This window comes from Leptopilina heterotoma, unplaced genomic scaffold (genome assembly GCF_015476425.1).
Source record: "Leptopilina heterotoma isolate Lh14 unplaced genomic scaffold, ASM1547642v1 Lhet_68, whole genome shotgun sequence".
NCBI classification, from domain to species: domain Eukaryota; kingdom Metazoa; phylum Arthropoda; class Insecta; order Hymenoptera; family Figitidae; genus Leptopilina; species Leptopilina heterotoma.
The window spans coordinates 6,062,263-6,134,351 of NW_025111157.1; the positions used below are offsets into that span (position 1 = coordinate 6,062,263).

Here is a 72,089-nt window from a genome sequence, read left to right on the forward strand (position 1 = left end):
AAGTGAAGTTATCATTATCAGTTGACTATTGGAAAATAAGTAATTAAAAAACTGAAGGAAAAATGTTAGGAAAAGGAAGATTATTTTGAATGTGAAACTCGAGAAAAAGGATGAGATACTTTCCAGAATCAATAAGGCATTCTTAATAGACAACTTAAAGAAGGGAAAGAGAGATTATTCTTGAGATTGTTAAAAACACTTAAACTACCCATTCATTTACGGGGTTGAATGTCGGAGAGACCTGGAAAATGTTCTTGTCCCCTATATATATAGCAGCCAAGAGGCGCCTTATGGAAATTAAAGGGCGCTACTCAAGCATCAGCTGGACCTCTGTTGCAAATACAAATTATCTTTTGAGGACTTCTTGGCCTTTCAGCCAACTTTTGTCCTTGAAATCTAATGCTTTTCCTTTTTAGTAATTGTCACAGCTTCTAGAAGTTTATCTTTTGTTTATGAAAAGCTTACCTCAACTATATAAACGCTCTTTTATATTGCTTAACAAGATTTTCAAAAAATGTAACACGTAAATATTTTCTTCAAACAGGATTATTGTAATTTAATCTAAATGTCCATTGGAAAAAATCTGTTTTACTTCATTTTACTTCAATTTGCTTCAATTTGCTTCATTTTACTTTATTTTACCTTATTTTATTATGTTTTACTTTAATTAACTCTATTTTATTTTGTTCCACTTTATTTTACCTCAAATTTCTTCATTTTACCTTATTTTACTATATGTTACTTTCATTAACTTCATTTTATTCTATTTCACTTTATTTTACCTCAAACTGATTCATTTTACTTCATTTTACTGTATTTTGATGCATTTTACGTTATTTCATTGTATTTTACTTTATTTTACTTTCTTTTACTATATTTTACCTTATTTTACTATGTTTGGTAGTTTTACTTTAATTCCATTTTACTTTGTTTCACTTTATTTTACCTCAAATTGCTTCATTTTACCTTATTTATCTATATTTTACTTTAATTAACTCCATTTTATTCTGTTTCACTTTTTTTACCTTACATTGATTCATTTTACCTTATTTATCTATATTTTACATTAATTAATTCCATTTTACTTTATTTCACTTTATTTTATCCCAAATTGATTAATTTTACTTTCTTTTACTATATTTTGATTCATTTTACCTTACATTACTATATTTTACAAAATTTTACCTTATTTTACTTTAATTAACTTCATTTTACTTTATTTTACTAAATTTTACCTTATTTTACTATGTTTTACTTTAATTAATTCCGTTTTTTATTTTATTTAGCTTCATTTTTACCTTATTTTACTATATTTTACTTTGTTTTACTTTATTTTCCCTCAAATTGATTCATTTTACTTAATCTTACTATATTTTGATTCATTTTACCTTATTTTACTATACATCTTATCTTATTTTACTTTATTTTATTATATTTTACTTCATTTTGCCTTATTTCATTATATTTTACTTCATTTTACCTTATTTTACTATATTTTACTTTAATTAACTCCATTTTACTTTATTTTACTACATTTTACTTCATTTTACCTTATTTTACTATATATTTTACTTTAATTAACTCCATTTTACTTTATTTTGCTTTAATTAACTCCGTTTTACTTTATTTAATTTAAGTTAACTTAACAGGATCGAAGAAAATTATTAAAAACAGAGAAATAATCTCTTAATGATGTTAATTATTTTTAACTAATTTATTGTCTTTGTTTCATTTGTTTATTTCTTTTATTATTACTCGATTTTGTTTTAATTATTTCACTTATTTGTTTATTTCTTTTATTTACATTTAAAATTATTTTATTTAGTTCATCTATTTCAATTATTATTTTTAATCTAAAAGATTCTCACAAAGTAGAAGAAAAATAATTTCAAAGGTTAAAAATTCCTCAAAGAATGAATAGTTTAAAAAAAAAAGGAATCAAGATAAAATTTTTCTAATTTCATATATAAAATAGTTTGTCTGATAAAAATAAAATCAGGGGAAAAGGTATTAAAAGAATATTATTATTTCTCTTTTACTTCGCAAACTTGAAATTCTAATACGCGCCCGTTCCTCTCTTATATATAGAAAAAAAGGCGAAATCAAGATAAGATAGTAATAAGGAAACGTCACAAGATTCGTAAAGATAAGAGAAAATCCAAATTCGAGTTGCTTCCTAGAAACTGATTTCTTCAATCTTTACTTTCTTGCAAGGCAATTCATATATATAGTGGTATAAAAATATAGTAATTTTGCCACATGCAAATATTCATAGTAATATAGTAGTGATTACAAAAAGATAATAATATACAAGTTTGCTCGCGATTTCGCGAGTTTGCAGTTTCACGCTTTTGCAAAATGATTAATGTCTTCTGATAATATAATTGTAGCTTGGATTGAAAACAATTTAAATTATATGCAAATTATGGTCGTTTGAATAATTATTTATTGTTTCACTATATTATTAACCAGCCAATCAATCAAACTATTTGGAGTTAGTAATTTATATTTTGACGTTGTATTTCGTCTTCTGATTTGTGTGGACAGATGATTTCATTTTTTATTTAACATTAACCATTGAACTTTAATTATTTAACAATTTAACCATTTAACTTTAACCATTTAACATTAACCATTAACTTTAATCACTTAACAATTTAATCATTTAACTTTAACTATTTAACATTAACCATTTAACATTAACCATTTAACATAAACCATTAACTATTAACCATTAATTAATAAATAAGTTTATCATTGATTGAGACTACCATTAACTATAAGTTAGTTATTAACTTTAACCATTTAACCATTTAACATTAACTATTAACTTTCATTATTTAACCATTTAATCATTTACCTATTCAAGCACTTAAAAATAACCATTAACATTAACTTTAATCATTTAACTATTCAACCATTTAACCATTAACTAATAACTAAATTTACCATTGATTGAGATTACCATTAACCATCAGTTAATCATTAACTTTAACTAATTAACCATTTAGCATTAACCATTAACTTTAATAAATTAAACATTCAACAATTTAACTTTAACCGTTTAACATCAACATTAACTTTAATGATCTAAACATTTAACCATTTAACTTTAACCATTTAATATTAAGTATTAAGCAATAATTAAAATAACCGTTGACAGAGACTACCATTAACTATCAGTTAATCATTAACTTTAACCATTTAAAATTAACCATTAATCATTAATTTGTCGCAGTTTTGACTACTGGTATAGTTTCAACTAAGAACTCTTTCAACCATAGTTTCCTTTAGTATTGTATTCTAAATCTATGGTTGTCTCAGTCAAAAGTATTATGAATCATAATGGTAGACCTAGTCAATAGTAGTCTTAATCATTGTCAATAGTAGTCAAAACTATGACTACCATTAATTGAAACTAATACCATTGATTCAGGCTATACTATTAATTAATATTATTATTAATAATATCACTATTAATCAATTTATTTATTAATGATTAATGATTAATTTTAAATGGTTAAAGTTAATGATTAACTAATAGTCAATGTTAGTAACCATTAATAATAATCTCAATAAATATTAACCTGAAAAAATGGTAGTCTTAGTCAATTGTATAGTTTCAATCAATAGTAATCTCAGGCAATGGTAGTCTTAGTTATTAAAAGTCTCAATTAATGGTAGTATCAATAAATGGTAGTCTCAATCAATGGTTATCACAATTAATAATAGTATTCATAAATAGTTGCCTGATACAATGGTAGTTTTAGTAAATAGTAGCCTGAATGAATGGTAGTTTTAATCAATGGTATAGTCTCAATCAGTTATAGTAATCTGAGTCAATGGTAGTCTTAATTAATAGTATAGCCTGAATCAATGGTAGTTTCAATTAATCGTAGTCATAGTAGCCTGAGTCAATGGTAATTTTAATCAATGGTAGTCTCAATCAGTAGTAGCCTGATTTAATGGTGGTCTTAATTAATAGTAGCCTGAATCAATGGTAGTTTCAATTAATGGTAGTCTCAATCAATAGTTGCCTTATACAATGGTAGTCTTAATTAATGGTACTCTCAATCAATGCTAGTCTGAATCAATGGTTAATGATAGTTCTTAGTCAATATTAGCCAGAATCAATGGTAGTCTCAATTAATGTTAGTTACAGTCAATGGCAATCTCAGAGAATGTCAGTCTATGGTAATGGTAGCGTCAACTGATGGTACTCTCAATCAATGGCAGTATCAACTAATGGTAGTCTCAACCAATGTTGGTCTTAATTAATTGGTAGTTTCAGACGGAGGTAATCTTAACCAATGTTAGTCTTAATTAATGGTAGTTTCTACCAGTGGTAGTCTTAAACAATGTTAGTCTTAGTTAATGGTAGTTTCAGCCAATATTAGTCAAACCACAGGTAGTCTTAGTCCTCGGGAGTCTCTAACAATAGTTTTCTTAGTTAATAGTAGTTTTAACCATTGTTAGTCTCAGTAAACAGTATTTAATGGTAGTCTCAGTAATTAGGAGTCTCCAACGTTAGTTGGAGACTTCTAATTACTGAGACTACCATTGAATACTGTTTTCTAAATTTTCTCCGTAATAACAACCAATAGATAGTCCCAACCATTGTTAACCATTTAAAAAACAAATTACTTCCAATGGAAAAAAATCCGTATAAATACAATTCGAATTAGAAGAATACTTTTTTTTTCCAAATACGCTGCGGTCCGAGAGATGATCAACGCGGGAGTCATCCGAATTGGAAAAGCGTGTCTGAAACTGTCCTCTCTTTCTCTCTCTCTCACTCTGACTCGCTGACTCGCTCTCCTTCCCCTCTCACGACGAAAGCAAGGATGTGGTCTCCTCTCTCTTTCTTCTCCCCACTTTCTCAACACTCACATTCCATCTCCCTCGCAACTAGAAACTATCGTTTTGCCTCTCTGTCATCGTAGGAGGGTAGAGTCGGCGTATATCCGAAAACTGCGTCCCTCTGCGCGAGAGAAGAACTCATGGCGAGACAGAGAGAAAGTGAGAGAGAAACAGAGAGGGAGAGAAAAACAGACACATACACCACATGAGAAAGGGAGCTAAGCAATGAGATAGAGAGAGGGAGAGTTCGTTACCCCCACTCTGGGGGTGAAAACTACCCCACGAGAGAGCGTGTGGGGTGTCCGGCCTCCGTGTACGGGCCGAGGCGAACCGAGCGCGTCCGAAGTGAAGCGCAGTGCCCGAGACCAGGTCCCGAACGCCACTACTAGGCGCACGTCCAGCACAGTCCACTCAGAGATACGACCCATGCTGGACCATCGTCGTCGCTGCCGCGCTGGTCCACGCATTTCAGAAGCAAATATCAACGAGACAATTTTTACAAAAACAATTTTCATTATTTTTTCCCTTTTTCCCCCAAAATACAATCTCTAAACATTTTTCACAAATTTTTCTGGAATTTTAGAAGAAAATCTACCATTTTTCCCCACACGTTAACATGTGTCAAGTGTCAAGGGACTTTTTATGCCGGTTCATCGCGTGTTAATTCAATTTCTATGTTTTTGTTAATTTTTTAAAAAACGACAATAAAAAAAAAGAATTTTTATTGTCAAAGAAGTGAATGTGAATCAGGGGAATTGATAATAGACAAATTTTTTTTTTTTTTGGAAAAGTGCCAGTGTTGAGGTAGCACACGCGGTACCGAAAGGGTACCGAATTTTTTTTTTTTTTTTTGATCTGGAAACCGCGGGAAATTTCGACCATGCGGTCGGTGATCAGTTGACCAGGATCCTTCCTCCAATGTTGTCCTTAGGAAGGAAAGGAGAGACGGTTGAGTGAGAAAGAGAGAGAGGAAATAGTGCCTCGTGGTGGAAAAGGATTTTTTAAAAATTAATGCCAATGGTGATGGACCATCGAGAAAGCTCCGGAAGGAGAGGAGCGGAGTGACGTTTGTTTTAATTTTTTCATTTTCGTTCCGTGTAAGACCCTCTTTTGTGAATAGTTTTTAAATAGTGATAATCGAGTCGGACAACAATTAACAAACGCCACCATGAGGATCAAAATGCCTGCTGTGAGGATCGCCCAAGGTGAGTCGTTTGTTTTTTATTTAAAAATATTTGTATAATTGGAAAAGTTTAATCGATGAAAGTATTCTGATGTTACAGTTGAAATACCAAATCGTATGATTGAATTTGTTCTGTGAAATAATGATTATTAAGATTGTTATTGTTACTATTACTATTAACATTATTATTGTCAATATTGTTATTAAAAGAATTCTCAATATTGTTGTTAAGATTATTGTCAACATTGTTTTTAAAAGTATTCTCAACATTGATATTAAAAGTATTCTCAATATTGTCATCAAATTTATTGTCAAGATTGTTATTAAAAGTATTCTCAATATTATTATAAAAAATATTCTCAATGTTGTTATTAAAATTATTGTCAACATTGATATTAAAAGTATTCTCAATATTATTATAAAAAAAATTCTCAATATTGTTATTAAAATTATTGTTAAGATGGTTATTAAAAGTATTCTCAATATTGTTATTAAAATTATTATTAATATTGTTATTAAAAGAATTCTCAATATTGTTATTAAAACTATTCTGAATATTGTTCTTAAAATTATTGTCAACATTCTTATTTAAAATTTTTTTTTATTTTCTTTTTTAAATTTAATTGACAATAGTCAATACTGTTATTAACAGCAATATTATTATTAACATTATTTTATTTATCAATTGCTTACTCTTTGAAAACTGATAAAAAATTATTTCTCAAAAAAGTCATGAAGCTTTATTTGCGAATTTGAATTTCAAATTTCACTCAGAACAATATTTTACTCCGACAACAAAATATTTTGTTACTTTTAGAATAAAAATTTCTGTTTTCTCGAAGTGTAATTTTTGTTAATTTTAGAAAAATTGTTCCCTTAAATAAAATTTAAGAATATTAAATTATTTTCCCAATTTCAATAGAGGAAAAAAAAATTTGAGCTTTTTTGTCGAAAAAAAAGTTTGTACAGCTATTAAAGAATTTTGTTGTGAAAGAAAAATATTTGTAAACAATAAATTAGTCATTCAAAGGGAGAATTTTATCTACAGTGTTCAATGGATTAAAGAAAATTTAATTTCAACTAAATTTTATTGAAGGAACTTTAATAAAATATTTTATCTTGGAAATTGGTTTTTAACTTTTGTTTTTTAGCTGCGAAGTACTTTTAAAAAAATTTAAATATTTAGTGACAATATTTCGCTGGTGAAAAAAATTTTCCGATAAATCTGAAGGAAAAGAAAAGAAATTTTATATTTATATCAAGTGAATGGATTTACTAATTGATGAAAACAATGAAATAGAAAAAAATTTAATTAACTGATTTGAATGATTTTGAATGATTTTGAATGATTTTGAATTTTTTTATATATGAAAACAAAAAATAAACTATTAGATGACAGAGATGAAATAAAATAATTAATCAACTGTTTGATGAAAATAATCAAATTGAAAAGTAAATATAAATTTCAAAATAAATTAAAAATTAGCTAAGAAATTGAAAAATGAAAATAAACTCGCTCTGCTTATCACGTGCGGATTAAAATCATTCAAGGCTTAGAAGTTTAAAATTTTGCTCTTTTAGAGATGTAAACAAATTTTTTTTTGTTGATATTTTTCGCTAATAAAAATAGCAATTTATATATTAAACTTTTTTTTAATGCAAATATTTTAGTTCCAAATCGTTTTTGTACAAAAACTATTAGATTCAATTGAAAGGGATTTCAGTCTTATTTCTTCCATATTATCACAATTTTTATATTTAAATACAATAATATATAAATAATATTTATTATTATTAAAAATAACATTTATAATACTCCTTTTTTCTTTAAACAATTTTTTTTAAAAGTATCAAATTGATACCAAAAATTTTGATTTTTTGTTATCAATTCATTGCAATTTGGTATTTTTAGATTAACGGTGCTTTTTGAAAATTAAAAAAAAAAATTATTCATATTGAAGAGATTTATTAGGATACATTGAACCTTAATTGTTTTTTTTAATTCATTTAAACTGTACGATCGAAACGTAGAAAAATTCGTAAATTAGAAAAAATAAAGATAAGATTCTCTATATCTTTCGTTGAACCAAATAGTTTCGAAAAAATAGCATCATAAAAGATCTAAAACATTACTAATTTAATCGTAAAACAATTTTCCTCACCTAAAAAATATTCATTTAATCAGATAAAATTTCTTTTGGTAACTTTTGGTTTTAATTCATTTTTAAAAATAATTTTGCTTACATATATATTGAAAATCAAGAGAAAATGAAATGATTGAAATATTTAATTTAGAATAGAAAATGTGATTAATTTTATCAATTTATAGAATAATTTTGCAGAATTGAACTCAAATTATAAGTATTAACTATAATTACTAATGTAATTTTATTAATTATTAATAAAATTATTAACTATAATTATAAATTTATTAATTGACCATAGAACCTTCCTTTTAAATATCTTTGAAGGAAGGTTCGCATAATCTTAAAAAAAGAAAAAATTTGAAAAATAGAAAAAAACTGCTTTTTTCCTTTTTCTCTCTAAAATAAAATTATAACATTCTTAACGTATCGCACTAAAAGGAAAAGTAAAAGTATTATTTTAAGGGGAGCGTAAAAGAAGTAGTTAAGAAGGCAAGAAAAAAAAAATATTTGGAGTAGAGTGAGATGGAAAATGTTTGGTGGAAGAGAGAGAGAGAGGGTTGTAGGCCAGCATCTTGAGATGTCAGGCGATGGTTGAATTTTTAATTAGTCTCTAACACCCCCTCCAGAGAAAAAAAATAGGGGGCAAGGGGACCGTCGGCATTGTCATGCGCGCGTTTTTCAGAGACTTTTCCACCCCCGTCTGCCCTCAAGTAACCCCTCAGCCCTCGTCGCGGGCAGGCTCCGTTTTCTTAATTACAACTGCGATATTCTTTAGTTCGCGCGATGACGCCGCCGTGAAAAGATACCGGAATTTACCAAGTAAAATAATAACGTACCCTCAACTTTTTTCGAAAGCTGAAAGTAAAAAAAAAATAAAAAAAAAAAAAAAACTAGAAGAAAACAAAAAATAGCGACGGAATTAAAAATTTAAAAACTATCCTCGTATTAATTATATTGTATGAAATTTGTATATTAATTCTGTTTGATATTTACGAAAATGTTATTCAATAGCCGCACTTATCTGAAAAACAGAAAAGAAATATGTTTTCTTGAAAAATAAAACAACACTGAAACGGAAGTACTGGAATAGAGTTCAAGACAAAAGTTGTTATAGTCCGTAACCTTTGTTACTAGTTTTTAGTTTTCTCTCTTTTCGAAATAAAAAAAACATCTTCTCGAAGTAAAAAAAATATAAAATTATAAATTTCGAAAGAACCGACGAAAAAAAGGGTTAAATTTTTAACAATGTTAAGTTAACTAATTGTGAAAATAATTAAAAATTATTTATCAAATAGAAAATTGTTTAGATAATGCCAAAAGGGGGCAATGCCAGCGAAAAAAAAATTGTTTATTAAACTAGAAATAATGTGACAGTACAGTAGAAAAGTAAAAAAAAAAAGTGGAAAATAAAGGAAGCATTTTAAAAAACAAAAAATGACAAGAAAAAAAAAACAAGTCATACGGCTAACAGATGTGAAAGCCGTCGGAATTGCTTGATGACGGATCATAATGTCGATTCTCAATTTTATCCAGAGGGCGTACCATTACGGATCACCACTTCATTTGTTTGTATATAATATTGCATAATTCAAAAAAAAAAAATCCCCCAATAAATATTAGAATTGATTAAATGAATTATTTAACTCTCTCAAAAAAAAAAAAAAATTCTAAATAGATTTATAACTTCTGAATACATTTATAATGAAAATTATATAAATAAATTCCTTATTTTAAAGATCATTGCATTTTTATTGAAAACTTACCATTTTATTTATACCACAATGAAAATTTTATATTTATTTAAATCACAATCTTTGATCTTAATTAATTAATTTCTAAATTGGTGCAAAATGTCAAACAAAATTTTACGAATAAAAAAAGAAGGCTAAAAACAGAAATTTAAATCAGTTTATTAGATAAAAATTTGCAACTATTTTTTTAAAATTAAACAATTATTTATATTTTATAGACTGTTGGATACGAAATAAATTTAACAATAAATAATAAATATATAAGTAATAATAATATATAAATATAATAATAATATTAATAATAATAATAATAAATAATAAATATATAATAATTCGAATAATAATATTAATTTATAGTAATAATGTTAATAATAATAGTAATAAAAATAATAATAATAGTAATAATAATAATAATCATAATAGTAATAATAATAATAAGAATAAATTTTATGTTCCTAAAGTTTGGAACGTTCAAAAGAACAACAACTTTTTTGTTTACCACTTTTCAATTTGTATTTTATTTAAAAAAAATTATTTTCTATATTTAAAAAACTTAATTCTTAGTTAATAAATTTTTAATTAACATTATTTTCCATTTCAGAATGATAATTTTTAAAAATATTTCAACAGAAAACCGCAATTTTTCGCTCATTTGAACGTTTGAAACTTTTTAGGGGAACAAAATTTTTAATTCTGTTCCAAAAATTCTGAACCTTCAAATAAACGAATTAGTTTTTTATTTATAGATATATTTAGAAAAATTACTGACTGCAAAAAAATTAAAAACGTGAATTAAACATTATTTTCCATTCCGGTTGAATATATATACTTTTTGAAAATATTTAATATTTCTGATGTTCAAAAAAATTAAAAATGTTAAAATTGAACTGAACGTCCAAATAAACAAATTAGTTTTTTATTTATAGATATATTTAGAAAAAATTGCTATGACTGTAAAAAAATTAAAAACGTAAATTAAACATTGTGAAGACACTTTTTATAGATCGAAATTCTTTCTATTTAATTTTTATTAACCATTCGAATTTTTAGATTAATAATTTTTGATCTAATATAAATTTAAACTTTTTTTTAAGAAGCGAGACCCAATATTTAAATGTAAAATTTGAATATAAAAAATAAATATATACATTAATCATTTGCACGTGTAGAATTTTAGAAGTTTATAAATTTTAGTAAAAAGAATAAAGTATTGTAGACTGAAAAAAATTTTATTTGATTCAAATAACCGATTAATTCGCACTATTATCAATTAAATATTTAATTGAATCAAATGATATTTATTGGAGTTAATTAAATGGTTTAGTTGTTCATATTTGCTTCAAATACTGAAATTATTGGTTCAAATATCATTTAATTGACTCCAATAAATATTATTTGATTCAAGTAAATATTTAATTGATAAAATAGTCAATTAATCGGTTATTTGAATCAAATAAATTTTTTCTCAGTACATTTAAGTATAAAACTTTTCACTTTTCATACATTTTTTGTCTCAATTTGATATCCTTAGAAAAAGTGTAAAATTGTATTTGAAATAAATTTTATAACAATTTAAATTGTCCCTGAAAAAAGAGGTTTGACTGCGTTAAATCAAAAGGAAGAAAAAAAAAGTTTATCAATTAGAAAATCAAAAGATTTTTCTTTGAAAAGACATTTTACTTTCTTCCGGTAAGGAAAGCAGCTCGAAATAAGTTTTCCCCTTCGATGGGAATGTATTAAGTGCGAGAAGAATTGCTAAAAATAAAGTTTCACCGTCGGATTCTTCTACAAACATGTATATAAAAGTACATAAAGTCGAATCGAAAATTGAGAAGTTTAAAAAGATTAATTGGTTGATTTCCATTGGGTGAAAACTAAAAAGTCAGAAGCGCGCAATGTCCGCGAATGATTTAACAAAAGTGCGGAGTGAGGAGGCACTTTAAGAGGATGTTATTTAGCAAACAAAGTGAGTTTTACGCGCCCCTGTGTCGGCACGTGCATGGCATATGCGTGGTGTATCTGTTAAATATTGTCTTTGATGCGACCCGTCGGAAGACCCTTCTTCTCTCTCTTTCTCTCTCTTTTTCTGCAGTTTCTCTCTTTCTCGACCTCCGCGATAGCAAAAAACTACTTTTGATTTGATTTCTTAGATTAACCTTAGGGCGATGAGCGCGTGGCGAGAACCCCTTTTTTATCACCTTCCAAGGGTCCAGCACGCGCTCAGGTAACTTGACTTTGACTCTAACTAACTTCGGAATCTCTGGAAAAAAAAGAAATAATTGACTATTGGGTATATTAAAAACAGTGCCAGAAAACTAAACTTAAAAAGAATTTAGTTTTCTGGTACAATTTTAGAAAACTAAATTAAAAAGAATTTAGTTGTCTTGTACAATTTTAGAAAACTAAATTAAAGATAATACCAGAAAAGTGATTACAGGACAAAAAATGCAATTAAAAAAATCCAGACCGAAAAATCAAAGAAAAAAAGTCTAAAGTACAAAAAATCTAAAATAAAAATGTCCAAAGTCAAAATATCCAAAATAAATATAATAAAACATGTGAAAAAGACATGTTTTTACTTTTACGCTATAAAATCGAAATTCAAAATGTTAAAATCGCAGGATTTTAATTATTTACATAAATAATAAAATTCTACAGAAAAAGTTCAATTATCTTCAATAATAAAAAAAAATCTTCACAAAAATTCAATTATTTTCAATAATAAAAAAATTCTTCACAAAAATTCAATTATTTTTATAAATAACAAAATTTCTAGAAGAATTTCAATTATTCTTTAAAATTTTTTAAACAATTATTCCAAGAAATACAATTATTTTCAATAATTTTAATAAAATTCTTTACAAAAATTCAATTAGGTATTTCAATACAATTCCAATTAAATTACTCGATTAATTTAATTATCTTCAGGAATTTAAAATGTCAAGTTTACCCAGAAAAGTAAATTACCAAATTGCATCTTAAAACCAAAATGATTGAAAATTGCCATATTTCTCAATTTAAATCCTATTTTAAATTTCTAAATTTAAAAATTCTGAAACATCTGAAAAGTTAAAGTCATAATATTATTTAAAATCAGTCCAAACTGAAAAATATCTGGAAATTTTTTTGCAAAGTTTTTTTAAAAATTTTGAAAAAGAAGATTTTTGAAATTTTTCAATTCTACTGTTTCAAGATAATTGCATTTTTATAAACAAAAAATTGAAAATTTTTGAAATAATTCAAATTTCTTTGCATTCTATTAAAAATAATTGAATTCTTATAAAGAATTTTATTTAAATTTTTCGAAAATAATAAGTTAGTCACCGTAATTATAATTTTATTTTTAAAAATTTCTTCTCAATATATTCAATTATTTTCATAAATAGTAAAACTCATTTGCAGAATTTCAATTATTTTTAATACAATTTTAATCAAATTTCTCGAAAAATTTAATTATTATATAATTATTCTTAAAAATTTTATTAAAATTCGTCGAAAGAATTCAATTATTTCTAGAAACTGTAAAAAAATTCTTCTCAAGAATTCAATTATTTCCATAAATATAGCAAAATTCTTCAGATTTACTAAATTTGAATATTATTTTTCAAAAAATCTTCACAAGAATTCAATTATTTTCATAAACTTCCATAAAATTCTAAAAAAAAATTCAATTATTTTCAAAAGTAATACAATTCTTCGCAAAAATTCAATTATTTAAACAAATTTTTTAAAATTCTCGTCGAAATTTCAATTATTTTTAGAAATAATTAAATTGTTCTGCACAATTCAATTATTTTCAAAAATTTTAATAAAATTCTAAAATTAATTATTTTTTTATTAATTAAATTCAATTATTTAATTATTTTCATAAATAATAACATTTTTTTGGAAGGATTCAATTACTTTTATAAATAGTAAAATTTTTTGCAGAAATTCAATTAGTATCAATACATTTTATTTTTAATAAAATTGAATTAATCAAATTTTCAATTTTTATTATGAACAGACAAGATTCTTTAAAAAAATTGAAAAAATTCCTTGTTCAATTCAATTATTTTCCAAATTTTTAATTAAAATTATTCAAAAAGAATTAATTTTCAAAAAATTTAAAGAAACTCGTTGTCAAAAAAATTTAATTATTTACAAAAACTCGAATAAAAATTTTTGAGGACATTTGTAGATTTATTTATGTTCGAAATCATAAATAAATTTAAATTTGTTAAAAAAAAAGAAAAACGGGCAAAAAAAGGACAAAGCCGGGAAAAACAGGGAATTTTGTTGAACAAAAATAGTAGACACCCGGTTTTAGTCAAAATGGATTTATTTCTTACAGTGAAAACAAGAATTAAAATTGAAAAAAATTGTGAAACAAAATAATTCCCATTTTTTTTTTATTAAATAACGAATGTAGAAAAAAAAAATAATAAAACTGTCAAAAGAAAACAGAAAACCAACAATAACGAAACTGTTGGGACATTTAAAAACACCTGTTAAGTTTTTTCAAGATATTCATTAAAAGTCACTTTATTGTTACATTGTTAAATTGAATATAAATACGAAGAGCGTGGAAAAATTTGTATAAACGCGCAACAATTTACATTTTTTACTCGACTTTTCTTCCTGGAAAATCGTGCACTCACACAGACACATATAACTTTGAGATAAGTTGAACTGTCCGTCGTAATTCTTAATTAAACCTCCATTTCCCATGCGATCATTATAGAAAGAAACGAAGAAAAATTCAATGAAAGAAAGAGTAGAAAAAACGGCGAGGACAGAAAAAAAAAATACAGAAAGGAATTTTTCTATTCGGAATTCGTATGTAATATTTTTTTACTGATAGAAAAAAGTTGAGAAAGAAAATATGCCTTTGTATATAGTGATTTGAATATTGTCACCGAGTGAAAGAGAGTAAGGAGATGGCGCCACTTACTTACGTCGGACGAGGCATTGACGTCCGCTACTGAATTTCGAGTATATATAAATTTACCTACTCTCTCACGACTTTCGAATTTTGTTAATTAATTGTATTGTTATAATTTGTAATTTTTTAAATATTGTAAATTTTGAATATATTGTAATTTATAAACGTTAAAATTTATGACTATTCTAAATTATAAGCTTTATTATGATTTTAAAATATAATTAACAAAAGTTAAATTTACAAGTATTATAATTCAGAAATATTATAATTTATAAACATTCTAAGTCTAACTTATAACTGTTACAATTTACAAGCGTTATAATTTAAAAATGTAATAATTTATAAACGTAAATATTATAATTTACAATATAAATTATATTAATAATAATTAATATAATTTATATTATAAATTATAATATGTATTATAATTTATAAATATCGTAACTTATAACTACCATAATTTATAAGCGTTATAATTTAAACATATAATTTTTTAATATTATAATTTATAAACGTTAAAACTTATAACTATTCTAACTTATAAGCGTTATAATTTTAAAATATTATAATTTCTAAGCGTTACAATTTTAAAATATTATAATTTCTAAGCGTTACAATTTTAAAATATTATAATTTACAAGCGTTATAATTTTAAACTATAATTAATAAACATCATAACTTATAACTAATAGAATTTATGAGCGTTAAAATTTAAAAATATTATATTTTATAAATATTATAATTTTTGAATATTATAATTTATAAACGTTATAATTTATAAATATTATAAATTATAAACCTTCTAACTTATAAATTTTATAATTTATAAGCATTATAATTTAAAAATCTTATAATTTACAAATATTATAGTTTATAAGCGTTATAATTTATAAAAGAAAAAAAAATTTTAAAAAGAAATTATAAAGCCATATAATTAATAAAGATCTTAAACTTATTCGTTTGGCCATTGGGCCAAACGAAGAAGTTTAAGATATTTATTAATTAGTTTTAATTTATAAATAAAATTTATAAACGTCGAAACTTATAAGTACTAAAATAGTTATAAGTTTAAAGTATTATAATTTGTAAATATAGTTTGATTTCAAAATTATAGTTTTAATTTTAAAATTATAGTTCTAATTTTAAAATACAATTCATAAACCTTATAATTTACAAATATTCTTATTTCATAACTATTGGGATTTTAAAAATTGAATTTTCATTTGAATATAAATTGAACATTCATTCGAAAACATTCGAACTTTATAAAGAATTCCTATACAGTTGATTGAACATTATTTTTTTCGTATTATTTGTTTATCACTGGTAACCCAATTAATTGAGAAACAGATAATGAGAAACAGAGAAACGTACGTGTATATTATATATAGGAAAGTTGAAATGAAGTGTAAAAGTGCGTCAAACAATGCGGGTGCAATGGTAACGGTTTTTTAACGCTAAAAGATAATAAAAGTAGGACGATTTTTCCTCTCTGAATTACATTCCGCAAAACTGTTAACCTTGGATTCAAATGAGTTGCACGTGTAAAAATATATTTTTTTTAATTCAAGATATACTCTTTTCAAAAAAAAAAAAACAAATGGAAGAGAGGGAGAGGGGGGAGGTAATTTTTATCCCCAAAATAACAAAAACCTTCGAAAAGTGCAATTTGAAAGTATTTTTTAAAAAAATTGTTGAAAAATTGAAAATCGAAGAATCGAAAATTGAAATTTTTTTGCGAAATACAAAAAGAGAAGAAAAAGAATAAAAAAAATAAAAAGAATAAAAAGAGTAAAATGGATAAAAAGTAATAAAAATGGTATATCGAAAACTATACAATTTCGTGTTCTTTCTATACATGGTGACTATATATATATATATATATATATATAGTGTTTGGTTGTATATCGTCCGTTCAATCTGCTGGTGGGCAATTCCGTCTGAAATACGACGTCATCGAGCTCATTCGCGAAGCTCGCCAAACCGGCTTATTGGCCATAGAGACTCCCTTAAAAAGGGGTTAAATCTTCTAAATATCGAGAAATCGTAAGAAAAAGAAAAAAGTAAAAGACGAAAAAGAAGAAACCAATCAACGAAAATTAAACCTCGTAACATTATTTTCCAACCATTTTTAGTATACAGACTATTTTTTCTTCGTTGTCATGTATTATAAAAATGGTGAAAATCCTATTTTTCTATATTTGGTCATTAATTCCTTTACCTGCAATTTGAAATTTTTGCACTGATTCAGAAAAAAAGGGATTAGAAAAAGTTTTTCCTTTTCCCTAGAGAGAGAGAGTATTTTTATAAATATTAAAGCCTTGACCCTTGTCCTGTCTGCGCTCATTTCCTCTATAGAAAGAGCAATAAAGTAATAAAATACAAATACTCGACCGTTGGTAATAAAAAAAAAAAAAATTTTAACATATTTTTCCAGAAATACAGAAAATATTTACCTGAAATTCCCAGGTAGAAACAATAAACTACAAAAGTTGTTTACTTAAGAAATTTTTCAGTCTTTAAATTTTTAAAATGTATACACGATGTACCTAATTTTAACTCAATTCTTATGTTGATGAAGTCCGCAACGCTTTTTTTGAAAATGAAAACGAAAAACTAATGCAACTATTTGTTTCTTTTAGCTTCAAAAATTCGTATTATTTTTGATAACATGGTAAATTTTAATTGTCTTTTAAGTATAATAATTATCAGGTAACGATTTTTTAAGAATTTACGCAAATGGAGTATTCACTAATTTAATTTAGTGACTATTCGACTTTTTGCTTCTGAATTTGTAAATTTTACTGAATAAATAGGAATTTCTACTAATTTATTAGTAAATTTTATATATTTATTATATAATATTTATTATTAATAAACGGAAATTTTAATAATTTTGTAGAAATTAGGAAATTTTATATATTTATTATTATATAATATTTATTATTAATAGACGGAAATTTTGATAATAAATTTGTAGAAATTAGGAAATTTTACTACTAATATTTCTACTCATAATAAGTAATTTCTACTAATTTATTAGTAAAATTTACTAGTAAATAGTGAATTTTACTTGTAAATTTGTAGAAATTATTAAATTTTACTAGTTAATAGAAAATTTTACTCATAAACAGTAATTTCTACTAATTTATTAGTAAATTTTACTAGTTTTGTAGAAATTATTAAATTTTACTAGTTAATAGTAAATTTTACTCATAAACAGTAATTTCTACTAATTTATTAGTAAATTCAACTAATAATTTTGTAGAATAAAGTAAATTTTACCTATTATGGTAAAGTTTACTAGTAATTAGTAAATTTTACTTGTAAATTTGTAGAAATTATTAAATTTTACTAGTTAATAGTACATTTTACTCATAAATAGTAATTTCTACTAATTTATTAGTAAATTAGTAAAAATTATGAAATTTTACTAATAAATTGTCATTTCTACTAACTTATTAGTAAATTTTACTAGTAAATAGTAAATTTTACTTATAAATTTGTAGAAATTTGTCTGCAACACTTTTTTTTGAAATAATAACTAAGAAATAATCCACTTTCTTTTATTTACTTCATAATTATAATTTGTAATGTAAATCCGAATATTTTTTAGAGTCAGGGAAAAAGTGTGTGTATTAAGGAAAAGTCAGGAAAAACCAAAATTAAATTTTTGTAACAACCCTGTAAGGAAAAGAATTTATTTAGTTGATTCAACTAAAATTTCATAATTCCAAACAAATTTTTTTCTCATTCTTTAAAAAAGCCGAAAAAAATAAAATAGACTTATAAAAAAAAAAGAAAAATACTTGAAGAATTTTGAGGCGTCAGGTGAACTTTTTTTTTGGCTAATTCAAAGTCCACCTGAATTTATATATATTAAAAAAATTCGAATGGTTACTTGCTAGGGTCAAAGAACGACGTGGGGAAAATATGTTAAGGAGACAGTGTCCGTAAATTCGTTTGTGATGGTTTTGAGAGATGGAGGAATATTTATATAAAGTTGGGGTCGTATTTGGACCATGGAGAAAAAAGAGAGAGAGAGAGAGTGAGTGAGTGAGAGTGAGTGGCAACTATCAGGTTGGACACCTTACGGTTTTATGGGAAGTGACCCTTGGTCAGGTAAAGTGGCGACCCTTCCCGACAAGTGAACGGGACGACAAAGCGTATAATGCGAGCAGATTATTACTCGAAAAGGTGTTCTCACCTTGGAAGGAGGGTTTCGGACAATGGTGGACAATGGGCCTGGAAACCGACACTGCAAACAACATAAATTTTTCACTGTATATATGTTACTCTCCACTCCTCTACAGTGTGAATCTTCTTCCCTTGTCGAAAGATAATCTCAATAATATCCTTTGCATTTTTAAATGTTTGCTGTCAAGTTATAGCAATAGACGTACCAAAATATTTTCCTCCCTTATTATTCATTGTTGCAAATTACTTTCTTTGAAAATGTATTAATTCCTTTTCTCTCTTTTTTTTTAATTCGAAATTTATTTCTAATTTAGATTTTTTTTGTGTATATACAATTTTGTGAATTCTTTCTATTCTAATTTCTAATCAGTTGATATTTTTTTATTCCTGATCTCAAAATTCTGATGGTACTATTGAACGAAATTTATTTTACTTCTTCAAATTAAATATCAATTGCGATAATTTTATTTGGTATATATTTTAGAATATTTTACACCTACTCTGTAAATCTAAATTTTTAGTTAAAAATAACTAATTATTCGTAGAGAATTACTATTTATTAGTAAAATTTCTAAATTTTTACAAATGAATAAGTAAAATTTCCTAATTTCTACAAATTTATTAGTAAAATTTACTATTTTCATGTAAAATTGACTATTTTCAGGTAAAATTTACTAATAAATTGGTAGAAATTACTTATCATTAGTAGAACTACTATTTATTAGTAAAATTTACTAATAAATTAGTAGAAATACTATTTATTAGTAAAATTTACTATTAACTAGTAAAATTCCCTAATTTCTGCAAATCTTTTAGTAAAATTTACTAATAAATTAGTAGAAATGACTTATTATTAGTAAAAATACTATTTATTAGTAAAATATACTATTAACTAGTAAAATTACCTAATTTCTGCAAATTTTTTAGTAAAATTTACTAATAAATTAGTAGAAATTACTTATTATTAGTAAAAATACTATTTATTAGTAAAATTTACTATTAACTAGTAAAATTCCCTAATTTCTGCAAATTTTTTAGTAAAATTTACTAATAAATTAGTAGAAATTACTTATTATTAGTAAAAATACTATTTATTAGTAAAATTTACTAATTCAGAAGCAAAAAGTCGCAGTCTATTTTCTTTGAAATTTTTAGTAAAATTATTCATTATTTTTCAAGAATTAAATTTAAATTTATTTATATTTAATTATATTTATTTAAATCAAATGATTTATTTAGGTTAAATAATTTTTTAACTAAAAGAAACTGAAAATTTGTTAAAAAAAATTTTTATTTCTTTAACAAAATGGAGTATTTGATTCAAATATAATTTTCTCCTGAGTGTATAGGGCTTTGGAAGTACAAATTTTGCATTTTCAAATATTATAAGAACTTTAATTTACGATCTAATCAATTAATTTAGTCTGAAATTTATAATTATGTACATTTGTGAATAAATTACAATTTTGCAATTACAATTACAATTTTGCAAATAAATTGTAATTCTGCAAACAAATATTATAATTCTGCTATTGTATTTTAAATAATTTTGCTTTTATTACAGTAGAATTAATTGAATTTTAACATTGAAGTGAACTTTAATTGACAACTTGGGTAACTTAATTAACTTAATAATTTCAAATAATTAAAATTATCATAAATTAAAATTTATAAAAATTATAAATTATAATCTTATAATTACTATTATTATAAACTTTAAATAATATTAGTTATAAATTATAATTTTATAATTACTATATTAGACGATTTTTGAGGATCTAATTTTAGTATTTGAAGCAAATAGTATATAATTGTTTAAAAAAAAAGACTTTTAATTATAATTACTTATTCAAAAAATAATTTTTTAATTAGTAAAATAGTAAATTTATAATTTTTTGGTTTAGATCCCCTGTTCCCTCCTTTTTTGGGTTTTATAAGTCACTCTTTTTTTAATTTTTTCTTTCCCCTGTGAAATTAATTTTTGGATTTCCCCCTTGAGGGAAAATTTAAATTTCGAAAAGAAAAGGCGAAGAAAAAAATGGTGAAAATGAACGAATGGGAATTCTTTACGGATACCCTGTATGTATAAGATGAAACGTCGCAAGCATGTAAACCACATAGGTACATGAGTTTTGTCCGTTCAGACTTCTATAAATACATGATGTCGAGCCCAAGTTCAGGGGAACAGGGAGCGCTTTTAGATTAGTTTCCCTCGTCTCAACGACGAATTCGAGGTTAGAATTTTCAGCCTTTATAAATATATGCGTGTAGGAAATTCTTCGTCTATTTCACATATTTATCTATATGAAGAGCGTGTCAGGGCCGGAAATAGTCAATTATCAAGGAAAAATAACTGCGACCTTGAGAGAGCTTATTATCAAATTTACTGAATCGAAAAAATTACTATTTGCTATTTATTATTTACTGCTTACTATTTACTGTTTACTATTTACTATTTTACTGTTTACTATTCTCCTGTTTACTATTTACTGTTTTACTACTTACTATTTTACTGTTCACTATTCTACTGTTTACTATTTTACTGTTTATTATTTTACTATTTACTATTTTATTACTTACTATTTTACTATTTATTTTTTACTATTTTACTGTTTACTATTTTACTATTGACTATTTTACTATTTAATATTTTAGTACTTACTATTTTACTATTTAATATTTTACTACTTACTATTTTACTATTTATTTTTGCCTATTCTTTATTTACTATTTACTATTCGTTTTTTTAAATATGTGACGCACTTTTTACTATTTTACTACTTACTATTTAACTATTTATTATATACTATTTAGTATTTATTTTTTCCTATTCATTATTTACTATTTACTATTCATTTTTTTAACATGTGACGCACTGTTTACTATTTATTATATTCTATTTACTATTAATTTACTGTTTTAATACTAAAATCCAATAATTAATAAGAAAAATAAATATTTACACTTTTATAAATGTTAGTTTATTATTTAAATAATGATCTAAATAAACAACTAAAAAATTTTTTTCCATCAAGAAAAAAAAAATTTCAAATGATGCGACTTGGAAGAAACTTTAATGAGGAGAAATTGTTCCAAATTGCATTATATATACAAGAACATTTCACATTCACAGCATTACGAATTCGTCTATAAACGGAAGTGGCGATTTTAAACGCAATGGTCCAAGTCGCTGAGGATATTTGCTTTAACGAGCGACACGAGAATTGCAAAGAGGAAAGCAACGAGTCCTTAAAAGGCCTCAAACTAAAGAAATCACGTCCTGTTCTTGCGACAGTATAGTGACCCGGAAAGAGTTGTGGAACAAAAAAAAAAAAAAAAAAAAAAACCGGGGGTCCCATACGTCACTGGTTTATTTTCCCCCCTACTATTTTTCCCTCATGGAGTGCTAAATACTTGAAATTTCATTGGCTCTTGAATGAATAATAGCTCAACAGGACAGTTTTTGATGAAAAAAAAACAGTTAATTGACAATTGCCAGGCATGTTACTAGGAGGAGCATTTATTGTTCAAATCCAAATCCAATGGCGAGTGCAATGGCGTTTACGAATTTATAGGGGCGGGGGGTCCTTGCCGACTGTAAAATTATAACCATAAGCCGCAAAATTCGATAATTTTATCCTAAAAATAAATAAAAAATAAATAAAATTTTTTTTAAAACAAAAACCTTTAATAAATTGTTTATTTTGTTAAATAATAATTTTTTCCGACAAAAAATGTTTTATTTTATTATTTAAATTTTATTCTAAAATTTAAATTAACAACCTAATTATATATAGTAAATAAATATATTTAATAAAAAGTTAAAAATATATAAATGTAAATATGAAGTTAACAATGATTGAAATTAATATTTTTATAAGTTTCTAAATTTAAAATCTAAATGCACAAAAGAAAACGATTTTTATAAGTTTATAAATTTCAATTCTAAACAAACAAAAAAAAAAACGATTTTTATAAGTTTTATAAATTTAAATTCTAAACGAACAAAAGAAAACGATTTTTATAAGTTTATAAATTTAAATTCTAAACGAACAAAAGAAAACGATTTTTATAAGTTTCTGAATTTAAGATCTAAATTAACAAAAGAAAACAATATAGTAAATTATAAATAAGATTATAAATTAAAAATAATAAAAAATAATTTAATAAAAAAAAAAAAATGATGTTAACATTAATTGAGAAAATTAGGATCGGTCTTTTGAAATCGATTGTCCATTATATTTACAAGGAGATTATTGTGGAAAATAAATAGGGAGCAATTTTTCTAACAGAACCTTCCGATTCTATTAAAATGTAAAGATTTTTCGAGGAGAATTCAAAGTTGTTCAAGCGTAGTAAAAGTCAACCATACCGCCTGTCACTGTCTGAATTCAACTATAAAGCTTTTTAAATTTACACTCAACTTGACAATATTTCTTTGCTTCTTCAATTTTTATTTTATTGTAAAATTTTACCACACAGTAATTTTATTAATTTTATTTATCATTTTATTATTTTTATATTTTATATTTTTATATTTTATTATTTTTATATTTATTATTTTTATATAATTTTCTTTGTAATTTATAGCAATTAATTAATTGCTATAAATTACAAAGAAAATTACGTTCAATTTTTTTTCTTTGGATGTAAAATAAAATACGAAAACAATGAATGTATACGAAAAAAAAAAATTTTTGGCGTAAAAAACATAATTTCCGTGGGTGCAAAAAAAAGAAAGAAAGAAAAGTTGCGCGGTTACATATACAGAACTATTTTGAAACTGATGTGAGAGTTTGAATTGCTTCGGTTCGTCGAGCGGGAAAATTTGGATTCGTTAATTATTTCGCACGCTACACGATTCGACACTTCGCGTTGTTGCGGGTTGTCAAAAGTTTGTATTTACTGTGTATTTTGCATTGCCGCGTGTGTATACACGGAGAGCGAGTTTCGCGGGGACATTTTGAATAATGTAACAAAAACCCCGTCCATACAAGTTTCTAATTAACCAATGCTGGACCACACAATGCCCCGCGTGAACTTTGCCGCGATTCATCACAATTTCCACAGTCCAGTTGAATATTATTATTTTATTTCCTCACCTGTCTCTACATTTCTTTTCAAATAATAAAACAAAAAAATTTCGAACAAATCTCTCTAAAAGAAATTAAAAAAAAATAATAATGAAAACAATATAGTATATAATTTTCATTGTTATTTTTTGTTTTATTTTTACTATTTTTTAATATTAGTCTATTTTTTACTGCTAGTAAAAAAAATAGTAAAAAATAGTAAAAAAATAGTAAAATAGTAAAAATAGTAAAACATAGTAAAAGATAGTAAAAACTAATTAAAAATAGTAAAAAATAGTTAAAAGTAGTTAAAAATAGTAAAAAAAAGCGCGAGTAATTTTTTACGAGTTTCCTCACACTGAAAAAACAATATATTTGAATCAAGCATATATGTCTTTGTTATATCAACCAAAAATTATTTTTTATTGTGCTTAATCTTGAAATCTATAATTTTACTTAAATATTTCAAAATTAATTGAATTTTAAAAGTGTTGTGTTTACAATTTTCATTAATATAAATGAACTTCAAAAGATTTTAATTTGAAATTTTAGAAAATTTCATTTTTGAATAAATTAATCAAATAATAAAAATTTCACAGCAATTTTATTATTTATAAATTTTTTTATAAATTTCTTCCCAATAATTCAATTATTTTCATCCTAAATGATAAAATTTTTACAAAGATTCAATTATTTTCATGAATAATAAAATTCTTTATATAGGTTTTCAATTATTTTCATAAATAATAAAACTCATCGTAGGATTTCAATTATTTTTAATACAATTTTGATGAAATTTCTCGAAAAATGTAAATATTCTTAAAAATTTTATTAAAATTCTTATCAAAGAAATTCAATTATTTTCAAAAGTAATAAATGGAACTTTTTTTAAATTATTTGAAGTTCTCATTTTCTAATATATATTTAAATGAAGAATTTCCGAATAATTGATGAAATTTCGTAAAATTGAATTGCACCTGAACAAAAGAATTTGAAAATGTTCAAAAAAAAATTTGTCAAAATTATTAAAATTAAATTCTAAAAAATAATTGAATTGATAGATTCAAAATTAGAAAAATTAATTGAAATTACAATTTAATTTCATTCAAAAATCTGAAAAAAATAAATTTTTCTCAACAAAATTTAAATTTGTCCTCTTAAAATTAATTGAATTCTCAAAAAGTAATTGAATTGATAGAATTAAAATTTGAAAAATTAATTGAAATAAATTTATTTTAAAATTCCTTTAAAATTTAATTATTGTCAGAAATTAAAAAAAAACATATCAATTAAAATTAAAAAAACTAAATTTAATTATTTTTAGATGCAATTTAAATTTTTATTCTTGCTCTCTTCTAAATTTCAATTCTAAAAATTATAACCACTTTAAATTTTTCAAAAATACCATTATTTTCTACAATTTTGAACTACAATTAAATTTTTTTCCTGAAAGGAATGATTTTTAATAATTTTGAGAATGTTCTTTCAAAATACATAATTATCCTAAAAGGCAATAAAAACAAATTCAATTAAAACTCATAGAGAATTCAATTATTTTTAAAAATGACTCAATTTTCTTGATAATTTGAAAATTTTTAAGTTGAAAATAATCAAAGAGAATTGAATTTTTAACATTTTTAAAGAACAATAAATACCAGAAGTTTTGTTGAATTTTTTAGATTTTTCCAGTATTTTTGATAAAAATTTTCAGACGTTTTCTATCAATTATTTTTTAAAATAACTAAATTTTTATTGAAATTTATGATAATTTAAAAGTTTTTAAGTTGAAAAAAATCAAAAAGAATTGAATTTTCAAGATTTCCAAAAAATAATAAACACCAGAAGTTTTGTTCCATTTTTTAGATTTTTCCAGTATTTTTGATAAAAATTGTCAGATTTTTTCTTTTAATTATTTTTTAAAATAATTCAATTTTATCGAAATTTATGATAATTTGAAAGTTTTTAAGCTGAGAAAAATAAAAGAAGAATTGAATTTTCAAGATTTTCAAAGAATAATAAACACCAGAAGTTTTGTTCCATTTTTTAGATTTTCATATTTTTCCAGTATTTTTTATAAAAACTTCCAGACTTTTTCTTTCAATTATTTTCAAAAAAATAACTCAATTTCATTGAAATTTGTAATTTGAAAATTTTTAATCTGAAAAAAATCAAAAAGAATTGAATTTTCAAGATTTTCAACATTTTTAAATAACAATAAACACCAGAAGTTTTATTGCATTTTTTAAATTTTGTCATTTCTCCAGTATTTTTGATAAAATTTTCCTGACTTTTTCCTGACTTTCCTGATTTTTCTGACCTGTTAAAAACTCGATAGAGATCTCCATATATTACCCAAGGCTTTAAGAGGGTGGGGAGGGGGATAATATTTTCTGAAGGTCAAAAATAGCAAAAAAATAAAATAAAAAAATAGTATAAAATAGCAAAATAGCAAAAATAGCACTAATAGAAGTAAAATTTTTTATTATGGGGGAAAAAAGGGGGCAGAGGGTTAAAATTTCTTAAACGTAACTTATTAACCTCATAGAAGTTAAAAATAGGAAGGAATGTTTTTTAAACATTAAAAAAAGTTTTAAATTCTTAGTTGCGAAATTATTTTTAATGCACGCGCACCTTCTTCTTCTTCTTCTTTGTATAACTCTTTTCCGGAAATGAAAATAATGACTCGAGTGTGAAAAAGGAAACAAGGCAATGAAAACTGCTGCTTGCCGAGATTCGTGAGAAAATGTGACGAGTATCAGTTTCACATCTGTGAGTGAAAGAGAGGAAAAAAAGAAAAGAAAAGAAAAAAAAATAAAAATAGGAGCGTGAAGTGTCAGAGGTAACGGGTGGTAGTGGCGGAATTTCTTCGAACAAACGGGTGAAATCAGTGACCACTGACGGAAGCGCGTCGACGACCGGCCCAGAAAAATAGTCTCTCTCTCTCCCTCACTCTTATATATATTCGCTGTTTAGTTATGAAAAATATGAAATCTGGTTCTCACGGATTCTGAATGGGAGAAGAGGCCCGTTTCACATGCGTATCGTGGGAGGATCTAGTCCGGGAGAGTCTTTTGTATAATGCAGGACATTGTCCATTGAGAATGACGACGACGACGACGACGACGACCAAAACAGGTCCTAGAGTTTGACCTGTCCTTCTTTTCAAATTGAGAGTGAGTGAGCTTTTCAGGAAAAGAAAAAACCCTTTCGTGATTTTTTGATCAAAATAAATCATGTGGGTATACAGTTATTATTGTCCAGGTGTGGTGCGCGAAATCCGTATCCTAGTTTTGATCATTTTCTTTACATCTGTTCGATAGGGTTTTTTTTTCTTATTCTTTTTTCTAGCATTTCTTGTTTTGATTCTCGACATGATCGCTCATGACGATTCCTCACTTTTTATTGGGTACTTAAAAACACGATTTATGCTTTTGATATCATCTTTAAATTTTTATTCTTCTCTATTCTCGATATAACACTTGTTAAAATCGTCTATAAAAATCGCATTAAAAAAAAAATGTTTACAAAACATTCGAGTTAATGCGAGAGCAAAGGACTAAACTTTAGTATATCGTACTGCACTGAAAAATAATTTTTTTTTAATTAAAAAATAAGTAGCCAACTTCTTTTTTAAATAAATATTTAATGATTATTATTTTTCCATAAAAGAATAAGGATTTTCGAAAATTACGAATTCAAACCTTTTTGAAATTAAACAATTTAAAATTTCTTTTTATAAAACATGAGGAAATCAATCACTCTGAAATTAATTGAATTTGAAAGATTAAAAATTCAATAAAATTAATTTAAATTCCAATGAAGTTTATTCGGAATTCTAACAAAATTAAGTTTTCTTAATAAATTTAAATAGGATCTAATGAAAATAATGGAATTCTCAAAAATAATTGAATTGAAAGATTAAAAATTAGAAAAATTAATTGAAATTCAGAATTCTAAAAAATTATGTAATTTTTTTAAAAAATTTGAATTCGTTCTCTTGAAAATAATTGAATTGAAAAATTCGAAAAATTAATTAAAATTCAGAATTCTAAAAAATAAAGTTTTCTTAAAAAATTTAAATTCATTCTCTCGAAAATAATTCAATTTTCGAAAATAATTGAATTGAAAGATTCAAAATTCGAATAATTAATTGAAATTTGAATGAATTTTATTCAGAATTAAAAAATTAAGTTTGCTAAATAAATTTAAATTCGTTCTTTTGAAATTAATTGAATTGAAAGATTCAAATTTCGAAAAATTAATTGAAACTCCAATGAATTTCATTCAAAAATCCTAAAAAAAGGATTTTCTCAAAAAATTTACATTCGTCCTCTTAAAATTAATTGGAATCTCAAAAATAATTGAATAGACAGATTCAAAATTCGAAAAATTAATTTTGAAATTTAGAATTCTAAAAAAATTAAGTTTTCTTAAAAAATTTAAATTCGTTCTTTTCAAAATAATTGGATTTTTGAAAATAATTGAATTGAAAAATTCAAAATTTCGAAAAATTTATAGACATTCCAATGAATTTCATTCAGAACTCTAAAAAAAATTAAGTTTGCTAAATAAATTTAAATTCGTTATCTAGAAAGTAGGTAATTGAGATCTCTTAAAAATAATTGAATTTTTGAAAATAATTTAATTGAATGATTTAAATTTTGAAAAATTAATTAAAAAATATACGAAAAATTGAAATTTCGAAAAATTAATTGAAATTCCATTCAAAACTCTATGAAAAATAAAGTTTTTTCAAAAAATTTAAATTCGTCCTCTTAAAAATAATTGAATTCTCAAAAATAATTGAATTGAAAGATTCAAAATTCCAAAAATTAATTGAAATTCAGAATTCTAAAAAAATTAAGTTTTCTTAAAAAATTTAAATTCGTTCTTTCCTAAATACAGTCGAACCTGGATAAGCGAGAACTGGATAAGCGAGAAACCTCTATAAGCGAGAGAAATTTCTCGGTCCCTTCATTTTTACATGTAAAAACCTCTATAAGTGAGATTCTGTAAGCGAGAGTCATTGCTCGTCCGGACCTCTATAAGTGAGAGAAGTCGCTCTCGGACCTCTATAAGCGAGAGAGACTTGTCTGTATATATTCCTAAAATTTTATCAAAATGTCTTTTGTTTTTGTCTCTAATAGCATTTGCTTACTTTTCTAAAATGAAAATAAAGATAATTAGCCATTACCGTAGATATACACCCAGTGTATACAATGCAAACAATTTTCTTTTCAGTTAATAAACGAATTTTGAATAGTTAACTTGGCAGTGAGAGTCTCTTGTGAATTAATAATGCCCAAACGAAAAATTAACGTGATTTCTCTGAGTGATAAACTTAAAATAATAAATGAATTCGAGCGCGGAAAATCACGAAAAGAAATAGCGAGTGAGTTTAATTTGCCGGAGTCTACTTTTTATAAAATCTTAAAAGAAAAAGATTCAATAAAGAGTCGATGTGCTGAAGGACATGGAAACATTAAGAGAAACCGAAAAATTGAATTTTCTGACGTTGAAAATTGTCTGTTAGAATGGATAAAAGAAATCCGCGACAAAAATATTCCCATGGATGGCCCGTTATTAAAAGAAAAAGCCAGAGATTTTGCGACAAAAATAGGAATACAAGACTTCTCAGCTAGTAACGGCTGGTTTGAGGGTTTTAAAAGACGGCATGATATAGTTTTTAAGACATTATCTGGAGAAAGCAAATCTGTGGATGTACGTGTATGCAATCAGTGGACTAAAGATCTACCGAATCTTTTAACAGAATATGACCCAGAGGACATTTATAATGCAGACGAGACTGGTTTGTTTTTTAAGTGTTTACCAAACAAAACATTTGCCTTTCAAGGAGAAAAGTGCCACGGAGGAAAACAAAGTAAGGAACGTATTACTATTCTTCAATGTGCAAATATGACTGGTACAAATAAATTGCCTTTACTCGTCATTGGAAAATCAAAACGACCTCGATGTTTTAAAGGTTTGTTTTTTATATGTTCTTGTGTATTATATTTCCTATTTTAATTGAAAAGTAACAAAAAAATTAATTTTTTATTAAAATTATAAAAATTTTTTTGTTTGAAATTTCTTTTAGTTATAAAACTACGGTTCGCAAGATTTTGCAAGTTTTTAGCCTTTTGCTGACTTAAACTGAGTCTTTTAAAACGATAAAATTGAAACTCGTCTTAAACCTTATTTTTAACTATTTTACCTGTCAAAAAATGATGAGAGTAATTTTTACTTTTAAGTCCAGTCAAGTCTTTTATTATCTTAAAATTCAATACATAATTTTTACTTGCAGGTGTAAAAACCCTACCTGTAGATTATGAAAGCAACTCAAAAGCTTGGATGACAAGAGGAATATTTAAAGGGTGGCTACAGAAAATTGATAAAAATATGAAGACCAAAAAAAAAAAAATTGTTATTTTTATGGACAATTGCACTGCACATACAGATTTACCAACTCTCGCAAATGTGAATGTTATTTTTTTACCTGCCAATACTACCAGCCACTTGCAACCATTAGATCAAGGAGTAATTCATGCTTTTAAGAGACATTATCGCAAAGAAGTGGTGAAGCATGTTTTGACATGTTTAGAAAAAAATATGAAGCCTGAAATAAACGTACTTCTGGCTATAAAGTTCGCTAGCAAAGCATGGTACTCAATAAGCGACGTCACCATCAAGAATTGCTTTAAAAAAGCTGGATTTTGCACTGACGTGGGAAACCAGACAGAAGAAGATGATGTTGAAGTCCCTAGTATCGAGGATTGGAATACACTCTTGCCTTGTGAACATAACATTGAAAATCCAACTTTCGAAGATTTTGTTAGAGTAGATGACAATGTGACAGTTACAGGAGAACTCACGGATAACGACATAATAGCCAATTTAACCACGGCCAAAAATGATGATGATGACGATGATGATGATGATGATAATGAAGATGATAATGAAGAAAACAAAAATTTGACTAAAAGAGAAGAACTTTTTCCAAATAAACAAGAAACTTTAAAAGCTTTAGAGACTGTTCATCGTTTCTTGGAATTTTCTAAAAATGTTGATAAGTCTGTTTTCAATAAAATTTATGCTCTAGAGAAAGAAGTTGACAATATTAGAATAAAAAAACAAACGAAAATGACTGACTTTTTTAAGCATTTTAAATAAATGATAATGATAATGTGAACTAAAAGAAAATAACTAATAAATTATATAATTATGTACAATAAAATATTAATTTGAATAACATTTTTTCATAAACCTCTGTAAGTGAGAAAAATTTGCTTTTAGACCTCTGTAAGTGAAAACTGGGTAAGTGAGAAACCTCTATAAGCGAGAGAAAGTTGTCGGTCCCTTGAACTCTCGCTTATCCAGGTTTGACTGTAATTGAATTGAAAGATTCAAAATTTGAAAAAATTAATAGAAATTTGAATAAATTTTATTCAGAATTCTAAAAAATTAAGTTTGCTAAATAAATTTAAATTCGTTATCTGGAAAGTATTTGAATTCTCCTGAAAATAATTGAATTGAATAATATAAAATTTGAAAATTTAATTGATAAATATTCGAAGAATTGAAATTTCGAAAAATTAATTGAAATTCCAATGAATTTCATTCAAAAATCTACGAAAAATGAAGTTTTTTAAAAAAATTTAAATTCATCCTCTTAAAATTAATTGAATTCTCAAAAATAATTGAATTGAAAGATTGAAAATTCGAAAAATTAATTGAAATTCAGTATTTTAAAAAAATTAGGTAACTTTTCTTAAAAAATTTAAATTCGTTCTCTCAAAAATAATTGAATTTTCGAAAATAATTGAATTGAAAAATTCAAAATTCGAAAAATAAATAGAAATTTGAACGAATTTCATTCAGAATTCTAAAGAATTAAGTTTGCTAAATAAATTTAAATGCGATCTCTTGAAAGTAATTGAATTCTCTTGAAAATAATTGAATTTTTGAAAATAATTGAATTGAATGATTTAAAATTTGAAAAACTAATTGAAAAATATTCAAAGAATTCAAATTTCGTAAAATTTTATTGCAAATTGATAATTTGTTCAAAAAATCGACTTTTTTAAGAATTTAAATTAAAAATTTTGAAAATAATTGAATTTTACAAAAAGTTAGTATTGAATGATCAAGTATCAGGTTCAGACAAAACGGAAAAATTCAATTCAAAAATCAGGGGAAAGTTAGAAAAAAAAACAAAATCAAATTTTTAACAATCCTGTGAATTAACAAATTTTCTGCGCATAAAAAACAGTTTTCAAACTTTGTTGAAAAAATAATCATTGAAATATCGCATACACAAAAAAAAGGAACTGTGGAATGAAACGTAAAAATAATATTAGATGAAAAGAAAAAAAAATCTGGTATAACAATGAAACAATTGTGAAACAAACTAAAAAACGAGAATATAATAGCCACCACAGGAAATACATCATTTTAACAATATGACAATTCCTACCAATCAAAAACCAACACGTGACAATGATTTGAAAAATCGTAACGCAAATTTCAAAAATTCCTCCACCCTTTTCACATTAAGAATCCCCCCTCCCCCCTTCTCTTACATTCTTCTACCTGAATCTACTTTTCAATTTATAATATTCATCCAATAATTTATCCAAATTTCCCTAATCAGAGACAATAACTTTTTCTCCATCACCGGGACACCTCTTTCTCCATATACACATTCGAAAGAATGAAACTCGCAAACTTTCAAATGAAAAAAACTTTTTTTTTTTCTTGCAACCACCCCTTTAATAGAAAACAGGTCCAGTTTTTTGTGTAGCCAACTTTTTTTTCATCACACACACACACATATATAAATTCATGTCGCGCGGGGTGACGCTATAAAAAAACCAGAGCTTTCGGAACCGCCATTTTGAAATCCTTTGTGTCCAGGATTCCGTTTGGAGACGGGGCCTCGGGAGGGTTAATCCAAAAAAAGAAAAATAAAAAAAAAACGCTCACTCCACGGGCAGAATTTAAAAAGGGGGTTGTAAAAAAAAGTGGGGTAGGGACTCTATAAAAATTACCCCCACTCTTCGCTTTAAAGGATCCATTCTATTCTTTTGATATCCTGCTGTTGGGTCCTAGGACCGCTCTCAGCATCTCCAGTCAGCATCCGAGCATGGATCAAATCAGATCCCCTTCTTGAGGCGTACGCGGCTTGAATCGATTTTTTTTTTTTTTTTTGAAAAAAAGAAGAGAAACGGACAAATTTTAACGGAAAAATGCTCATGTTTTTGAATCTATGTCAATTTGGTTTTGGATTGAAATTGGACTTTTGTGTTCTGTGATTGGCGTGTGATTGCGCATGGAATCATGATTTTTAGGCGAAAAGGTAATATTTTAATTCGCTTGTAAATAATTTTAGTGCTAGTTTTTCTAAGAATATATCAAATTGAGACAACAAATAACAATTTGTTCCATTGTATCAATTTTCGTCTCAATTTGATATCATCAGAAAAATTCTATTTGAACGCAACAAACTTACTTTCTTAAATATTTTTCTGAAAATTATACTATATTGAAAATTAAAACTTAGGTTGCAACAATTTTGATACGTTTTTCGTCTCAATTTAATATTCTCAGAAAAATTCCGTTTAAACAGAGTTATAGTTTCTAGTTAAATATTTTTTTTCCGAAAATTACTAAATTTGGAAATAATAATAATAAAATTCGATAAATACAAAGTTGAGAATAACATTTTTCGGTGTATAGAATATTTTTTTGGATAAAATAAAAACTAGTGACATAAACAAATAAGAAGTAACAAATAAATATTAACATATAGCAAATATTAACTTATTCGTAAGTAGTATAGCAAAATATCAAGGTTCAAAATTTTAGCAATATTTACTTATTGGATGTTTTATGCGATGGTAAAAGCTAGTTTATAAAAATTAGTAATTAGTAATTATAACACTTATACTCCATTGGTGCACTATTGTTTATTATTGTTATTTAAGAATTAAGAGTTTAAATAATAAAGACCACATACATGGTTTATTAAATTTCGCTTTTTCGTGCGGTTTATTCACTTGATTTCTTAACACGCGGTGACTTTCTCGAGATGCTATATAGTATATACAGAGGATTCGCGGAGGGTGGTTGATTCTTGAGGCGACGGAAATTGGTACGACCCAATACTAATGGATAATGGAATTATTGGTTTCAGTCGAGGCATGCCCTGGGGATAATCGTAATTCAATTGTTTCGATGTGTCCTCTGGACGTTTTGACAGGACGTATATCTGTCCTAACAAGAAAGCTGCCCCAGGATATATTCCTGTGCGCGAAACACACAAGAAAAAAGAAAACAAAACATAACAAAAAATATCGAAAAATTACCTAAATATTTAACACCTTCTACAACATTTTCCTCATAATAATACAAACTGTAATGTGTAAATTGAAGGAAAATTAAACATTACGATAAATAAAGAAATAACACTTAAAATTTGGTGTAAGTTTTAGCTATTATGTTAAATGGACATAGAACGTGGCGCCATCTACGAATTTTACCTATGGACCAATTACTAACAAAATTATAACCAGTCGGAGTCAAATAAGAGAAAATTTTATTTAAAACTATAAATTAAATTTTTCATAATTTTATAAAACATGAAGAAATCAATCACTCCGAGTCTTCGACTCAATTATTATTTTCAAGAATTTTTAACTAAAACTCTTCTTTAAATCGATTATTTTTAATAATTTTCGAAAAAGTTCTTTGCCAAATTTTCAAATCCACTTGTTTACAATATTCAATTTTACAAAATTTCAATTATTCGTAAATTCTTCAATTAAAATTATATTAGAAAATAAAAACTTAAAATAATATAAAACAAATTCAATTCAACTGTTTCAAAAAAATTAATTTCAAAATTCAATTATTTCTAAAAATTCACGCTATATTGCTTTTAATATTCAATTATCTAAATTTTTAAGTGAAATTCATTTTTAAATAAATTTTTATTTGAAAATTCTACGAGAATTTAATTATTTAAATACAAAAATAAAGAATTCATTGAATAATTGAATGTTTCTTAAAATTCAATTCCCATAAAGAGTTTTATCAACAAATTTTTAAAAAATTCAATTCTTTCGACGAATTTTAATAAAATTTTTAAGAATAATAAGATTTTTTTCGAGAAATTCGATTAAAAATAATTGAAATTCTGCAATAATTTGTAAATTTTCCAAAATTAAATTTTTTTTTCGTGTTTTTAACTAAAATTCTTCTATAAATGCATTATTTTTAATAATTTTTTAAAACGTTCTTTGAGAATTTTCAATTTCATTTGTTAACTATTCAATTTTAAGAAATTTCAATTATTCGTAAATGTTTCAATTAAATATATATATTAGAAAATAAATACTTGAAATAATTTCAAAAAAAATCCGCAATTAAACTTTCTCAAAAAAATTAATTCCACAGAATTGTTAGTTAAAAATATGAAAATTACAGATTTTCAAAGATTTTAATTTAAAACCATTTCAAATGGTTTTTATTAGAAAATTCTACATATTTATGAAAATAATTGAATTCATGAAAATAATTTTATTATTTAAGAAAATAATTGAATCACTGTAAAGAAATTTATTATTTAAAAATATAATTGAATAATTATGCGAAGAAATTTAGAAAAAAATTTGTAAATAATTGAATTACAGTGAAAAATTTTATTATTTGTAAAAATAATTTAATTTTTGAGAAGAATTTTATGACAATTTGTGTAAATAATTGAACTTTTTAAAAACATTTTTCTAAAACTTAAAGGAATAATTCAGTTATTTTGAATAATTTAATTAAAATTGCATTAAAAATAATTGAATTCTTGAGATGAATTATATTATTTATTTATTTATGAAAATAATTGAATCTCTGTAAAAAATTTTCTTATTTATAAAAATAATTGAATTTTACAAAGAATATTATTAAATATCCTGCGAACATAATTGAATTTCTATATAGGCAGAATATTTATTTTTATGAAGATAATTGAACTGTTTCGACGAATTTTAAATAAATTTTTAAGAATAATTACATTTTTCGAGAAATTCGATTAAAATTGTATTTAATAATAATTGAAATTCTGCAATGAGTTTCATTATTTATGAAAATAATTGAATTCCTAAAAATAATTTTATTAAATCTACGAAAATAATTGAATTCCTGTAAAAATTTTATTATTTATGAAAATATGTAATTGAATGAATGCGAAGAAATTTTTATTATTTTACGAAAATAATTATAAAGGTTTGCGTAGAATTTTATTAAATTTTTTTTAAATAATTGAATTCTTTCGAAAATTTTCATTAAAATAGTAGATATTAAAAATCCTTGACTTGAGGAATAAATTTTTGAGAATAATTGAAACTTTGCCAAGAATTTTTATTAAAATATTTAAATAAATGAATTTCGGTAAAGAATTTAATTATTTCTAAAGATAATTGAAATTTTGACGAGAATTTAAAAAAATTTTTTAACATAATTGAATTTCTGTATAATCATTTGTAACTTCTTTAAAATTCTCCAAATTATATCGCACAATTTATGAACTTTTTGTCTTTTCTACATTAAGCAAATTACATTAGCTACATTATTAGTTCGTTTAATTACTTTTTGGTATATTGGAAACACAAATTTTTTTAATTTGCTAGGGTAAAGAAAGTATATAATATTGAATAAATTTTTTCTCCGACATATTGAACATATATAACTAAAAATACTGTGGTTTTTTAAATTTTTTATTTCATTTAAAGAATAGGGGGAGAGGGGTCTGGATTCTACATCGATAGTCTAAGAATATTCTGATTTGGTGATAAAGACAAGATTAAACCAGGAGGGTAACGACCTCCTCCTCTCTTTCCCTTGGAGATTTAGCGAATAATATCGAGAGCGCTTATATAGGTGTGAATGAAGTATATATATAATATACTGTGTGAGAAATATATATATATATATATATATATATATATAAAATATCCAGTGTGAGATATATATATTTGTATATAATATCCTCTGTGAGAAATATTATATAGAGCATCAATGTGTATATAGATTATACTGTCGATGAAAATTATCGAAACAACTGGAAGCAATTGGGTATGGATTCACCCAGTTATATAGTCGTTCGATACACATTACGAATGTATGGACCAATTTGTAAGCAATTCAACTTATATATGTTCCTGGGGTAATATTGTATTTTTATGTTATCTCTCTACTTGGATAAAGCCCTTTCCATGTATCGTTTCGTCGATCTCCTAATATCCAGAATCACTTCTTACTTACTTTCAACTCTATATATTATAATACTCTTCCATTTTTTTTTTATTTTCCCTCAACACATTTGGAATTTTTCTATTTTTCTATTTTTTCGTCAGAAATTAATTTCGTTTTATGGGACAAAAATATTAATTTGTTTACTCGTTATTTTTATTTGAAAAATAAAAAAAAATTTTATTAATTTATTCCGGAGAACAAAATTCTGATCGTAAAATGAAGAGAAAGGCGAGGAGGGAGATATAGATAATAATGATTGTCTCGCAGGAGGAGAAAAGAGGAGAAAAAGATAGAAAGACAATTTCGAGTTTTGTTGTTTTCGCGGTCCTTGGCAGACCATTTGGACAGGATATACATATATACTTGACTGTCGTTTGGGAAAAAAGATCAATATATGAACTCCTGCCAATCTCTATGTTAATGCCCCTCCCCCCTCCCTCCCTCCAGCACTCGTTTCTCGTTGAGAATAAACGCGCGACACTGCCAGAAGCTTTCTCTCTTGAAGGACCCCTAAAAGTGAATTGTTACGTCTGCGGGTGACCTCGGGACCTCTCCTTACGGCCGAATGTCGTACTAGTGAATTATAAGTCCTGTAAAGGTCCTTTCCAAGACACTGTATCAGTTCCCCAAAATTAGAGCAATAAACGACCACCAGAAGTCTATTTCGCAAAATTAATAAATAGGGACATTTGTATTCTCTATTTCTCTCGCACACTCTCGAGATTCATATATATTCAACCCCCAAAATTCATATTAAATTCCACCGGTGTCGTAAATTTTTAGTATTCTAATTTTTCGTTAAATTGATTATCATAAAAAAAAAGAAAATTTGAAAAAAACATTTGAAAAATTTTCAACAAAAAATTGATTCCTTACTTTTTCCGCACTACTTTTGTATTAATTAGAAAATTATTTCGAGTATTGAAATTCTATTAAGAGAATTAATTGAGAAGAGAGAATATAAATATTCGTTATAAATTGAAAAAAAGAAGTAGATTGCAAATGGAGTTTTTCTCTCGTTTAGGTAAATAAAAGTGTCGCAGCTCGCTTTTCCAACCCCCTCGAGAGAATTTTATTCGTGACCCTCCACTGGTTTTACAACAGTTCATGTTTATATCGAGTAGTTCGATTCATTCTGGGCGGAGTTTGAAGCTTGACCATTGGCCATCGCGCAAACTCAAATTCCAAGCCCCACCTTTCACAGGTTATGTTATTTTTTTTTTAAAGTCAGTTTGCCGACGAGTAAGGGTTGTTTTCTGAGGGGGAAATATTTCCCGACAATAGGGTGGAATCTTTAAGGACCAATCGCGTGTCGCACTTTCGAAACATTGTTTGTAAAATTTACTCCTAAATATTAAAATTCTAAAGGAAAAATAAAAATTGCTAAAAATAATTTATACTCTTTACTGTACTTTTACAGGGTGTCTACTAACCGGGAAATCCGGGAAATAGCCGGGAATTTAATCTGACCGGGAAAAAGCGGGAATAAGCCAGGAATTTTATAAAAAACCGGGAATTTTCACCAAAATTAAAAAATGTTTTAATATTTTAATTTGTTTTTAAAAAATTCTCTTTTTATTTCAATTTTTAAAGATATTTATACTGTTCTCCAAATTTGAATGAGTTAAAAGTAATTAATTTGAATTTCATTTAATTATTTTAATTTAATAATTGATAAAAAATTTAATTTTATAAAGAGTCACATTCTAATGTATTCATATTTTTTAGTGCGAAGATTAATAATTTAAATTTTTATTAGTTAATTTAAAAAAAGATACACTTAAAATTTTTTAATAAAATTGAATTTTTCCAAAGTTTTTATTGAAATTTCTGAAAAATAAGATTTTTGAAATTTTTTAAATCTATTGTTTCAAGATAATTGAATTTTGACAAACAAATAATTGAAAATTTTTGAAATAATTGAAATTTCTTTACATTCCATTAAAAATAATTGAATTCTTCTAAAGAATTTTATTTAAATTTTTCGCAAATAATAAAGGGAAGTTAGTCATCGTAATTATAATTTTATTTTTAAAAATTTCTTCGCAAAATAATAATTATTTTCATAAATAGTAAAACTCATTGCAAAATTTCAATTATTTTTAAACAATTTTAATCGAATTTCTCAATAAATGTAATTAATCTTAAAATTTTTATTAAAATTCGTCAAAAAAAATTTAATTATTTACAAATTTTTTCGCAATCATTCAAATATTTTCATAAATAATAAAATTTTTACAGGATTCAATTATTTTCGAAATAATAAAATTCTTCTTATAGGGATTCAATTATTTTTACAAATATAATAAAATTCATTACAGAATTTCAATTATTTTTAATACAATTTTAATCGAATTTCTTGAAAAATGTAATTATTCTTAAAAATTTTATTAAAATTCGTCAAAAGAATTCAATTATTTCTAGAAACTGTAAAAAAATTTCTCTCAAGAATTCAATTATTATTTTTATAAATAGCAAAATTCTTCAGATTTACTAAATTCTTTTAAATACTATTATTAAAAAAAATTCTTTCAAGAATTCAATTATTTCCATAAAAAGCAAAATTCTTCAGATTTACTAACTTCTTTTGAATATTATTATTAAAAAAAATTCTTTCAAGAATTCAATTATTTTCATAAATTTCCATAAAATTCTAAAAAACAATTGAAGTTAATTTCAAAAGTAAAAAAATTCTTAGCAGAATTCAATTATGTTTAAAAATATTTTTTAATTCTCCTCAAAATTTCAATTATCTTTATAAATAATAAAATTCTTCTCTGAAATTCAATTATTTTCAACAACAATTTTGATAAAATTCTTCAAAGGAATTCAATTATTTTCACAAATAATGAAATTCATTCCAAGAATTCAATTATTTTTAATACAATTTTAATTAAATTAGTCGATATAATTGAATAATTTTTTTAACTTTTAATAAAATTATTTTAAAAAATCCAATTATTTCCGAAAATTTTAATAGAATTCTTCGCTAGAATTCAATTATTTTTATACAAATAATAAACAATTTCACAGGAATTCAATTATTAAAATAAAATCTAATAAAATTCTTCGCAAGAGTTCATTATTATTTTTTAAAGATTTAATAAACTTATTCCAGGAACTCAATTATTTTTTCATAAATAATAAAACTTATTGCTGAATTTCAAGTACTTTTAATACAATTTTAAATATAAATTATTCGTTAAATTGAATTATTCTTTTAACTTTTAATAATATAATTTTAAAAAATTCAATTATTTCCAAAAATTTTAATAAAAATAAATTTTTGAATCCATTTGTAGTTTTATTTATGTTCAAAATCAATTAAATTTAAAAGTTGATGAGAAAAAAAACAGGGAAAAATTATAATAAATTCAGGGAAAAAGCTGGGAATTTTATTGAATGATAATAGTAGACCCTTTATACCAACCAGAAGAAACAAAATGTCGCCAAAGTGTGTAATAAAAAAAAATCGCCATTCGACCTTTCTCGAAGTATAAAAAGAAGATTCGATCATAGATAGAAAAAAAAATACATATTTTCCCTCTGAAAATCTTATACACAATTAACAGGAAGTACTGCAAAGATCAAGAACCGTCCCACACTTCATTCTTCGGAAATCGAAGATTGTAATCTGCATAAAAGCGTCGAACGATTTCTCAATCGTTCGGCGCTCTTAAATGCGAATAAAGTGTTTTTATGAATAAAGTGTTTTGGGCAATGAATTAAAGTGAATGAAAAATTAAAATGAAAGACCAAAAGTATCGATGCGAGGAAATGTAAAGGAATATTTTCTAAACCTGAGAGGGGTAAATGCGGGACCGAGAAAAAAAAGAGAGAGAGGAGAGGAGAGTAATCTCAATGGACCTCGGGGTCCGTTATTTCGCCTACGATTGAAAAGCGCTCGGTTAGAAACAAGAGACGCGCGACCGGTCGTTAGCGACAATAGGCTTTTGTTTTTTCGGGGGCAGATGTTAGTCCAAAAACTCATACTTGAACCCGACGTTATGGGTACTGGTTCAACGTGTCAGGTTTGCCAACCACCAGAAGGGTGAAAAGATGCTGCTCGTGTCGTTACATCGCAGAATCATCTGAATCTGATTTAAACCATTAACCATATAATAAAACGAAAGAAACTATAAAAGAGTAAAGTAATTTTTACCATACTTTCAAAGTGAATGTTACACTGACAGTAACTTTAGCGCATTTTTGGCAATTTTTATACTATTTTTTTTTTGGAGTAAAAGTAAAACCAAATTTTAACTCTCTACATGCTATTCACACTATTTTTGGTTAATTTTTACCCCCCCCCCCCTATCCTTTCCCATGTCACACTCAATTATATACATTAGCGCCATTTTCTCTCCAGGTTGTCACAAATTGTTTGACCCCCCTTTCCCCCTTAAAGTGTGACGTAATATGTGGATGGCCCCTCAGGTCGTAAACGGCTTTTTAATATTAACACTGTTTTTCTAATAATAAATTAAAATTTAAATATTAAACGAATTTTTAAAAAAGTACGACTATTTAAAGAAAAAAAAATAATACAGAACTTGTAGCTAATGAAACGAATGTTATTTTTTCTGATTACAGCGGAAACTTCGCAGGGGGGCAGTACGCCCGATACGGTACAATGTGGTGGCTGTAGGGCATCATTTCCATTGGGGGAAATTGTTCGATTTATCGAGCACAAAGTGAATCATTGTCGAAGTACACTTCAGGGATGTCACAGTCCACCACCGGCGGCAGCACCCGAGGATTCAGATCCAGAGGATGCGCTTGCCCTGAAAAGTTTGGATCAGGAGAAATTGAAATCAGTGCCGAGTATCTCGGCGCCAATTAATAAGCGTGTTAATAGAATTGAAAGTCCCCCAACGCCCCAAGGTTCTGGGCCCGATGCCGTTAGTCCCATTGAGCTCAGGGCCAGTGCCAGTTCCACCCCAAAGAGACGGACCGAAGTCTCCGAGGAGGAAAAGGAGGACGTACCCAAGAAACCAAAAACCGAATCTGTTGACGCCGACACCAATACCGTCAATTCCGGTGAGTTACCAATTTTTAAAATCACTTTACTTTCGGTTAATATTTGTAAAAAGAAAAGAAATATTTATGGGGTAAATGTGTCCTTCAATTTCTTTTAATCGATTTTTTTTAAGAATACGGGATAATTATGTCCTTCATTTTCTTTTAATTGTTTAATTGTAAAAACAGGGGGTTAATATGTCTTTCAATTTGTTTTAAAAGTTTTTTGTAGAAAAAAATACGGGGTAAATATGTCCTTTAATTTCTTTTAATCTTTTTTTTTAAAGGAAGGCCTCAAACCAGTAAAAGTATTTAAAAATACGGACTTTACGGACCAACTACTGACAAAAATATAACCAATCCGAGTCAAATAACAGAACATTTTACTTAAAACTATAAATTAAATTATTCATATATATAAAACATGAAAATATCGATAACTCCGAGTCTTCAACTCGGAGTGATCGATTTCTTCATGATTTATAAGAATTAAAGCTGACCGAGTGATAAAATCATTATCAATTCCATTAAATATTTTCAAGAATTTTTAACTAAAATTCTTTTTTAAATCGATTATTATTTTGAATAATTTTCGTAAAAGTTCTTTGCAATTTTTAAATCCATTTGATTACAATATTCAATTTTACAAAATTTCAATATTATTCGTAAATTCTTCAATTAAAATTATATTAGAAAATAAAAACTTAAAATAATATAAAACAAATTCAATTAAACTTTTTCAAAAAAATTCATTTCAAAATTCAATTATTTCTAAAAATTCACGCTATATTGCTTTTAATATTCAATTATTATCTAAAATTTTAACTGAAATTCATTTTTATGAAATGAAAATCAATTTTTATTAGAATATTCTACTAGAATTCAATTATTTAAACTTTTAAATATAAAAATAAAAAATTCATTAATATAATTTAATGCTTCTTATAATTCAATTCCTATAAAGAATTTTATCAACAAATTTTTAAATAATTGAATACATTCGACGAGTTTTAATAAAATTTTTAAGAATAATTACAGTTTTCTAAAAATTCGATTAAAATTGTATTAAAAATGATTGAAATTCTGCGATGAGTTTTATTATTTGTGAAAATAATTGAATCCCTAAGAAGAATTTTATTATTATTGAATTATATTTAATTTGTGCCATGAATATTATTACTCTTGAAAATAATTGAATTTCTGCAATAATTTGTAACTTTTTCAAAAGTAAATTTTTTTTTTCGTGTTTTGAACTAAAATTCTTCTGTAAATGGATTATTTTCAATAATTTTTGAAAATGTTCTTTGAGTATTTTTAAATTCATTTCTTTACAACTCAATTCTACAAAATTTCAATTATTCGTAAATTCTTTAATTAAATATATATTAGAAAATAAAAACTGAAAATAAATTTTAAAAAAAATCTGCAATTAAATTTTCTCAAAAAAACTAATTCCACTCAATTGTTAGTTAAAAATATTAAAAATACAGATTTTCAAAGATTTTAATTTGAAACCTTTACAAAATTCAATTATTTCTAAAAATTCACGCTCTAATGCTTTTAATATTCAATTACAATCTAAAATTTTTACTGAAATCCATTATTAAATCAATTTATATTAGAAAATTTTACTAGTATTCAATTATTTAAAGACGAAAAACCTAATTCTTTGAATATTTGCATTTTTCTTTAAATTGAATTCTCATAAAGAATTTTCTCAACAATTTTTTTATTTATTGTTAATTCTTTTGACGAATTTTAATAAAAATTTTAAGAATAATTACATTTTTCGACGAATTCGATTAAAATTGTTTCAAAAATAATTGAAATTGTGCGATGAGTTTTATTATTTATAAAAATAATTGAATTCCTAAAAAGAATTTTATTATTTATGAAAATAATTAATTCCCTGTAAAAAAATTTATTATTTATAAAAATAATTGAATAATTACGAAGAAATTTATTAAAAAAATTTGTAAATAATTGAATTCCTGTGACAAATTTTATTATTTGTAAAAATATGTAATTGAATTCTAGCCAAGAATTTTATTAAAATTTGTAAAAAAAATTGAATTTTTTAAAAACATTTTTCTAAAACTTAAAGGAATAATTCAATTATTTCGAATAATTGAATTAAAATTGCATTAAAAATAATTGAATTCTTGGGATGAATTATATAATTTATGAAAATAATTGAATGCCCGTAAAAATTTATATTATTTATAAAAATACTGGAAATATTGCGAAGAAATTTATTATTAAAAAATTGAAAATAATTGAATTCTTGTGAAATTTTATTATTTATATGAAAATAATTAAATGTTTGCGTAGAATTTAATTAATTTTTTTTAAGTAATTCAATTCTTTTGGCCAATTTTATAAAAGTAGTAAATATTGAAAATCATATTGTATTGACGAAAATTTTTTGAAAATAATTGAAATTTCGTCAAGAATTTTGTTCAAATTTTTGAAAATAATTGAATTTTGAAGAATAATTTAATTATTTCTAAAGATAATTGAAATTTTGACGAGAATTTAAAAAAATTTTTGAGACATAATTGAATTTTGGAGAAGAATTTTATGACTTTTGAAAATAATTGAATTTTTGCAGTCATTTGCAATTTCTCAAAAATTCTCCAAATTATATCGTACAGTTTACGGACCTAGTTCGAGCCTTGAAAATAAGGGGTAAATAGGGGGTAAAATAATTTTTTTTTTCCAAAAAAAAAAAATTTAAAGAAATTGAAGGATTGTTTTTTTTTACTAAAAAACAATAAAAAGAAATTGAAGGACACATTTACCCCGTACAAACATTTTTTTTTTTTTGCTCAAACATATTTAATATTCGAAAAGTCGTGTGAAATATAATCTCTCCTCGATTGCACTTTGTTAAATATATTTAGTTTTCAATTTATTTGAAATATCGAGGAGTGATATAGAGGAACGTAAATGTAATTGGGTTTAAATCGAAAGCTGCGTATAAAAGTCAACAGCCAAAAACCTGAACCATATGTGTATTTTGGAAAAGTGAACCGTTAAAAGGATGGGAAAAAATAGAGGTTTTTTTTTTAAATACATCAGTAATATATATGTACATACAGAAAGAGAGAGAAGCGTCACGCGATGCTTGTCGTGGCTGGACGAATGTGAACAATGCCCTGGGGGATTTGATTTTTGAATTTAAAGCGCCTCACTCGTCACTGGGGTGATCTAGCTAGCCTCCCTGACCCCCACCCCTCTTTTGTATGTATCCCGGTGTACACATTGTCACTCGCTGTATCAAAGGGGTTTATGCGCGGGTGTTATCAGAATGTGGTTCACCGAGTTTTTAAACTTTTTTATTTTTCCCGACGCACTCAAAAGTCTATTAATTTTACAAATTTGAGAAATTTACAAGTCTTTTTAAAACAGTTGGAAAGAATATGTTTCATTTTTTTTTTAAAGAATTTTATAAAAGTAGAAGTAAAAAAAAGTATCGTCTAAAATCTATAAAAAAGTATCAAGATAGGAGCGAATCGTAAAAAAGTAGTAAATACTTTAGTAAATAGTATAAATAGCCAAATAGTTATATTTATTAAATATTTAGTTTAGATGAGAACACGATAAACCTGTAAATAGAAGAATAATTAATTTTGAATTAAGACGAGCGTGTGCGTAAATTTCGAATTTAAATCGGGGTCAGTTTGAGATGTCAGAAGCATCACATCCCCTAATATATGTAAAGTTTGATGTACTCGTGACCGGTACGTGCTTTTACCTGAACGGATGGCTGAGAGTGAGAGTGGTGAGTAGTCTGTGGCTATACATACGATTCGGGGTGAAGGAATACATAACCGGCTCGTGCAGACCACGTGGCCGAACAATAGGACGATTCTAATTGGGCTTTAGGACGTGGCTGGCTACTAACGGGAACACGGGAAGGAACAAAAAAGCAAAAATGAAAAAAAAGTGACAAAAACTCGTCGAAAGGGAGGCATCAGATACTACAATGTTGTGGACGCACGAGAGCACGTTCTCTTCGCTGAAGGGTTAAATCCGGCACGAGCTTTAAAGGTACAGGATAGTTACCAGAGCCACCGACCGTGATGAAACTTTTAAGAGATGTTACTAATACAGACAAGCACACAGCTCGACTGAAATATCGTGCGTGTGTGAAATAGAAGCCATCTCCACGACGTAAGCAATTAAGACCACCCGAATTAACCGTTTTCTTCCTGCCAGTATGGACCCTCAAGACAAGAGTGAGGAAGAAAGAGAGACACAGAGACAAAGAAACCCCCCTTCCCTCGCCCCTCACCAAGAAGGGATGAGTTTGCGAGAAAATGTCTTTCAAACTATATAGGGATTGAGAATACAGCTGCTCTCAGATAGAAAATCGCTTTTCCTTTGAATTAATTACTTGTTCTGTTTACATTGAGAAAAAGATTATCAAGGAATTTTTATTTTCTTATTCATTTATGTAAATATTTAAAAAAGAATAATATATGTGTGATTCTTACTTTAGTGAATAGTTCACAATGTTTATAATCAACGCGATTTAAAAGGAAAAATATTTTTATTTTCCAAAGCAAATTTATAGATATGAAAGTTGAAAAATATTGTAAAAAATTTTTCTGATCTATTATTTAAAATAGAAAAATTTGCGAAGGCAAGAATTTTTTTTTTTTTGTGAAAATCATATTTTTGACTTCAATTGTTGATTATAAACATTTTATGAGAATTCATTTTGAAGAAACATTCAATTATTCAAAAAAATTATTTATTTGCTTTTTATTTGTACTTAAATAATTGAATTCTGGTAAAATTTTCAAATAAAAATTTATTTAAAAAATAAAAATTAATTATAGTTAAAAGCATGAAAAAAAATTGAATTTTAGAGAAGTTACAAAAATGATTGCACAAAATTCAATATTATTTTCAAAAGTAATAAAATTCTGCTCAGAAATTCAATTATGTTCAAAAATTTAAAGAAAATTCTCGTCAAAACAATTCAATTATCTTTAAAAATAATAAAATTCTAATCCAAAATTCAATTATTTTCAAAGATTTTCGTCAATTTAATGATTTTCAATATATCTATTATTTTAATAAAATTGGACTAAATGAATTGAATTACTTAAAAATATTTAAATTCTACGCAAACATTTAATTATTTTCATAAATAATAAAAATTCCACAGGAATTCAATTATTGAGAAATTTAAAAAAAGAATTGTAATTCTTCTTAAAAATTTTATTAAAATTCGTCAAAAAAATTCAATTATTTTGAAAAGTACATAATAAAATTCTTCGCAGAAATTCAATTATGTTAAAAAGTTCAACAAAATTCTGGTAAAAATTTCAATTATCTTGATTGATTAAAATTCTTCTCCAAAAGTCAATTACTTTCAAAAATTTTCAACAATTCAATGATTTTCAATAACCTACTATATACTTTACTAAAATATTTCAAAAGTATTCAATTATTTTAAAAAAATGTTGATAAAATTCTATGCAAACATTCAATGATTTTCTTAAATGATAAAAATTTCACAGGAATTCAATTATTTACAAATTTTTTTATAAATTTCTTCGCGATAATTCCATTATTTTTATAAATAAGAAAATTTTTTATAGAGATTCAATTATTTTCATTAATAATATAATTCATCCCAAGAATTCAATTATTTTTAATGTAATTTTAATTAAATTTTTCGAAACAATTGAATCATTCCCTTAAGTTTCAGAAAAATGTTTGTAAAAAATTCAACTATTTACACAAATTTTAATGAAATTCTTCGCTAGAACTCAATTATTTTTACAAATAATAAAATTTTTCACAGAAATTCAATTATTTACAAATTTTTTTTATAAATTTCTTCGCAATTATTTAATTGTTTTTTTAAATAATAAATTTTTTTACAGTGATTCAATTATTTTCTTAAATGATAAAATTGTTTTCAGGAAGTCAATTATTTTCATAAATAAATAAAACTCATTGCAGAATTTCAATTATTTTTAAAACAATTATTTAAACAAACTTTTAATAAAAGTTTCACAGGAATTCAATTACTTACCAATTTTTTATAAATTTCTTCGAACCAATTCAATTATTTTTAATTTTTTAATGAAGCTTCTCGTAAGTATTTAAATATATATTCAGAGAATTGAAAAGAAATAGTTCTGAGAAATTCAATTATTTCAAAAAATTTAAATAAAATTCCTGTAAAAATTCTATTATTTAAAAAAATGTTATGACAAAATTCATTATACAAGATTTAGTTAATAAAATTGCCATTTTAATAAAATTTCCCTATACAATTCATTATTTTTAATACAATTCTTCTTAAGAATTCAATTATTTTGAAAAATTGAAATAAAGTTCTTCCCAAGAAATCAATTATTTTCATAAATAATAAAAATTTTCTCGAGAATTAAATTTTTTTTAAAATTTTGATAGAATGATTTATATAAATTTGAAAAATTATAATAAAATTGATCATAGAATTCAATTATTTTTGTAAAACTAAAATATAACATTCTTCCTGGGAATACAATTATTGTCAAAAATTTTTGTTAAAAATCTTCTAAACAATTCAATTATTTTCGTAAAAAATAAAATTCTTCGAAGCAAATCAGTTATTTACAAAATTTCAATAAAATTCTTCCCAAGAATGCAATTCTTTTCAAAAATAAATATTTTCAAAGGAATTCAATTATTAAAACAAAAATTTTTTTTAATTCTTCGTCAGATTTTTAAAAATTCTGAGAAATTTAATTACTTTAAAGAATTTGAATAAAATTCTTCACAAGAAATGAATTATTTTCATAAATAATTATATTTTTCTCCAGAATTCAATTATTTTCGCAAATAAAATTTCTCATAGGAATTCAATTCTTAAAAAAAAAATTTTAATAAAATTTTTTACAAGAATTCAATTATTTTCTCATTTTAAATTTCTTCATGTTTTATAATAATATTCTCATAAGTTATTGAATTTTAAAAAATTTGAATTTTAAAATCTTAATTTTTATAGAAAAATAATAATGATTAAATATTTATTTAAAAAAGAAGTTATTAATGTTTTCGAATAATTTGAAAATTAAAGAAATTCGTAAATAAATGTAATAGAACATTTTTTTTTTGAGTATCTAATAATTTTTGGAGTGAATCAGAATATTCTTTATGGTCAAATATAAAAAAAATAATTATTTTAAAACTTCATTGAAAACATCTGCGTAGAAAATTTTCATTAAAATTAATTAAAAAAATGTTTCCGTAGTAAAAAATAACCACTTCGTGGAGAATCACTCACATATATATATATATATGTAGGAATGAAACAATAAAGATTAAACAATAAGAGTTAAAGAAAAACAATTTTTTAGTTTAATTTGCCTTCTGTTGCGAGAAATATTATTAACAGAAGGAGGAGGAGGAGGAAGAAAAAGAGAAATATATTTTGTCATGAAAGGGGAAAAATACGAGGGATGGCGTATAAGGGTAATCCGTTGAAATTGACACCTTTGCCGACTCTTGAATTTGCAGATTTGATCTGTCTGTCACGGTTGTCTGGAATATTAATTCTCGCACGAGATGATAAGTTTTTCTTTCAGGGTTGTATCCTTGGCTATGACTTGTCCCGCATACGCTCCTCACTTTTTCCCCGCTTTTCTTTTCTCGCCACAGAATTTCAACCCGAGCTTCCTGAATTGCTCGAGGCGAACGTAGAATTGCTTGCGAATTGGCTCTATCTCCGATCTCTCAAGGTCCAAACCATTCCCACCAAACAGAATATTTTAAGAATTAATTTTTCTAAAAAAGACTCAATATACAGAAAACAATAGTTTTCTAAAAGAAAATAGATATTCTATAATTTTCTAATGGGTAATTTTTACCTTTTTTTAAATTCTCATTTTTTTTTTAAATTCTTATATTTTTTTTTTTGTGTTCGCGGAATCAAGAATATAAAATGCCTTTTATTCTAGTGCCCATTACTTTCTGACGAAACCGAGAAATTTATCACTGCGTTCGTTTCCTTTTCACGTTTTGCGGTTACGCGACTAAGAACGCGACCAATCTCAAAGTGCCATACAGTGACCACAAGGAGTACATCATCTCTGTCCATAAGTCCGAGAGTGCAAGCAACAGTCTCACATCTTCAAGGGTGTACCGCAATTTCATTATAATTTTTTATTCCATCATTCTCTTCACAGATGCGAGGATGCTGATGGTCCATAAACTATTTCACTCAAAAATCCTATGGTGTAAATGTCACTCATAACCCATTCAACCATACTTATATTATATATATATTCCTATTCTGTCTATTGACTCATATATTCAACACCTCGAAATGTAAACTTGACACTAAAAATTCTCGTGAAAATAATATTCCTCAAAAATATCGCAGTCTCCGTTTACCACAATTCCAGAAAGTATTATTATTATTATTATGTCTGTACGATGAACAATACGAACTTTACAATTTTTATATTTTTATACTCTCAACACGAGAATAAAATATTTTAAAGAAAAAAAATTGAATGCTAATTTTAAACTGAAACAAATTAAATTAAATTCGATAAATAATTGTGCGATCAAACGATGTAGAAAATGATCTAGATACGATTATAGTTTTATCTATACAATTTTTCTCGGATTTTTTTTTTTTTTTTGGCGCATGTACTCCCCCCGAAACTCTTGTATAAACTTCACCCTCACTAAAAAGTTTTACAGAACAAAATCGCAGCCGCAAAATTGTCTACCTGAATTGATGCACGGTGCCCCCTTTTAACTGCAACCCCAGTACCGATACAAAGTGCATACGTCGCATACGTTGTCCAATCGATATTTTAATATTGTCACATGGTCTTTTGGATTAAAGGCCTTTGTGCGTTGTGACGTCATAAATCCAAAATGCATCTTATCGTCCTGGTTTTAATGGAATTATCACATAATACAACGACCGGATTTATTCTAAATTAAAATAAAAAATGTACATGTACCTTTTTCAAAAAAAAGGGAAAAATTGAAAATAAGTTTAAAAAAAAGGTCCTTTCAAAGTGAAATATAATCTAATATTGTGACATTCTGGTAAAATGAAAATTTAATTAAATCCACAATCGCAAAATAGAAAATTGAAAATTTGAATGAAGATTAAAAGTTTACTATATGGGAAATTAAATTATACAGGAATAGGGTTCTCATATAAAATGGAAATACCGAAGAGATGTTCAGGGCTTTTTTTCAAAAAAAAAAATCTGAAATTAAACTTTCTCAAAAAAATTAATTTCAAAATACAATTATTTCTAAAAATTCACGCTATATTGCTTTTAATATTTAATTATTATCTAGAATTTTAAGATAGAAAATTCTACTAGAATTCAATTATTAAAATACAAAAATAAATAATTCATCGAATAATTGAATGTTTCTTAAATTTCAATTCCCATAAAGAATTTTAGCAACAAATTTTTAAATAATTGAATTCTTTCGACGAATTTTAATAAAATATTTAAGTATTTAAATCTTTAAATGCATAATTTTTAATAATTTTTGAAAAAGTTCTTTGCGTATTTTTAAATTCATTTCTTTATAATTCAATTCTACAAAATTTCAATTATAATCTAAAATTTTAACTGAAATCTATTTTTAAATCAATTTTTATTGGAAAATTCTACTAGAATTCAATTATTAAAATACAAAAATTAATAATTTATTGAATAATTGAATGTTTCTTAAATTTAAATTATCATAAAGAATTTTATCAACAAGTTTTTAAATAATTGAATTCTTTTGACGAATGTAAATAAAATTTTTAAGAATAATAACTACATTTTTCGACGAATTCAATTAAAATTGTTTTAAAAATAATTGAAATTCTGCGATGAATTTTATTTATTTATGAAAGTAATTGAATTCCTGAAAACAATTTGATTATTTAAGAAAATAATAGAATCACTGTAGAAAATTTTATTATGTAAAAATAATAAAAATATAATTGAATAATTCCGAAGAAATTAAAAAAAAATTGTAAATAATTGAATTCCTGTGAAAAATTTTATTATTTGTAAAAATAATTAAAATCCAGCGATGAATTTCATTAAAATTTGTATAAATAATTGAATTTTTTTTAAAAATATTTCTAAAACTTAAGGGAATAATTCAATTATTTCGAATAATTTCATTAAAATTACATTAAAAATAATTGAATTCTTGGGATGAATTATATTATTTATGAGAATAATTTAATCTCTGTAAAAAATTTTCTTATTTATGAAAATAATTGAATTTCTGTAAAAATTTTATTATTCATGATAATAATTGAATAATTGCGAAGAAATTCATAAAAAATTTGTAAATAATTAAATTCCTGTGAAATTTTAATTATTTTATGGAAATAATTGAATGATTGCGAAGAAATTTATAAAAAAATTTGTAAATAATTGAATTCTTTTGACGAATTTTAATAAAATTTTTAAAAATAATTGAATTTTTCTAGGAATTTGATTAAAATTGTATTAAAAATAATTGAAATTCTGCAATGAATTTTATTATTTATGAAAATAATTGAATTCCTAAAAATAAATTTATTATTTACAAAAATAATTGAATCCCTTTAAAAATTTTATTATTTATGAAAATAATTGATTGATTGCAAAGAAGTTTATGAAAAATTTGAAATACTTGAATTCTTGTGAAATTTTTATTATTTTATGAAAATAATTAAAGTTTCTGCGTAGAATTTTATTAAATTTTTTATAAATAATCGAATTATTTTAGAAAATTTAATGAAAATAGTAGGTTATTGAAAATCATTGAATTGAGGAAGATTTTTGAGAATAATTGAAATTTTGACAAGAATTTTATTAAAATTTTTAAAAATAATTGAATTTTGGGAAAGAATTTAATTATTTCTAAAGATAATTGAAATTTTGACGAGAATATAAAAAAAATTTTGAACACAATTGAATTTCTATGCTAAGAATTTTATTAGTTTTGAAAATAATTAAATTTCGGCAATCTTTTGTAACTTCTCTAAAATTCTCTAAATTATATCATATCGTTCAATTTACGAACTTTTCGTCTTTTCTCAATCAAGTTAAGAACATTTTTTCAAAAAAACTGACTTTTACGGATGGCAAGTAAAATACGGACCTTTACGGGATTTACGGACCTAGTTTAAATATTTAATTTAAACACAAAATTCAATTATTTTTTCCGAATAAATTTCTTTTCTATTTTTTCGAAATAAGAGAAAAAGGAGAAATATCAACTATACGCAGCATTTGAAGGTACATAATTGGGATGAAACGTAGCATGAAAAGGGTTAAACGGAAGTATCCAGAAGATGACCAAGGTTCAGATCGTTTTTAAACAATGACTTTCCAAACGATTTGCTCCTAATCGTCGGGGGCCAATTTGACGGGCAATTTCTGAGGAAAATCGGTTCGGTCACTATCGCCGAGCAATAATGCTCGACGTGACATTTCTACTCGCTTCGTATCCATAACGCATCGTTTCCTTCATGGAACACGTTCAAATTTTCTCAGGAATCCTATAATGACACGATGAAGAATAAAAATTCTTCCCCTCCCACAATTTTTCTCCTATTTCTTATTATACTTTTCTGTCACGTGATTTATTTTCTCTATTTATACATTTTTCGGCATAAATTTATTAACTATTTTTTCCCATGCAATTTCCATAAAAAAATATATTTATTAATGGAAATTGTTGAATTTTGGGGTAAAAATTCTCTTTCTGTATTTTCACTCTAAAAATTATAAACAGAAGTTAAAATTTGTTGCTTTAGGTACAGGGTTGCCAGAAAAATTTATATTTTTAATTATTTTTTTGGTGTGTGTATATTAACCCCCTGCGGAGAGAATTTTAATTCTCTTTTTTTAATTCAAACAACAATTAATCATGCCTCTTGATTAAATTCAAATTAGACATCAGAGTGTAGAAAGTAATGTTTAAACTTGTGATAAAAATGATTAGGGGTCGAAATCCGATGGGGGATGATGGTAAGATAGCCGGAAATCTGAGGAAATAATCCTAACGGATGGCCACCCACGAGGTTTGCATATGAAAAGACGCAGGACCGTGAATCGATACACCTTTATTATGCTCGAGCACTTGCTTATCTCTCGCCCCCGCGGGTCTCATGTGTCTTTTTTCCGTGCCGAAGAAAAGTGAAGAGAGAGAAGGAAAAAAAGAGACCGGAAAATCGACAATATTTTCGACTTCCGCGTGTGAAGAAAAAAAAAAGAATAAAGATATATAGAGCGTCATAAAAAAAAGAGAAGAGAAACTACTTTTCCAACGAGGCGACAAATGCCGGGAGCGCAAAACAATATGCCAACATACGTCACGCTTGAAAATTCGATTCGAAATGACTAGCAATAATTTTTACTTTTTTTGTTCCCCGCCTTCTTTTCCCGCTCTTATAATAATCCTTCGTTGGTCATTCTTCTGATGGGTTATAACATATTTTGTCTGTGTGTATATATGCCTTCTAAATCCTTAAATCAAATTTACAAAACGAACCTCTCGATGACTCGTGAAAAATTTTAACATCCATAAAAAAACCCTTGCTCGTAGGTATTCTTTGTTCCCTGTCTAAAAAGATTAACACCATTTGTGAAACTTTTCACATGTCTCTAAATTACAACATATTTAGTGAAAATCTATAATAACGTTTGATGTGTTCATTTCTTTCTCTCCTTACTTTTTTGAAATTATTTTTAGCCAAACAGTTATTTTTAAAGAGGATTCAAACTAAGTGTACGATTTGTCAACTTTGGTCCTGGAAATTTTCCTCAAAATACTGTCGAACTTTGTGGAAATCACAACTTTCACTTGACGTGTTGCTTCGACGTGTTATAACCATAATATAAAGACGATATAAATACCGACATAATAGTTTGGCGAAAGGTCAACAACAGCTCACAGGGAGAAAAACGTCTCGCCCACTACTACATACTCTCGTTACAAGACAGTTTATACGTAGGACGTGCATAACAATAATGAATTTTTAATAAATCGTCCATAGTAACACACAAATATTTAAATATTAATAAGTAAAAAGTTCTTTGGCAAATTTTTTAAAAAAATTTTCCCTCTCTTTTCTGACAGTTAAACAAAAAACTTGCTACAATTGTTTTCATAAGTCCTCCATTTCCCTTCGCCACCCCCGCACATTCCCCCAGGGGAATATCTTGTTGAAAATTGAGCAACGTCCACACTTCAAGGTCTTGTTAAAGTTTTCTTAGATTGTTTTTAATTCTCTGCTTCTTCCTTTAATTAGGAGCGCTTTATTTTGCGAGCATCCTTTGTCTTCGATAGAGAGACTATCCTCCTCTCGTTTGCGAGGAGGCATCGCGGAAACAAGAGCGAGAGAATGAAGCGCTGAACTTTTTAATCTTTTAGGAGTCTTTCGGATACTGTCTGGTGCTTCAAAGTTTTTTCATCGTTAGTCTTGCCAAGCCCTTAATCATCCATTTGAAATTCCGTTCACTTTCATTCGCAAAACTTTTTTTAAAACGCTCACTCATTCGAATGCCGCGTGCAATGATACGTTTTACTCGCTTCTTCTCGCAACTTATATCTTCACAAGAAAAACGTATTTTATCGAATTAAAAGAAGACAAAAAAAAACAACATATTTAATTAAAGGAATAACATTTATTTTTACTCCGTTTATTTATATACTCTTATTCTTGTTTTGAATCTGTTTTAAGATTTTAATAAAGAAAAAAGAAAGGAAAGGAAAGAAGGAAACTTAAATTGCGATTTTAGGAATACGGTCATAAATTCGCGGTCACAACCCTCGCACCCAAATAACTAGGCGACGAAATATGTTTTTGAGGTTGTGTCTCTCAAACGATTCTTAGGAAGCGAGGGTCGGACTAAACACATGGCGATTCTCTTTCTTTCCTTGGAAAGGGCCCCTTCGGGTGCGAAAGTCTCGAATTAATAAAATCTCCCACGAAATCGTTGGCGGATGATCATCGTGGGGCGTGAAAAATGGCCAAAAATCTGATATTTCGGATTAAAAACATTGAAATTCAAAACCCGTACCGTTCAACGTCTCTCAACAAGGGAGAGAGCCAAGTCGTTAAGGGTCAGTTTCAAGCCACCCTCTTTCATACTCAATGCCGTTGTCCTCGCCGATATTATTTTTAAGCTTCCATTCCCTATAAAAAAGGGCTCTGTCAATTTGACACAGACTCTCGCGGTTTGAATTCGGAATTCAATTGAACTCGGCAGTAATCGCGATCGGAAAAATTAAGGGCGCTGCAAAAAGAAAAAACCGATAGACGAGGGATATTCTCCACCAGATGACAATGCACCCTTACCCCACAATTTCGCGCATCGAAAATTATTTTTCAATTCATTATAGAACTGTAAAAATTAATACAGTTGTATTTAATACAAATACAATCATAATGCAATAGTATTTGTACGACTTTATTTGAGTTTTAGAATAGAATTTATTTTCTAATTTTAGTTATTAACGAGAAATATTTTTTTTTTTGTTACAGAGCCAAAATGGTTGCAGTGTTCCCAATGTTCCCGACGTCTGTCTTCAGCATGGGAGATGTTGCAGCACGCACAAACTCTACATGGAGCCAGACTCTACACATCATCAACATCCCTAGCAAATTCCTCGTCAAACACACCGACCCCAAGTCCCACGACTCCAACGCCAACCCATTCTCATCACTTGAGTCCGCCAAATCATCTGAATATCAGCGGGAAATCAACAGGAAGTTCCTCGGCTGCAAATTCTTCGGGCGGTACCAACACAAGTGGCAGTAGCGGTGGTCGACAACAATTACAAACCTCAGCGACTCTAGTTGCCGATCCTCTCAGTTTTCTAAGACTTCACAGCACAACGCAACATCTAGACAGAAGTTATTCGCAACTATATCCACCCGATCTAATGGCCCACATGGTCGGCTATCGAGGACTTCAGGACCTACAAACAGCAACAAGAAATCTACAGAATTTAGGTGATCCCCTCCGAAGAATGGATGGACTAAACTTGGGCGACTCACAATTCAGAGGCTCTCTAGACACTCTGAATAATGCCCGAAATTTAGCGAATTTAGCAAATTTAGCCCAAAGTCGAGGGATCACTAGTCAGGGTCATCCACAAATTTTAGAATCGAACATGGATTTTTACTCGGAGCGTCTAAGGAACCTCGCTAATCCGGCCTTAGGCGCAGTGCCTCTTAATAATTCGGTAGCGAATCTTAATTCATCAGTGGTACCATCAACTGTTCCAACAGCTCATTCAGTCGAACCACCGAGTCCAGCTTCGTCAAATCCCACAAATCTCACTCACAATCATCAGAAAGAGAACTCACCACCTTGCTATACCCAAAGTCCCACCGGACATCACAATAACAACAATTCCACAGACAGTGAAAAAACAAGTCCTCCGGTTGCTTCAACACCCATCATCACCGACACGTCGGAAACTGTCTACAGTTGTGAGGCATGCGACAAGAAATTTCGCTTCCAGTCGAACCTCATCTCCCACCGGAAGAGTCATCAAGAGAAGGAGAGTCATCAATACCAGGAGACGGTAGCCAAAACAATTTCTCAGACGAGATGCGAAGTCTGCGAATTAGAGTTGTCTACTTACTCAGAACTGAGAAAACACATGAGAAAAGAGCACCAGGAGGCTCTGAATCCCCCTGCGAGTCCTCAAGGTAGTGTCGAAACTGTCCCCGACGATGGTAGTAGTTGTGACGAGAATATGGACCTCGACGATGGCGATGACAACGACAAGGATCAAGATGACGCTGAGGAAAACACACCCGAGGATCTAAGCACCACCCAAGGACAAAGTAGCGAAGAGAACGGTCCCCTCAATTCGGGGAGAATCGATCAAAAACCCAGTTTAGTAGGTGACTTTATCGAAAAATTCGGCCTCGGCAACTTGAGTCAATACTCCGAGGCCTATCGACAAGCGCTTCAAGAACCAGGTCTGAATCGTGGTTTCATCAAAACAGAATCGCCCGCTAGTCTCACAAACACCCTGAACAATAATAAAGAAAAGGACAGCGCTCTATCACCAACAAATTACAATTTAGGCTCAACGCCAAATATTTTCTCCGGATTTCACAGATCCACCGCACCGGAATTTGGAGGTCTTTGGATGACCGGTCATCACTATTTGGAGAACAGCGATATCCGAAAGACAACCAAAGCAACGACTTCTAGTCTCTCACTACAAGGACTTCCGAGTCCTCTACTAAAAAAAGAGCGCAGTGGGAGGAACGACACCTGTGAATACTGTGGGAAGGTCTTTAAAAATTGTTCAAATCTCACAGTTCACAGGAGGTCACACACAGGTGAGAAACCCTATAAATGTGAACTATGTTCCTACGCCTGTGCACAAAGTTCAAAACTCACGAGGCACATGAAGACGCACGGCAGGCACGGCAAGGACACGTACAAATGTCGATTCTGCGAGATGCCATTCTCAGTTCCCAGCACATTGGAGAAGCACATGCGAAAGTGCGTCGTTGTCGTTCAACAAGGCTCAAAAATGGGACTACCCTATCCGGGAAGTCAGGACGAGGATTCTTCACTAAGTACCAAGGATACTTGATCCTGGAACGGGAGCCTGCCACCAATCCCAAATCTTTGGCCACATCGATCATCGTATTCGGTGTACTGAAAAAAACTTCTGCGTCAGAGTTCAATTTTTCAAAAGTGCAAAGTACTTTTCGAAAGATCATCACTCAAGATCAGGAGAAGTGGCGGGTCGCAGATCTCAAATTCCGCATTTACGCTGCGATTCGAATTGTGACATTATATGTCCGTTCATGACAATTTTCTTTTTTCCCGCGAATTTTGGCGGGGATGATAAAGAAGGCCAGTTTTAGGCAAAGACAACGAGAATTAAGATTCTTTGTGACTCTGAAGAAATCCTTTTGTGACGTTTTCTGAGAGAATGGGAGAAATTTTTTCTTTTATTCGGTGTGTTCCGAAATCGACGGAGAGTCAAATCTTTACAGGAAAGACACAAATATTTTAGACACAATTAATATTAAAACAAATAATTTTGAAAACTTTTATTTTCAACTGAACAAAATAAATTTTTTATTTAGTACAAATTTTTGTTGATGGAACACTTTACAGTTGCCCAAAAATGTTTAGACAACTTTTTATTGGCAGACAATTATTTTTTATGTAGACTTCTTTTTAAACTTTTGTTTTAAAATGGTAAAAAGACAATTTCCAATCAGACTTGCTTATGCAATGAGTAACAATAAATTTCAAGGACAATCAGGGTTGCCACAGGTCAGGGAATTCAGGGAAAAGTCAGGGATTTTTAGTAAAAGTACTGGAAAAAATTGAAATTCCTGAAATTCAATTATTTTCAAAAGTTATAAAAATTCTTCTCAGAATTTCAATTATGTTCAAAAATTAAAAAAAAATTCTTATCAAAATTTCAATTATCTTTATAAATAATAAAATTCTTCTTCGAAATTCAATTTTTTTTAATTTTAATAAAATTCTTGGCAAAATTTTACTGGAATTCAATTATTTTCCAAATTTTTAATAAATTTCTTTGAAATAATTCAATTATTTTCATAAATAATAAAATTTTTACAGGGATTCAATTATTTTCATAAATAAGAAAAAAGTTTTACAGAGATTCAATTATTTTCATAAATAATATAATTTATTTCAAGAATTCAATTATTTCTAAATTCTAATGTAATTTTAATTAAATTATTAGAAATATTTGAATTATTAAAAATATTATTAAAAAAAATATTATTTAAAAATTCAATTATTAATAAAAATTTCAATGGAATTCCTCGCTAAAATTCAATTATATTCTTAAGTAATAAAATTTTTCACAGGAATTCAATTTTTTTTAAATTTTAATAAAATTCTTGTTAAAACTTTACTGGAATTCAATTATTTACAAAATTTTTAATAAATTTTTTCGAAACAATTCAATTATTTTCATAGATAATAAAATTTCTACAGGGATTCAATTATTTTCATAAATAAGAAAAAGTTTTACAGAGATTCAATTATTTTCATAAATAATATAATTCATCCCAAGAATTCAATTATTTCGAATGTAATTATAATTAAATTATTCGAAATAATTAAATTATTCCCTTAAGTTTTCGAAAAATATTATTAAAAAATTCAATTATTTAGAAAAATTTTAATGAAATTCTTCGATAAAATTCAATTATTTTTTTAAATTATAAAATTTTTCACAGGAATTCAATTATTTACAAATTTTTTCATAAATTTCTCCGCAATTATTCAATTATTTTTTTTAATAATAACATTTTTTACAGTGATTCAATTATTTTCATAAATAATAAAATTCTTCACCGAAATAAAAATATTTTTATAAACTTGTATAAATTTCCGCTGTGCTGCCGCAACGTAAAAAGAATTGAATTTCGTTAATAATAATAATAAAGAATTAATAATTAATAATTTCGTTAAATTACACTTTTATTCGATAAAATTCGTTGCAAGAATACAATTATATAAATAAACTAGCTGTCGTACCCGTCTTCGACGGGTTTTAGTTTCTACCAATACATTTAAGTTTCTACCAATCTGGAAAATCAGGAAATAGCTAGGGAATTTAATTTGACCGGAAAAAAATAATAATTAGTTACCATTATAGCTATTTTAGTAGGAAAATATTACTATTTGAATCAGTGATTGACTTTTTGTTATCAAATTAGTTATTTTAACCAATTCAAATGCAGAGAAGAATATTTATCAATTTGTAGTACTTTAATTAATGTATTAAAAAAATTAAATTTTCCATACAGTTTTTGGAGTTATAGTAGAGTCTAATTGGAACTAATTGTATCGCAAGTAGACCCTACGTTACGACTGCTAAAACCTAACATAAGACCTAAATTTTAGGCTGAAAGTAGGGCTTAAATTTTGACTCGGGTCTGTTTTCATAAATATTATACATCAATAAAAATTGAAGTAAAAAGCAATTTTTTAAAAGCGAATTAATATAATGAAACTTTTTCTTAATTTGATAGGAAAATTCCCGGTTCGGCATATTCCCAGCTTTTTACAGTTTTTCCCGTTTGGTAGATACCCAGTTAAATGTATTAGTATAAACAGAAAACTGTACGACAGCAAGTAATACAATCTATATTTATATGAACTTAAGAAACAGTATTTTCATAAAATAAGTAAATTTTTATAGCCATTTGTAGATTTATTTATGGATAAAATCAAGTAAATTTAAATTTGACAAAAAAGAGATAAACCGTGAAAAGTTTGGACAAAGCAGGGAATTTTGTTAAACAAAAATAGACACCGTGTTAACTTTTGTCTTTACATTGCTCAAAACATCTCTTAAAGTTAAATCTAGAGTTAAAATGAAAAAACGTTTTAACATGTAAGTTTTTGCCTAGTGGCATAATATGCTTGTATTGTATCACAGGTGACTTACAATTCTTGACATCCTGCGAAATCATTTTAATCATAAAAAATTTCCATTTTCAATATTTCTGAACTTCTTGAAAATATTAGATTGATTTGATAAATAATTTTGAATTGCACTATTTTGACATCAAAATATTAATCAGAGACTCCAAAAATACTACTGAATTATACTTCATATAGTAATTAGTATCGATTTTTTGATATATTGAAAATTTTTTTATATTTCTTGTAGGATAGTATTTTCTGCAAAATTATGATAAAATCTGACTAAATAACATATAATATTCATTTTTAGAAAGTTTAAAAGCTATCCATTAAAAATTGTGAAATTTGGAAATTTTCCATTTTTCAAGTTTTTGAAAATATTTTTATATTTACATCTTAGTTGTAGAATAGTATTTTTTGAAAAATTATGCTAAAATGTGACCAAATAACATGTAATACTCAAATATAGAAAGTTTAAAAGCAATCCATAAAAAAATGTAAAATTTTGAAATTTTCGATTTTTTGAAAACATTTTTATACTTACATATTAGTTATAGGACTTTATTTTTTGCAAAGTTATGCTAAAATGTGACTAAATAACATATAATACTCAAGTATATAAACTTCAAAAGCAATCCATGAAAAATAAAAAATTTTGAAATTTTCGATTTTTTGAATTTTTTGAAAAAATTGAATATCTCCCGTTCTAATTAATATTTTTTAAATCTGTAAATTTATAAACCTTCCTTGGGTCAATACCTAATAACCTACCAAGTTGGACTTAAATCGATTCACATGTTTTTGTGTGATTGGGGTACAAAGTTTTTGTGACAGACAAACATACATACATACATACATACATACATACATACATACATACATTAAATTTTTTAAGAACATTTTTGGAATCTCTGATGTCCATAATAACTAATCATGTTAACATTTTGAAGTTTTAAGCAATGTACAGACAGACATCTGATTTTATTAATAAGGATAATAAAATTCTTCACAGAAATTCAGTTATTTTTATAATCTTGAATAAAATTCAATTATGTTCCAAAATTAAAAAAAAAAATCTTGTCAAAATTTCAAGTATCTTTATAAATAATAAAATTCTTTTTCGAAATTCAATTATTTTAGAAAAATTTTAATAAAATTCTTCGGGAAATTTTAATTATTTTCATAAATAATAAACCTCACTAAAGAATTTCAATTATTTTTAGTACAATTTTAATCGAATTTCCTCGAAAAATGTAATTATTCCTAAAAATTGTATTAAAATTTGTCAAAAGAATTCAATTATTTAACATTTTTGTTGATAAAATTCTTTATGTGAATTCAATTTTAAAAAAATTCAATTATTCAATAAATTCTTTTATTTTGAATTTAAATACTTGAATTTTCGTAGAATTTTCTAATAAAAGTTAATTTAAAAATTAATTACCGAATAATCGATTTATTATTTATGAAAATAATTGAATTCTTTCTAAGAATTTTAATACATTTTTTTACATAATTTAATTTTCTTGAGAAATTTTGCAAATTGTAAAAATAATTGAATTCTTGCGAAGGATTTTTGTAAATAATTAACTTTTTTTGAAAAAATTTATGATAATTTGAATTATTACAAAACATGAAGAAGGCGATCATTCCGAGTCGAAGACTCGGAGTGATCGCCCTCTTCATGTTTTGTAATAATATTCTTATAAGTTATAAAAAAAAAAAAAAAAATTTTGAATTTTAAAAAGGTTTGAATTTGAATGTTTTGAAGAATTTTAATTCCTACGGAAAAATAATAATGATTAAATATTTATTTAGAAAAGAAGTTATTGATGTTTTCCAATAATTTTACAATTAAAGAAATTTGCAAATAAATGCATCAAGAATATTTTTTTTACTATCTAATAATTTTGAGAGTGAATCAGAATATTCTTCAGGGGCAGGAAAAAAATGAAAATGTCTGTAAATCAGGGAAAAATAAAATTAAATATTTGTGGCAACCCTGACAATCAGTAAATATGCAAATTGAGTAAAGCAAGAAATTTACTATATGACATTAAATTTACCAGTTTTATTATACATTAAACGAAAAAAATTAAAAACTGCGCTCAATTTTTGCTAGCTTTTTATAATAAAAGAAGAAAATCTTCTCTCATAAATTTACCACCTCATTTTAACATTGAAACGTCACATTTTCTCGAGAGGAGAGGGTTTTCGAAGGAGAGTTGCGAGGGTGGGAAGTGAATCTTAATTCACAAATGCAAACGAATGGTTACCATTTGCGAGTCTCAATCGAGCTAATTAAAGTCTATCGCTAATTAATTGAAGTACCGTTTAAATACCTAGCGTGATTACACAAATGCAAATATATATATAAATACGAGAGATATAAATATGAAAATAAAAAAAAGAATATATATATACAAAACGATATATATAAATAAAATATAGCTATATATAATATAAATATATAAATATTAAAAGAGGGGGAGATAAAATATAAATATATAAATAGCGGGGGAAAAAAATGGGGTTACAACCACAGTGATTTTTTATTATCTATTAAAGATTATTTATTTAATTTAAAATTATATACGTGAGCGGTATCTAATTTTTTTTTGTACATTTTAAATCTGCCACTTGTATTTATCTGAAGCACTCGCAATTTTTTTTTTTTTTGCCTTTCGATAATTTGTCTTGAGTATATATATATTTTCTAAAAAAAAAGGCAGAGATGGCGACGAACGTGTGTACATAATTAATACATCGAGATCTCGAAAAAACTCTTATTACATGTGTATAATAATCTCTCAAGAGCGTTTTTGACCACACTCGATTTTTAACGCGAAAAAAAAAAATATTATCACGAGGAAAAAATAAGTGTCGTGATTAAAAAAAGACACACGCTCCATAGTTTGTAATTTTTAGCTCTGATAGAGTGTAAAATGTACCATAACTATTATTATTATTATTGCGAATATCGCAACGATTATTGATTGATAATTATTGTAATTATAATTATTGTAACTATTATTACTGTAATTATAATTATTGTAACTATTTTTATTGTAATTATAATTATTGTAACTATTATTGTAATTATAATTATTGTAACTATTATTATTGTAATTATTATTATTGTAATTATTATCATTATTATTGTAATTATTATTGATTATTATTATCATTATTATCATTATTGTAATTATTATTATTATTATTGGTTATTATCATTATTATTGATTATTGTCATTATTATATTATAAATCTTATTAGCTACTTTTTTAACTTTATTCCTATTACCATTGTCATTATTATATTGTAATTATTATTGCGATTTTCACTATTATCACTACGATTGCAGTGAATTTAGGCGAGTACATTATTTTATAAATATTTCTGATATTAAATTATTATTGTCGAAGATGTTTTTAAGCGGTTAAGAAAATGCCAAAGTTGTCTAGGTTTATTGTCTCTATTATATATATCGATGGACGGGGCGACGTTTCCATAATCAAAAACATCTTTCTAAAAGTCAATTATATTATAGAAAAAGAAAAAGAAAGGGAAATTTTCGCTCATGATGAGAAGAAATTGAAAAATGTACGAAAATAAACGTCAAACGTATATTTCGTATAGAATTTATTTTTTTGTTTGTTAAATTTACGTAAAAAAAATTTTTTTTGAAAGAAACAGATCTATTTTGCACAGGGAAAAAAACATTCTTTAAAAAAAAAAAAAAGAAAAAAAATGAAAAGGAAAAGGAAAAAAGAAAAGGAAGAAAAAAGAAAGAGATAAAAATTAATTTTATAAAATGTGTAACAATTAAAAAAACTGAATTAAAACTTATTTAAGATTTAGAAAAAAGTTGACAAATTTTTTTTTTCAATTGGTGCAAAATTAATGAAAAATTTAAAAATTATCGGAAGACAAAGATTTTTTTCTCCCTGTGCATAATGAAGTAGTTTTACGTCTCGTGTTAAAAGAGGAATTTATGTAATAAAAATAGGAAGTTTCAAAACTTTCTACATCCTCGAAAGTTTGTCGGCGCCCTGTACCGATCGCATTACCACTATTGTCTCTTCGTTGATCGTATTTATTGTCAAGTGATGCGAAAAATCGCGCAAATCGATTTTCCCAGGATTGACTCGTCAAAAAAAAAAAAAAAAAAATCACTCACTCCTGGGAAAATCGTCAAATGCAAATAAAAAAAAAAAATAAAAAACTCGCGAGTTTTTTTCGTTTATTCCTCGCCCAAGACTGAGGTTTTTTTTTCATTTCATTTTGCTTATAAATAGCGATATTGTTTTTGCGTTCCATCGAGGTCCGTTTTTTTCTCGTTGTAAACGTTTTCAAAGAAAACTGTTCCTAAAAAAAAAAAAACATGTAGGCAATAAGGTCGTAAACTCGAGCACGAAAGTTTTGTGTGAATGTGCAAAAAGAAAAAAAAAGATGCCTGAAGTGCGTGTGAAGATGATGATGATAAAGAAAATAAATAAATAAATAAAAAAAATTGAATAAAAAAATACAAAACTCATATCAGTTAGTTTTCAGTGTTAGACGTGTACGACTCTAGATAAAAAGTATCGTTATCTAGTTAAAAGTTTGTTAGATAATTCTCAAATTCGTATATATGTACATGCCAGGCCCCGTTTATACGACATTGTACATAATGGCACTGCCCTCTAGCGCAAAAATAATAAAAAGAAAAATAAGTCGAGTTGAATTTTAATATTCACAATTCAAAACAATGAATGTTCATTACTCTCGTCATATTTTATCATTGTATCATCTCACCGAAACCGAATATCGTTGTTTCATTAGATTCGTGAAAAAATACAACACATTTCTATTAACGTTTCTTGGCAAAAAAAAAATTTCTTCCTGCCAAAAAATTACTAACTACAAAAAAAAAAATTAATTCCTCTATTTAAAAAAAAAGTGAAATGATTTTACGGAAATTTTATATTACCGAGTTTCGCAAAAAATTTCTTAAAGTTCGAAAAGTTCCTCTATTTAAATCTTTTTTGTACTTAAAACAAATAATTTTTAACTTCGAAAAAAATTGACAAAAGAACTTTATTTTCTTTTTGGAAATTTTCCCCTCAGTCAAAAATATTACGAAATTTTTTGCAGAAATGAGTAAATCGGTAAAATTATTTCACTCGTCGTTCAAAAAAAAAAAAAAAAACGAATGCAAAAAAGAAACGATTTCTCAAAAATTGATTTTCGAGAGTTCTTCTTGTAAGGATAGTAAAACTCTCGAAAATCAATTTTTGAGAAATTTCACTTTTAAAAAATTTTTATAAAGTGGGAAATCTGCTGAACGTTTTTTTTTTCTTGTCGCGTTTCGAAGGAAGAATTTCTTTTTCATGCCTGGAGCGTTTGTTGGATGAACGAATCTTGAATAGCAGAATAGGTAGACTAAAGAGTGCCGGCATTTTTATTGGTGTATACTCGAGAAATAAAACTACGAAATGATACCATTAAATGTGAACCTTGGTTCCGAGTTTTCTTTTATTTATCTCTCATTTTCTTGTCATGTCACGTAGAATTAAGACACCATACTTGTCCCATTTAGGGAATAATAAAGAATTTTTGCGGATTTCCAACGTAAATTATAACAGGATGGCTACTTTTCTTTTATTATTATTCTCAAAAAAAAAGTATTGTTTCAAATTTCAATAATTTAGAAAAAAAGTATCGACTAAAATTAAATTTCATACAATCAATTTTAAAATTAAAATTAATATTCAAACTTTTATTAATTTTTGAAAATTAATCACAATTTTTTAGCCATCATATGGAGAAAACGCGATTTCTAACATTCCTCACAGGGTAACAGAAAATTTTTAATGAAATATTATCTGAAGTAAGAAAAAAAAAACACTATAGAGGCAAAGAGAATAATTAAGCTGATATAATAAAACAATATTTCCTCTCTAATCTAATAATTAGCACTACTCATCAGATTTTTGAATTTAAAAAAGAATTTTCAAAAAAATATAGGTTCAAGTTTTTTTCCATCCATTGACAAAATGTTTTCAATTGTTTTTTTTAAATTTTTTTTTGTCTCAAAAAACATAATGTTGACCTTTGATCTCATAGTATTTTTATTAGTATTTTTATTTTCATAGCTAAAAGTATACTTTTCATTAAAACTGTGATTTTGAAGTTCAAATAATTGAGAAAAAAGAAATAATAATTGATATTTAAAAAAAATATTTTCAATTCGGAGGAAATTGAATTTATAAGAAGTTTAGAAGTAACTTTATAGGTTTAACCTGGAAGATTTTTAAGCCGAGGGTCGACAAATATGGCAATATATATAAATAAAAAAACAAATATGATGAAGGAACAGACATCATCGGACAAAGTTCGGCCAAAAAAGCTCTCCTGACAATCTACGATCGAGCTTTCTCGAGGAACTTTTAATTATAATCTAGTAAATAGGGTGTATGTCTTGTGCGATTCAAATAAACTACAATTGTTTTTAAAAAGAAGTTATTCAAATATCGCCTATTTCCTATGAAAAAATCTCCTTTCACGGTGGTTTTAATTTTAATTTTTAACTTAATTTTTATTTAATTCTTATGAATTAATGAATTGAACTAAAATTTAATTAAATTTTAGTTCAATTCATTTTTAATTCAATTCAATTTTAATTCAATTCTCATTCATTTCAATTTTAATTAAATTTTTATCAAATTCAATTTCAATTCAATTTTTATCCAATTCAATATTATTTTTATTTTAATTCAATTCAAATTTATTTTTAATGAATTTTAATTTAAGTAAATCCTGATTAATTTCAATTTTAATTTAATTTCAATCCTAATTTAATTTGATTTTAATTTAATTTTAATTTAATTTTAATTTAGAAAGAAAAGTTTTCCTACATAAAAACACCGAATTTTTTGTGGACGCAATGAAAATTCATTAATGGAAAAACCCGGATCTTCATCTTTTTGTCGATTATCGACAACAACTGGACGTAATTATAAAAATTTATTTTTTAAAAATATTTAATTCATTTTTAATTTAACTGTATAAAACGATTTTCATTGTACCGCTAAAAAAACTTATTAACTTACTGTTTAACCAAACTTAAAGCAGAAAAAACAAAGAAAAATAAATTGAAATTTACGTAATTAATTTATTTTAAGAAATTAATTAGATAATTAATAAAATTTTTATTATTAAATCACTTGATTGATAAATTTTCAAAAAAAAATCGACTTGTAAAATTTTATTTGCAATTAATTAATATTTTAGACTAGTAAATAATTTTAATCAAGTTGTGCCACTTGAAAAATTTTTATTTACTTAATGTTTAACCAATCTTGAAGGAGAAAAAGCAATGAAGAATAAATTGAAATTTACGAAATTAATTTATTTTTCAAAATTAACGAGATAATTAATAAAAATTTTATTATCAAAAACACTTAATTGGCAAATTTTCAAAAAAAAAATTGACTTATAAAATTTTACTAGCAATTAATTAATATTTCATAGACGAATAAATAATTTTAATCAAGTTGAAAGAAAATTCTTGAAAGTCAAAGTAAAATTGCAATTTAAAGAAAATTTTATACAAAATAAGTTTAAAATATAAAAAGTTAAAATTAAAAATATAAAAAATGAAGGAAATAAAAAAAAGTAAAAAAATAAAAGAAAGAAAGAAAAAAGTATTAAAAAAATAAAAAAAAATAAAAAATAAAAAGAAATAAATAAAAAAATAATAAAAGTTAATAAAAAGTAAACATGCAGAATGTTTATGTTGAATGCATCAGTGTTGGTCGGGTAACATAGTCAAAGGAGTTACTAAATGTAGCCCCAGATGCAGGGAGATGCATATATATACATATGATAGGTAGCAACCCTCTGCATTTACAATCGGAAGTCCACAGCCGCCTGTATTTTTAATTAGCTTCTATATGGGCTCGTTGCGGCGTTAACCACGGTCGAAGCTTTAATTAAAATGCAACCTCGTTTATGTGAGTAATGCTTTGTTTTATAAAAAAAAAAAAAAATAGAAAGAGAGAAAATATTAACCATGTTGGTATTTGCCTTCTTCCCTTAGTTACGTTTCAAATATAAAGCCACACTGTAAAAATATTGTTGCTGCTCTTACACTTCTCATGAAATTAATTTTTAATGGTGACATAAAACGAAGTTGTACATTAAAAAAAAAAAAAAAAGAAAAAACTAAAAAGGGCATATATTTTTACTGCGTTTTTATAAGTTTACAATTTTTTTCCTTTTTAGTTAGAATAGCGTATTTTTCATCTATTTATTTTTATTTAAAAAAAATTATAAATTATATTATTTCATTACTTGAACAATTTTTAAAAATTATTTAATAATTATATTTATAATTATTTAATAGTCAGTTATTTTATTAAATATTATTAATAATTAATTAAATTTTTCTATAATTTCTGAAAAAAAAATTAAGACAATAAATATTTTTGGACTAAATTTTACTATACGTTCAAATTACAATTTACTAGTTTTCCCTGAAATTTACTAAGTTCAAAGTAAAATTTATCAAGTTCTATACTTAAATTTACTTCGGAAATGAAAAAATTTACTCTGAAAATAGGAAAAATTTCTTTTCGTATATTTCACTATTTTTGGAGTAAATTTTATTACGTTTAAAGTACAATTTAGTAATTTATTACGTTTGGTGTAATTTTTACTACGTTCAAAGTTTAATTTACCAAAATTCTCTAAAATTTACTTCGAGAACAAAAAAAATTTACTCTGGGAATAGTAAAAAATAAAAATTGCATGAATTAAAAATGAGCAGCAAAATTTTCCTTTCTAAATCTTATTGTTTCTGGAGTCAATTTTTCTACGTTCAATGCACAATTTAGAATTTATTAATTTACTCTAAAATTTTCTATACGTTTAAAGTACAATTCACTTTAAAATTTACAACTTTCGGAGTAAATTTTACTTCTTTAAAGTACAATTTAGTAGTTTCTTCTAAAATTTACTTTATTTGGAGTAAATTTACAAGTTCAAAAGTATGATTCACTAATTTAATACGTTTGGTGTAATTTTTACTACGTTCAACGTAGAATTTACCAATTTTCACTAAATGTTACTTCGAAAACAAAAAAGTTTACTCTGGGAATAGTAAAAAATAAAAATTGCAAAAAGTAAAAATGAGCTGAAATTCTAATTTGTAAATTTAAAAACATTTATAGGTGTCCTAACATTTTTTTAAAGTTATGGACAAAAAACTTTTTTTTGCAAAATTAAAATTCCAAAAAAAATTTATTTAAACTTTATTAATCTATCAGAAAGTACTCTTATTTTATGTCCGCCGGTTAAAAACATTCCGTCTGACATAAAAATTTTTTACTGAGAAAAGTAGCAATTACCAATTCTTATCGAATATTTTAGTGTTGCATGTCGAATGAGTCTTGATCAGTTTTGTCTGACTAGAAAATACCTGTACTACTTAAAACTAAAGTAGTTAAGAATTTTAAAACAACGTATTTTATGTCTGACTAAAAATGACATGTACTACTAATTTGAAAATACAAAGCGAAAAAAAAGCAAATCCGGCCTAAAAACTCACAGATCAGTTGAACAAAATTTTTCCGGTCTAAAAAATTATTTTAGTCCCTAAAGTTTAAAATATTATCGAATAAAAATGCCTGTCTGACTGATGTTGACATCTACTACTTATTTTATAATTAAAAGAGATGAAAATCTTCAGTCTGACTTAAAAATTTTTTTACTATACTGTGAGAAATTTTAATACCAAATTTACTCGTTCCTCGCGTCATTTCAGTAATTTAATAATAATTAATTTAATAATTATAATAAATATCCATGTATAAAATTTATAGAAAATAAACTGCTATTTGTCATCTACTATTTACTACTTCGACTAAAAATGAAAAACTCTGGCTAAAAATTATTTACAATACTGATATTAAATTTATATGAAAATGTAGCGATGCCTGACTAAAATTTACGATTTCTACTAAAAAGAAGGAGATTACAATTTATTTATACTACTGACAACAAAATTAATGTAAATATGATCTCTTGTCTGACTATAATTAAACATTTCTACTGAACATTTAAGTCTGTCGAAAAATTAATTTATACTATTGAAAAAGGCAAACTAAAAAAACAAACTAGTCATTTACTTATACTACTGATA

General features: G+C 25.8%; 2 protein-coding genes across 3 annotated transcripts; both read left to right on the plus strand.

The window, feature by feature from the left end:
- The first annotated feature begins 4,703 nt into the window (after nucleotides 1–4,703).
- Nucleotides 4,704–59,850, plus strand: LOC122510201 (B-cell lymphoma/leukemia 11B-like). 2 transcript variants are annotated; one of them, XM_043624670.1, is made up of 3 exons: nucleotides 4,704–6,065; nucleotides 42,033–42,479; nucleotides 56,989–59,850. In XM_043624670.1, the coding sequence occupies exons 1-3, from the start codon at nucleotides 6,029–6,031 to the stop codon at nucleotides 59,067–59,069; spliced, it is 2,565 nt and encodes an 854-aa protein (XP_043480605.1). In that variant the 5' UTR covers nucleotides 4,704–6,028; the 3' UTR covers nucleotides 59,070–59,850. The 2 variants fall into 2 exon arrangements, with proteins under 2 accessions (XP_043480605.1, XP_043480606.1); XM_043624671.1 differs by lacking the exon at nucleotides 4,704–6,065 and adding an exon at nucleotides 33,091–33,489.
- Nucleotides 29,051–31,512, plus strand: LOC122510202 (tigger transposable element-derived protein 4-like). The gene is made up of 2 exons (XM_043624673.1): nucleotides 29,051–30,117; nucleotides 30,439–31,512. Exons 1-2 carry the CDS (start codon nucleotides 29,433–29,435, stop codon nucleotides 31,302–31,304), a joined length of 1,551 nt encoding a protein of 516 aa, XP_043480608.1. The 5' UTR covers nucleotides 29,051–29,432; the 3' UTR covers nucleotides 31,305–31,512.
- Nucleotides 59,851–72,089: the final 12,239 nt, after the last annotated feature.

What these genes read in the sequence shown, in the direction of transcription:
- LOC122510202 (XM_043624673.1), top strand. Translation starts at nt 29,433, where the DNA reads ATGCCCAAACGAAAAATTAACGTGATTTCTCTGAGTGATAAACTTAAA. An exon ending in ACGACCTCGATGTTTTAAAG is followed by an intron (nt 30,118 to 30,438) that starts GTTTGTTTTTTA and finishes TTTTACTTGCAG; the next exon opens with GTGTAAAAACCCTACCTGTA.
- LOC122510201 (XM_043624670.1), top strand. Translation starts at nt 6,029, where the DNA reads ATGAGGATCAAAATGCCTGCTGTGAGGATCGCCCAAG. An exon ending in TGCTGTGAGGATCGCCCAAG is followed by an intron (nt 6,066 to 42,032) that starts GTGAGTCGTTTG and finishes TTCTGATTACAG; the next exon opens with CGGAAACTTCGCAGGGGGGC. An exon ending in CACCAATACCGTCAATTCCG is followed by an intron (nt 42,480 to 56,988) that starts GTGAGTTACCAA and finishes TTTTTGTTACAG; the next exon opens with AGCCAAAATGGTTGCAGTGT.